The sequence below is a fragment of the Phasianus colchicus genome, chromosome 7, assembly GCF_987193195.1.
Source record: "Phasianus colchicus chromosome 7, bPhaCol1.hap1.1, whole genome shotgun sequence".
Classification (NCBI taxonomy): domain Eukaryota; kingdom Metazoa; phylum Chordata; class Aves; order Galliformes; family Phasianidae; genus Phasianus; species Phasianus colchicus.
The window spans coordinates 12,256,308-12,328,396 of record NC_143442.1 but is presented as its reverse complement, the minus strand read 5'-3'; the positions used below and the strand labels follow the sequence as shown (position 1 = coordinate 12,328,396).

The 72,089-nt window shown below is 35.8% G+C and overlaps 1 long non-coding RNA gene across 1 annotated transcript; it reads right to left on the bottom strand.

The window, feature by feature from the left end:
• Window positions 1-26,264: 26,264 nt before the first annotated feature.
• On the bottom strand, window positions 26,265-54,831 carry LOC149917224 (uncharacterized). The gene is made up of 3 exons (XR_016468005.1): window positions 54,782-54,831; window positions 51,502-51,601; window positions 26,265-26,903 (listed from the first exon to the last, which is right to left on the bottom strand). It is a non-coding gene; the product is annotated as an uncharacterized LOC149917224 (long non-coding RNA).
• Between the last annotated feature and the right edge of the window lie 17,258 nt (window positions 54,832-72,089).

The window sequence follows — 72,089 nt, the reverse complement described above, 5'->3', positions numbered from 1 at the left end:
TCATACTAGTATATACAGGATAACTGCACATTGCAATCTCTAACTTCTGTTTTGTTCTGTTACAAATGCATATGGATAGATATGCCAGAGAATACATCTCTTCAACACTGTTAATGCACCACTAACATTTGTTCCTGTTCATCTCAGGAAACTCAAATCATTTTGGGAACTTTTTACCATTTCCTTCAGTTACTCAAAACTACTTCCCAGATTCACTGACTTTCTTTTTAAGGTGACACCTTTTCAGAAAGCATTACCAGTTTCCCTTCTGTAGTCTCTAATAAACAAGATAAAAGCTCCCATTGTATGACTGAACCTTAAAGTCAGAGCAACTATTTGCATTCTATTTTCTGAATTGAAGATAATCTGGCCCATACAAGTTAATAACTTCAATATTTAGAAATTCCCAGGAAATCAATTTGACAGCCCTCGGACAAATATAGACTCGCTTTTTCTGCTGTATGGATGAATTCAACTTATCTATGCCTCACTGTTTTTTTTTCCAGAATCCACCCTAAATGGCCAATATACTAGTTTAATTTAATGCCATGTCTGAAGTTAAAAAGAATGCTGAGATTCACCTCAAGTAATCATATTAAAATTGAAAGGATGCCCAGTATGAATAAGTACTGGAGAGGTAAGTAACAGTCACATGGATACAATGCACATCTGATGTGTAAATGTATTATAATACATCCACCACTCTTGACTAGGTGGTTTTTCACTACCAAAATCATGGCCATTCTCTTCTTCTGCAACAGAAATGCAAGTTATCCAAGGATTTAAATCACTGCTTCTGCTGTTTGCTTACAGAACAGGATTCACACACCTCTTAATTTGCAGAGGCAGGTGTTTCTGTTCATCTTCTCCAGTCAGTCCTCTATAGTTTGTACTTCTCAGGTTCTGTAGGGGCATCAAGGCAACCAGTCCAGTTCATATTTCAGAGGAAATGTAATCAATAAATCACCTATATTAGTCTCATGTCCACACACAGGGCTTTTGCTGTTAAGAATATTTTGAAAAGTTCACTGAATATTGCACTTTGAAATAAGTGTCTGTTGCCTGGGAGCAATTTCCAAGCTGTCTTTGGGGAACTAGGATACACTTAAGAGGATTTAGTGGTGGAAATCTTTCATTTAGAAAACCCATTTTTGCAATTCACATGTTAAAGAAATAGAGAATGTTTCTTTGTCAAGTCCAACTGCAGTGAATATCTCCCCACCCCTGAAACAGAACTAATTTCTGCAGAAGTTCATCCCAGAGATATATTTCTGAGCATGTGCTTTGCTTTGCTATTCACAACTTGAATTGTGTGCATTCCATCATAGCTATCATTTTGCCCTTACACAGTCAAGGAACTTAGTCTTTTCAGTTAAGTGAGCTAGGAAAGGACAGCACATTATTTCTCATTTAAAACCATTCCATAGCACTTGGCTACTGAATACATCTGAAAAAGTAAATCTATAATGAAATGAGAAAACAAAACTCTAATTACGAGATATATCACCTCCTATGTTTACAGTAGCAAAAGCAGTACTACTTCGGAAGCATCCCTCGTGTCTTCCTCCTGATTTCTGTTGTTGTTTTTTCCTTATTTGCAAAAGTCACAATGTCTTTCCATTTGTTAAGCCAACATAACCCAGAAATGAATACGACCCAGAAAATGTCAGCTCTGATTATGGGCAGCAAGTGTCTCTAGACACTCAGCTGAGAGATTTCTCCCTCCAGATGAGTGCTTAGACAAGAATATGGGGACAGGGAAGGAAAAATAATCTATTATTGATCTTTATTTTAAAAGATGATCCCATCTTACTCTTGATTTCCAAGACTGGAATCACTGCTGAGGGTATCATAAGTGTTAAGCAAATGTGATTTCCCAATTTGAAATCACCAAATGAAAAGTTCAAATGCTGAGATCCGAGTTTTGGAATCAATTTTCTTTATTTCTATAGGAAAGGGAAGTTGAATGTGATGAGAGAAGAATTAACCAAAACCTCAGGAGAATTTCTAGCTGTAGAAAGCCTGGGCTATCAAAATAAGTACTCTTGAGACCATTTTTTTTTGCTTGATTTCACGCCAATCTGCCTTTCTTAAGGCCTCTCTACTTAAAATTTTCCCCTTTATAGATAAAATATTTCACTGCTCCACATACAGATGGTCAGTAAGGTAAATCTCCTAAATGGTATAGACCTCTCTGATGCTGCAAGCACCATTTGTTCCTGACACAGGAGAGAATACAGTATTTTGCATCTAAAATGTTTCCATATGAAGTAAGCATATGAGCAGTTTTCTGAAAGCTAGAACTGACAGCTTATAGTGGTGACTTCTCTTGGTCATTCAGCACACGCTGTTACAGCGTTGCCTTAATACCTGAGTGAAGACCAAAAGAAGTTTTGGATATTAAATCCAATCCAAGCAACACATTTTTGTTTGTTTGTTTGTTTCTCATCTTGCTATATTTAAACTAAAAATAATACCTTAAAGCAGGTCTCTTGCAAGGCCTACAGCTCTGTGACTGCATGATGCCTTGACACATCTTTAACTGAGTTGTCAGAAGTTAATACAAATCAGGCTGCCAGACAGAGACAAAAGTGCCAGACTCAAAGTAAGTTTGCAGTTTGTGAGGGAAATCTCACTGCAAATGGGACTTGGAAGAGTGAAGTTAAAGCTCAACAGCTTTTTGATCATTTGGGTCTTTGGTCATCTCTCCAATCAGAGAAAATTCCTTTGGAATTATCAGCGGCACAGCACCTCTGCAGCTACTTCAAGGAAAGAAAGAAAACTCTGAATTTGACTTTGGAAACAATAAGAGATTGCCAGTGTGAGTCATGTATCTTCAAATATTGTAGTATCAACCAATATCTTAACGCTCACTATGAACCCTTCTACTATATGCTTGTTGTACAGACAGGAGTAAACAGACAAAAAGAGAAATATCCTAGAAAAAGCAACAAGTCTAATTACACTAACTAAAACGGTAGTGAAGGCAGGGCTAGATGGTCTGTCTCCTGACTGTTTGCCCACAGAACCAAATACTTCTTAGAGAAGAGCTGTGTTAAATTAGCCCCAGATGAGTAACAAATGCAAACACTTGTGGGCTGAGCATCGTGATCCAAATAAGCTTACCATGACCATCAAATTCATATCCCATAATTCCAAAATAAAAGGCAGAGTACACATCACTGAGGAAAATAACATAACCCAGGATTTGCCAGTTTGTGTTCGCTTTGTTTTGTTTTTACTATAACATTCTGCACATCAGTTTGTTTGATTGGGTCACTTTGCTTGATGAATTTTGTCTTCCTTCCAAACAGATGGTGCGAGCCTAGGAATGGTTTTAATAAAATTCTTTGTGTGCTGGTTATATGGCACTTATTTGGCAAATGTCACTCCACAGACAGACTTTAGGTTTAAGATGATATTGTAATGACTTAAATCTCCCACCAGCTGCCACAGAATTAGAGCTACGTTAATATCAACAGAGAAATTAGGAGTTCTGGCAATTCAGCTGGAAACTTAAGGGAAAAATTTACAGGCATTTGAAAGATTTGCAGTGGCAAGAGACTGTGAAAGTCTGCCCAAGTATTAGAAAGTAACAATGTTAATGCTCGAAAAGTCTAAATATACACTGCCCTTCAACTTCTGGACTGACCAGTCACTGAAGGTGGTTTAAGTAATAGCAGCCAGGCAAGAATGCCAGAAAGGTGTCTATGAGAGTTGATCTGAAAGGAATGCTTTCTATTTTATGTTAGCCCACAACATCAAAGGTGGATGTCGGTGATATGACAGGAGAGGCTGAACCTTCCCACCAATATTCCATTGCATTCTGTTGCCATCAAAGATGACAGCAGAGGGGCAGCCTGACAAAACTGCATCCATCATGGAAGAGTATATGAAGCAAAGGTGTGGAACTGAATTTTTCTATGCAAAAAAAGGCTCCCACTGACATTCATTGATGTTTGTTGAATGTTTATGGAGACCGAGCAGCAGATGTAAACACAGCAAGGTGGAGGGTGGTGCATTTCAGCAATGATGCCATCGTAGCAGCTGCAAAACTGCGCAGCATGCAGGCTCTTGTTCTTATCTGGTGAAAAAGCATAGCTACTGGTGGTGACTGTGCTGAAAAAGCATTTTGAAGCTGAGAATTTGCTCTGCAAATTGTTACTGTGCTCTTTGTATCCATTGTAGTTTCCATGGAAATAAGTAGGAAGCATTAATTTCAGAGTGATCTAGATTAATATCCTCCAATGAAATACGAGCAGGAAGTTTTTGAAAATTAAGTGAAGTTCATGCCATATAAAGCTCTATACTGCGAATCCTCTCTGAGCTTAGCATTACCTAACAACCTGGGATAAGGTTGCACTACCACGTGGAGATGCAACATTGAAGATGCAACCACACTTCACTGTCTGGGTCTGCTCTACTTCCCAAATCCCCTCATTCCAGTTAACAAACTGGCCTTCGAAAACAATCACAAGTACCTTACTAGTCAGAGAATGTTATATTTTGTCATCAACCATCCTGAACCACAGGAGAAAATACAGGAAAATTCAGGAAATCACAGCATAACCAGGGAATGTAGCAAGAAGTGTGCAGAATACCAAAATATATGCACAGCCCAGACTTCCATTAGGATGAAGACTTAGCAGGGCTTTCTACAGGCTGTATGCTATAACACTTAAAGGTAATAGCAACAAACTTTCCCTATGGATAAGGTAGTATAACTCAGTTATTTTCACTATAACTGTCAATAGGGAAATTATTTTGGTTTTGGAATATATACAATTGGCTATGGGCTGAGATGGGATACCACATTAGATGGACCACTGCTGGGCTCTAGTATGACAGCTCCTATGTTCCAGAGTGTATGCACATTATTTGGTAGCTGCAAATGAATGTATAAAAGTTAAGAGGCTTTTTGAAAATGATGTTTTTCAGCCTGCAATATTACATTAATTACACCACAGAGGTATGAGAAGCTATCATTAGTGTGATCACACTGTAATGATGGATAAGGAAACCATTATAAGTAGAAGGGACTGAGCAGTCAGGATAATTAGGAGTTTTTCTACTGAAAACAGTAATAGCAAAAAGGCAAGACAAAAAAAAAAAAAATCGCATTAAATAAAAAAAAGCAACTTTTAATATTACAAGAGAGGTCTTGAAAATAGGGCAGCTAATGGGGATATTCACTGAAAACTGGTTATTACAAATCTGCATTAACTTTAGTTTTTCAAATCACTGCTGGAAATAAAAATCATAGTTTACAGACTGTAGAGAACCTAGTTTAAAAATTGTCAATCTGCAGAAAAATGGGACTACGTCAAACTGGATTCTGTAGCCAGCAAGTGTGCTTGGCTAAATGTCTCCTAATATTCAGAGTTGAACTAATGGCTATCATTCTAATAGTAACAGGCCATGCTGTAGTTCTATTAGATTTTCTTCTGAGACCTGACGTTTTGGAATGCGTACACTGAAAATTGTTTATATTGTTACTAATTTTTTTGAGGAAAAATGCTGTAATAAGCCAGCAAATACATCAGAAGCCCCAGGGCTAAAGGTCAGACTAGTCCAGCCAGTCACAATAATAGTTGATTTCTTTAGCCTTCTATACATTAAGTACAGTTTAACTATTCAATTGGATGAATTGAATGAACACCCTAACCACTCTGAAACACTACTCCCAGGAGCTACCAAAAAAGTAGTTATAAGAATTTTTTAAATAGCAAGACAGAATATCTTTTATTATTCTTATTTGAACCAACAAAGGAAACATAAAATAGCTATTGATCTGATTTTTACAATAGTGTAATTTTTGAGGAAAAAAAAAAAGTGAAAAGACCAGCAATATCTCCCAGGTCAGAGATTTCTTTCCAAAGACTAATGTTTGTAGTTCAGCCTGGTATATATTGTAACTGCATGTTGAATATGTGATTGCCAATTACTTACATAACTTGAATTGCTTCGATAGTTTACCTAAACCTAGCCACTGCACCTGTAGACCAGTTAAACTACACAGAACTATTTGTAAGTGAAATTGTAGGAGATACCAGTATGTTTCAGACATTGACCAAAATGGCACTGTTTTCAAGATAATGTTTTATAATAAATATTACATATATTTTCATTAGATCAGAGGTGTAGTGAGCAGTCACAGGGGAATAAACATTCATTTTGAACTGAACATCAGTACACACTATTTAAGGGAACTGTTGTTTTATTTTAAGCTTTCTTCCAAACTCAGACAGTAAAGAAGTGATGAGAAGGGCAGACTGTTGGGAAAACTGTTATAAAGCTCTCCTTTCAGAAAAACTAGGAAAAAAACAAAAAACAGAACTAGCAGCATCTAGGTCTGCCTTAACTGTTTTCTTCAAACATTTTACTGAAAATATTTCTTGTATTTGGAAATATTAGAAAGAGCACCTCATAATAAAATATCACAAGGACATACATGCTCATGTCTATACATACCTATGCATACACCAGTACCTACATGCAGAAACATTTATTTGCATCTATACATTGTTGTGAATGATCAACTGCTGCCTAGCACCTCAAGAATTTAACTGTACGTGAGCAGCACTATATAACCATCAGCAGTGCAGGGAAGGGCTTGAGTCTTTGATTTGTGACTGCATGGAGATTTCCTTGTCTCTACTTGAGCAAACATTGGTTCACTGGGCTTGACACTGTCCCTGTAGTGGAATAAAGCTGAAATAATTCTACCAAGGACAAATGACCTCAGCACATATAAACAAGGAGAATTACGTTCTGTAAAGAGTAAAAGGCATGAAGAAGCACTTTTAAAAACAAGCAAGGAAACCAAAAAAGTTTGGGTGCTGTCCTCTCTGAAGGTTATCATTATGACCTAACGGTTATAATTACAATTCTCATGGAAACCTCATATAGACACAATTTTTAGAAGCTTTCATTTGGGCATTTTTGTCTTGTTCTGGTCTTAAGTTTTTCTACTTGTTGCATGCCAACTACTATAGCTAAACAATAGTCTGGGTATATGCTGTTTCAAGTCTTTATTATTCTTGCAATGAGATTGTCCTCTAATCCACCTTATATAATTAGACCCTCATAGACAAAAGAACTTGCAATGGCAAAATAATATTCCTACAAGGCATGGAGTGCTCTAAGCAAACAACACTAGATCCCTCATACCACCCCTCCAGTAGCACCATCCATTTCTATAGAAAGCTGTCAAAACACGCAGAGCAGGTTTTCAGCCTCAGTGCTGCACTTAACCCTCCATGACAAGAACCAAATAAACCATCCATTGAACACCAGCCTCTTACAGTGATAGGCACAAAACCGATGCTTCTATCTGTTTCCTTGTCTTAAAAGCAGACAATCTGGGGATTGTTGCAGAAGCTGAACTTAAACTGCATGTTATCATTGTAATATTTTCTTCCCCAGACAGTTTTGGAGCTACTCTGTGCTTACAGTCACAGAAGATAGTCAAATAAATATAATGGTACTGATTAAACAAACGCTGATTAGAGAGTTACTAATGAATATTGTGGTCTTCGTTTTTCAATTTTCTATCATAACATTTTTCTTTTTCCCAGATTTAACTTGTTTCTTGCAACACAGAGTAGGAAAAAAATGTATATATAACCAAATAAAGAAATATGCCTCTTTAAATTGTTCTGGTGTACAGTATGTACTACTTCATGACATCCCACAAATCAAAGCGATCATGTTTCACTCACACTGAATTCACACCCTTGGTTTCACCATAAAACTAATAAGATATTTTTTAGGTTTCTCAGGCTCCAAATTATCTTTAAGATTCTATATTTGATACACTTTCAAAACAGTCATTGAAAACCAACTGTTCTGAACCTTCCAAATGTAATAGGAAATGATGAAAAAAAGAATTTTATTCGGTAATTCAAGCTTTTATGAAAAGCTTTCAGAGTAATATGCAACTCTCATTTTCAGATGTTCACAGAACCTTCTTTGCACTAATATCCCCTATCCCTTACGAAAAAGGCATAGAAACTTTTGCAAAGCAATCTAAAAACTTCATGCAACAGACAAAGGAAGAAAATCCAGATCTTTCCAACCTGCTACAGTGAATCTATTGCCAATTTAGAAAAAAAATTGAATTATGAAACATTAAGTTATTCCTGATACTCCACCTGAAAGTGATTCCAATTGGAACAGTGACTGCTTAAATCTCTACTCCAAACTTTTGTGTCTGAGGCATGTTGAATAAAGATCTCCAGAGAAACTCAGAATGTGATACTTAATCCAACTGACTCCTCAGAGAAACAGCTATTTACAAACAGGAAAAGCAGTGGAGGTGATGCCTTAGATTATCATTTCTTCTGTGCTTCTGATCTAATATTAATATATACATTTTATTTTCCTTAATAGGAAAACATGCTTTTGCAAAGATAAACAGGACAGACAAAGGCTAAGAACACAGTTATGAGGTCTTGTACAGGTTCTTCTCACAGAAGTGTATACTTTGACTCTAGAGAATGCATTATTAGGAAATATTTGTAGCTCTGGGTTTCTAAGCTCACTCGTGCCATGTATTTTTCAGTATCTATTTGATAGCCCTGTTGACTAAGTCTAGCAGGAGATCAACATGGTGAATTAAATTGCTGAAAGGAGTTGAATTCAGGAACACAAGCAAAAAAAGCAAAAGCAGGAAAGCAAGTTTCCCAATCCAAAGGTTACTGACACTGGTTTAAAAAGAGCCATTTATGTCACACAAGGCTATTCTTCCTTTTAATTTAAAGTATGAGAATAATCTTTTGTCTGGACACCTTCTCATATGCCTATATTACACTTAAAATAGCTTTTTGCAGCTAAGCATAACTGGAGTTGCACCAGCATAGCTAAAAACTGAAGATATTTCAGATTAGAATTCAAACAGCCCTAGACAAATCTTTACAAGCCCCTAGCTCCATCTTCAAATTGTTAGCCTACTTGACTCCTTGACAATATCAGTACAGTTATTATCTCCTGTACTAACTCACGCAAGTCTCTCTTCATACTGTATCAAGTTCTGGACTTAGGTAAAGTGATTCAGAAAACTTTTGCCTAGAGAAGAGTGACGATGTTCTACAACACTAATCCTCCTGGAGGGTTAGTGACACCCCCAATAAATGTCACCTCTAACTTCTGCATGGGTAAGCAGCAAAGTCTGCATTACATCCAGTAAGTGATGTCCTTTCATGTGAGGAACCTAATACCACGTCACTTACAGTTGATACTTCAAAATGCCTGGGCTCACAGGGACTAAAACACATGGACCTGTACACCAGCTGAGGGAGTCCGAGAATGCATCATGCTTTTTAGAGCAGCATATGTTCAGAGTACTCAAATGGTTACCAAGGAACTATTAGAGAACTGCAAGAGTGGGCAGGGAGGATCAAGAAAGTGAGCAAAAGATAGGGTCTCACTGATAATTTTATACACAACTAGTGTTAAGATTTTAGCTTCAGATCCTTGAAAACACTAGAGAAATTTTCAGATACAAAGCAGGAATTAAACACGAAGCAAATATGAAATTCATCTGAAATCTGGTTGATCTAAAATTGTAACATAGAAGTGTGCAGAGTTGTATATCTATCTATAACGATCTAAGTTCCAGCAACATCTGTTACCATTACTGTGCTGCTGGTATTCCCGAGAGCTTGTAGAAATCTGTACTTCATATTCTACTTAAATAATGTGCACTATTCTTTACACTGAATGGCCTTCTAAGTGCTTAACTTCCCATTCTGGTCTTTAACTTCTGTGCCTTAAGAGCATAATATGAAAGTTTCAAGGATTGTCATCTTCACACAAGCTTTGAATGGAGGCATGCAAAATAATTATAACTAGGTTTAAGGAATTGCTAAGCACAGCTAACAAATACTAAGCATTATCTACAAAGTGTTTGTAGGAGGCACATGAGTTTTCTACTACAACTGAGTACAATCACCATTACACTAAAATATTAAGTGCTTTCTTTCACTTCAAAAGCAACTGTCATAAGAGCAGCAATCTGATGTATTTGATTAGCAAGGCCAAGCACACTAACAAGGTTTTCTTCATGAATACTGGGTTAATAATACTGAGAATATTATACTTCCCAGAGTTACCCAAGGGCTATCAAAAATATTAGACATCTAGCTATAAGCAAAAAACCCTGAACAAGATTGTTGAACAACTAACTGTTAGTTAGTAAGACTATATACAGCCAAGAAGATAGGGGTCACCTTGACACATAATAATTTTGCCTCTCTGAGTTGTTTGTTACAATCATTTCAGGGCTACTACAGGTTTCCAGAGAATACCAACATGAATAAATGTTATTACATTGCTATATAAGGAGTGAACCAGACAACTCTCTAAAAGTAAAAAATAATTTCACTTTAAAGATTCTTTCTTCGTGTAAACCTTTTAGTTAATGAGATGTCCATATTCTATTAAAGTAGCTTCAAAAACCTTAGCTTTTGTTTCTTGATTGGCTGGTTTTTGTTTTGTTCCCATTTTCCAGTGCCCCAGAAAGGCTGGAAGCTGAGGAAGATTCCCAGTATAGCACTCTTGAGTACCAGCCAACTCTAGGAAGTCAGACCAAGAGGATCAAGAGCAGTAAAATCCATAATTGTGCAGAGATCAGACTGACATACCCAGGTGAAGTTTTTCTAGTCAAGTTTAAATAGTTCTCCTGATGACACAGGTGTGGCTGGAGGATGCAGGTGAGGCTAATTGGGCCATAACACTTATTTACACCCTAAGGACTCTGACTTCTTCACACATTAAACATTCCATATGTTCCTAAAATATGTTTGGTTATTTTGTTATGGCTTGAAGTATTTTATTCCACTCTATTTGACCTAAGACCTGCTAGACCTGCATCTAGCAGTTGCTCTGAAATTGAGGTAGCAACATCCTTTACAGCTGAACTTGCTTACCAACTTTCTGAAATGCAGAAACATTCCAGACAACAAATGAGTGTTTCTGCTCAGCAATCTGATATTGTTTTGCTTTTCAAATTCCATGTTGTTCACAGACATTGTAAGCTGTACAAAAAATATCACTGGTAAAATATATTGGTAAAACAGCATTAGCACACCCAGTTAAGCCTAAGTTTTAGCTAAACCTTTACTCTTGCTATAATCTTAATCTATCAGGGTTTTGACGTGTGCTGTCAGTAAAGTCTACTGAATTAATGAAGCAGCTTCCACAGACACAGAAGAGTGATAAATGATTTACTATTGAATTATTACAGGCCTGAGTGTAGCTTATTCTTTGCAAGGTAATTTAGAGGAGTAAATAATATTTATGACTGAGCTAACTGACCAACCCAGAAGAAATAAACATCCAGAGTAAGAATCACTCAAGAATTCAAAGGCTTCTTCAAGCTTCTGAAAAGACTATTTATTTGAATGAAACTAGATATCTAAGTGTATAACCATGTTTAATCATGATTCATCATCTGCTCCAAAGCACACATCTTAGAAGCCAGTTTGCACAGTGAGAGGTATGAGTGATATGTACTCAACTTCAGAACCTTAGCTGCCAGCACTTTACTGGGCCATACAGACAAGCAAGTCAGCAAATACTCAAAGTATGAGCTACACCTGCATGCTTTCCAAGTTTATCCATCTACTTTCACTCTTCATCTTAGTCACTACAAACGCTTCTGCAGAGAGACCTTTGTTTTCAAGCACAAATGAGACCCTTGGGAACTCTTGGGAAACAAGACACACAGAGAGAAAAGAGTAATCTTCTGTCAGACAGCTCTGAAAGCACTGCTGTAATTTTCTGTGTCAGAAAAGAGCTCAGTGGAAAGCACATCCAGCAAATAACCTCTTATCTTCAACAACAGAGACAGTGCATGATAAACACTAGGGGAATGAGGTCAGTCAACCCATACACATTCCTATAACTGGGCAGCGCTCTCACTGCATAGCACAGTGTACAGTCACAGCCTTCAGTTACAGTTATACTACCATTCCCACCTCATGGGGGATGATATGGAATGGCACAGGAGCTGAAGAAGGAAAACAGAGAGAAAATCCTCATGGATAGAAATACTGATTTTCAGTCTCTTGACTCCATTTTGCATGAGTTGTAGAGATTAAGGGTATAGGTCTAGGAAATTGCCTAGAGAATTCCTGAATAATATCCCCAAGCATGCTAGGACTATCCCATTTCACACTCTGTTATGCTGAGATTTATTTACCTCTTCATCATTTGGTTCTCTTGTCATCATTTAGGTAACTTTCATACTTTCTCCAATCCCTCTTGTTTTTTGGTTCTTTGTATCATTTACCATTTCAAAGAATATCACACCCACTCTTTTCAAGTGTTGCAGTATGTTTGGAAATAGCCACTTCTCATAAGTGCAGAGAATGGGAAAATTATGACTTGGACACAGTGATACTTTCAAAATTACATGTGTGATATATCGTACCTTATAATTGAATATTTACTAGTGAATATAACCTACATGAAATCATATTTTATCACATAAACTTTCTGCAATCTTTCAGAAATAGCAATAGTTACAGTTATAAAAGACTTTTATGCAAAAGAAGAAATGTTTTATGAGGCACTATAACACTTCTTTCACCTATGAAGAAGGAACTTTTTGAGATTTTTTTTATTTTAACGATTTATCCGAGCAGAAACGGGGGTCACGGTGAATGCTGCATATTTACCTATTAAGAAATAAAACCAAATGAGAGATAGGGAACTTACACAAGAAAGATGGAAGTACTAACACATCTGTTTTATAAATGGCAAATAAGATATAGGATAAAATTTCATAGAATTGTGGAATCACCAAGGTTGGAAAAGAACTCCAAGATCAACTGGTCCAACCATCCACCTACCACCAATATTTCCCCAGTAAACCATGTCCCTTAGTACAATGTATAAACATTTCTTGAACACCTACAGGGTTGGTGACTTCACTACCTCCCTGGGCAGCCCATTCCACTGCCTGGATGCTCATTCATAGATAAAATTGTTCCTAATATCCAACCTAAACCTTCCCTGGCACAACTTGAGGCCATCCCCTGTTGTTCTACCACTAGTTACGTGGGAGAAGAGGCTGACTCCCACTTTATCACAAACTCCTTATAGACAAAATTCCACTATAGATTTGCAGCATGAGAACATCAACTGTGGATATAGAGAAGTGTCAGGATGCATACTGTATGGAAGCCTGAAAGAAGAGTTAAATTCTCTATATTTTGGACTATTTTATTAATCATAATTTTATATAAAAAATGCTGTTATCTATGCAATAGTTACTGGTTGACTATGAACAAAATTATCCCTAAATATTCCAGTAGGGCGTTGAAAACTCCCTAAACATTATCACAGTTTATCTAAATCTGACTGGTGCTAGGTTCAAAAGAAAAATCCAAATCTTAACATCTTAAGTATTTGATATCTTAAATATCTTTAAATACATTAATACATCTTTAGGAAAAAATGTTGATAGCACAACAACGTTATGGTTGTTGCTGAGCAGTGCTGTACAGAACCAAAGATATTTTAGCCTCTTGTGTTGACCTGCCAGCAAGAGAGCTTGGAGTACATAAGTTGTTAGGAGGGGACAGAACAGGGACAGTTGACCAAAATTGGCCAAAGAGATCTTCCATGCCATGTACCAGAACGTGAAAAAACTTAAAAACAGTGGGGAGTTAGCCAGGGGGACTTCCACACTGCTTGGGGACTGGCTGGACTTCAGTTAGTGTGTGGTGAGCAATTGCTTGTACAACACTAGATTTATATAAGTATAACCATCATAACTATTATCCTTTTTTCCCTCTTTCTTTTTTTGTCTTAGCAAATATTTTTGATCTCAATCCATGAGTTCTACTTTGCTTTTCTTCCCCACCCAGTTCTCTCCCTCATCCCACTGGGTGCGTGGAGAGTGAGCAAACAACTGTGTGGTGCTTAACTACTGGCAAGGTTAAACCACAACAGATGAAGCACATATCTGATGCTGTTGTTCAGTGTACTGAACAATCAAACTATCAATGTTAATGACTTGCTATTCAAATTGTCATATGACAATTTGGAACTTAAAGACAAATATTTTATAAAAATCCTTGGGAAAACAATAACATGAATGTAGTAGTGACAGAAGATTCATTGGTACTGCGTGGGTAAAGATTTCAGAGCTCCCTTGTTTTTGTTATTAGCTCTGTTTGATGCTATGAGACCACAGAGTGATTAATTTTCTGGATAATATTTCAAGCATTTTATATTTATGTATCTCTGCCCATATGCATCCACATCTGTGAAAAAGAAATAACAGGTGTTTCATTTTTATGGTTTCCTTCTGTTTACTCTTGACAAGTCCATTTGTTATTCTAAAAGAAAATGAGTAATCTCTGAGCCCATTTGATTTGGAATAGAGTATCCTGTCTGTTTACTGTCATCAGTATTCCCACTGCAATACTCTGGCCATTACATAACTAGATACATTTAGCTAGTGAGAATGAAAATATTCTGTGCTCCATTTGACTTGATCCATAAAAGAACAAACCTATTAGGTCAATATTGCTCCATTATATTAGTCTTCATAGTACAAATTTTAAATCAAATATTCAAACTTGTCACGTGCTAACACCTTTATGCTTACATACTGCAGCTAATAAAACTTTGCAGATGCAGGCAACAGACTACATTTCTTTTACTTTAGTGATATGATGAGTAGAAGGATGAAATTGTCACCCTAAATATCACTGTGATCATGAATAGTCCACAGATGTGTTTGATTTTATTTTAAGCTGAGTCTGATACATAGGTAAGAATGGGTATTATATGTAATAGAAACAGCAGTAGAAATAAATTAAGCAATCGACAGATCATCTCTTCACAGTACAAACTGTTTTCTTATGCTTAAGGCTTTGCTTTTTGTGTCCATTTTTGGTCATCCTACCACTGGATACCACTGAAGAGTCTACCACCATTGTCTTCAGTCTTCCATCAAGAATTTATACATTTTGGTAAGATCTTCTCTGATCATTCTCTTTTTGAGGCTATATGGTTCCAGCTCTCTCAGCCTGCCTTTGTATGCCTCACTTGTAATTAAGGTCATATCCCACAAGCTTGTGGAATACATCCAGCCTCACTGGAAGCCATATGAGGAAACAGGGTTAGCAGGACACACATATTTTTTTCTACCATCCAACAAAGGGAAGCAGAAAGTTGTGACTGCCTGTCTTCCTGTCATATCCACCCTTAAAGTCTTTCAAGAGAGAGACTGGAAGGGACTGCAGCCTGTGAAAGACCCACAAAGGATCAGCTGATTCGCCCACAACAATAATCTGTAAGTGACCTCACTTATCTATTTTAATCTCTATGTCTTGAATCTTGCTTCTTTTTCTCCATTTTCTCCTTGTCCTACTGATAGGAAAATAAGAGCAAGTGGTTGTAGCCTGCCAGGCCAGGACAACTCATAACATTGCTGGAGACTAGTGGCATAAAGTACAGAGATGCTTTCATTCACTGCCAGTTGGAACCACTTCAGGAATCTGCTTTTGGAAGGAATGGTGATGAGAGTTTTATCTATGACCCTAAGCATGTCCCTATGGAGTTTATTGGATTTAGTTATTGGTTGTCAACTCTTCTAGCTGGCAAAATGCATTTGAAGTGGTATTGTTAGCATCATCAGGTCTTGAGAATGCAGCTGCCAATACAGCGCATTTATCATTGGTATGGAACTTAAGAGAAAATTCTTGTGCTATTTTTAAAGCCAGAGTTTCTCTTCTTTTTGGTATGATTTCTATGACATTTATATCAATCAGGGTTAAAAATAGGAAGTGGAAATTAAGTTTCAAAATAGCTCATGCTCCAGTTTTATTAAAGTCTTAAGCTCTAAAAATAGTTCTTTTAAAAAAAACTGAAATCTCACTTAAAGACTTTTAGAAAAAGACTTCAAAGAAACAATTGTCTTCTCTTCTTATCAACCAGTGGCAAAGTAAAGCCTGTCTTTATCATTTTGGTAAAATGTTGCCTAAGTCTTGCCAGATAATTAGTAATTTTCCAACTAATCTCCATATTTTTAAGCTTCAAACAGCTTGTTATTTTAGAACAAAATTGAGGATTATCAGTAAACTTGCTACATTTCACCTACATCATCTCAGTACTCACAATGTCAGGCAATTACTGGTATCAAAGTATTCAGCAAAAGTAACGTATAGAAAAATTCCATTAGGCAGAAAACGCCTGATAGGCAAACATTTTTTGCAATGTTAAATAATTTCATGTTCAAATAGCAACTAGATATTCACCTTCAAAATGAAAATCTTTCTTAGATGTCATAAATACTGTGTAACATTTTTCAGTCCTTCAGTCTTAAAACACAAAGGTTTAGACTGCTTACACAGGAAACAAGTTTCATTAAGGTCTGCCTAAGGTTGTTTGTTTACATTTAAACTATAGGCTTTCATCCTCACTAAAAAGATACCTTCTTCTACGGCATATTTTACAGGTCTGATAAGTAGCCTTTTTCTTTATTCTTAGGGAGTAATATGATCTTTTCAAAAAAATCTTGGCTCCTTTTCTTTCCTCTTTTTCCCCAGACTCAAAATTCAAAAACAGTGCATGCCAAGAAAGAAGGGAAATTTTTGAAAAAATATCAAAACTGAAAAAAGAGAGAAATTTGTGACAGCTCTGAGAATTTTCATTCCAAACATATAAATTTGGAAATTTAATAGACTATGTAATGAGGAAACAGAACTCCGAAATTAAGGAAGATCAAGCTATATACTTACCTTTGATGCTGGCAGAAATCAGAAGTAACAGCAAAATTTACTTTCTACTTCTCTACCACTTTATAACACACACAAAGTCATGTCATGACTTATAAGTAATTCACAAGTATCTACATAAAATATCAAGTCATGTTCCCTACTACTTCCATTTTGTCTCAAAATATACTATATGTAGTGACAAAGTATAGAAATTTAAGTTAAATAGTTTAAAAATGCAACTCAAATTGATTATAGCTGCAGGCAGCAAAATTTTCTTTTTCATAAAACTACATTTTTCTTAATTATTTCTTATTTGCGTCAGAAACAGCGTTGCCAGCAGGAACAGGCAAATGATTGCCCCCCTCTGCTCAGCTATGGTGAGTCCACACCTCCAGTACTGCGTCCAGTTTTGGGCCCCTCACTGCAAGAAAGACATTGAAGCCCTGGAGCAGGTTCAAAGAAGAGCAACAAAGCTGTTGAGGGGGCTGGAGCACAGGTCTTATGAGGAGCGGCTGAAGGAGCTGGGATTGTTCAGTCTGGAGAAAAGGAGGCTCAGGGGAAACCTTATTGCTCTCTATAACTACCTGAAGGGAGGTTGTAGTGAGCTGGGGGTCGGCCTCTTCTCTCATGGGACTGGTGATAGGACTAGAGGGAATGGCTTCAAGCTGCGCCAGAGGAGATTTAGGCTGGACATTAGGAAATACTACTCCTCTGGAAGAGTGGTCAGGCACTGGAATGGGCTGCCCAGGGAGGTGGTGAAGTCGCCAACCCTGTAGGTGTTCAAGGAAGATTTGGATTTTGTGTCAAGGGATATGGTTTAGTGAGAACTATTGGTGATAGGTGGATGGTTGGACTGGATCATCTTGTAGGTCTTTTCCAACCTTGGTGTTTCTGTGATTTTTGTGATTCTGTGACAACCGTCCATTTTTGTGTCAGAAAGAAACTAGACTTGAAATCTCTTCCTTTAAATATGTATTTTGGACAGTTAATATAGTGAAGAGAAGTATATAAGTGACATGCATGGAAATACAGTTGGTTATTTCTTGTTGTTTTTTTTTTTAATCAGCAGAGATGAAGACAATTTGGTAATAACTTGTCAGTTACCAAAATAATATGTTGCTCTGTCCTACAGCAGTATATGAAAATGAATACACAAAGTTATGTAAGTAGCTACTCTTATACAGATCTGATATCTAATCATCACACAACAGACATGATAATTCAACTTATCTACAACTTTTTTCTTACCTTATGTATTTATGTTCATATAAATAACTTTGTTCTTCAAGAAGATGGTTTTTATTAATATGTAGTTTGCTTTTTGTTGGGGGTGATCTCTAAGAAAATGTTCTTTTATCTTCCTAGAGAGGTCAGCCAGAGTCTACATAGACATTACTGTTATGTTACAAGTTACTAGTTTTGGCTAGAAAAAAAACCAATAAAATACAAAAGCTGAAAGAAATGAAATGCACAGAGCTGCAGAAAGGAGAACTTTCCAGTAAAAGATGTGATCTCTACAATATGACCAGGAATTTAATTTGACAAATGCTCATGATCAATGGTTCAGAAGTGTGACTGATCAGACAGCTGAGTGAAAGGGCTCTGTGAGGGAATGTTCCATGAGACTATGTGAGCAGCCATGTTCATTCCCTTGCTGCAAGCATACAAATCGCATAGTCACTATGCTGCATAAATACTGCAAAGATTTTAAGTTCTGTAGACCAGGAGAGATTAGTTTTTAAGTATTCTACAGTGCATACGTAAACCTGTCATAGTGTGGTGAGTTTCAAATAGATGTAGCTATAGCCTCATTCAAGCCAATCCAGCAGTTACTTACTGAGTCCTTTATAGTCAAATGCAACAAATACTTGGAAGGGTTGAAACAAAAATGTCACTGGGCTTGTAAAACCAAATTTACCATGGAGAATTTCATGCAAACTTGCTTAATAGTTTTCATGACCAGTTCCCTCAATACTTCTATTCTCTTCAGAGACTGTGCTTAAAAGAAATAATGACTGTGGCCCACATTATCATCCACTGCACACCTGACTTCTTTTCAATGCTCTACTTCAACAGCTTGTTCCTCAATAGTTCTGGCCTCCAGAAAGTTTCATGCTGACTTACTGTCTTTTTTCTTGTTGGTTTTGTGTTCTGCTGTTACAAGCTTGTCAGTCACTCCTTCAGCAGCAGTCTAGATCAATGTGAATGGAGACTGGAGAGAAATTTTCATTAATGGAAAACCAGGTAAAATAGGAAGCTGCAAAAGCAAGCCAGAAGAAGGATTCTTTGAAGTCTTAAAGATTTGATCTGCTATGACTTTCAATAGAGAATGTAGGGTTGGGAGAAGTTATTACCCACATAAACATTCCCTTAAGATGCCTGACACAGTACATTAAGAGCTGAATCCAAGCCCAAAAAAGTCAATGAGAAGCCTTTAGATGACCTTCAGTAGGGGAGTTTACACTTCCATCAAAGAAAATATTTTCTTGCTTGGTTTGCAGAAACCCACTTAAATAACATCACTTTAAAAAGTGTATGGAGACAGTAAAGAAATACATTTTACTGCCCTTTTTATGCTGAAGAGTATTTACTTATGATAGCAACTTCTGTTCAGTTATGTTTAACGATGTTAAGAAGTTGATTTTGAAGTACTGCTATATGTCATTCATATGCACATAGTACATAAGATGAAAACTAATGAAATTTTGCTTACCCTACTGTATACAATTGATGTAATATTGACAGAGCTGGCACATCTCCTTTTTAGTACAAAGTTTCTTATGGGTACAAACCAAATGGTTTAGCAGATGCTTTCATAATTTGCATTTTCTTAGATGATTTTTTCCTCCAATTACTCCTTGTGTTTACTGTATGCAGGAGGAACAAGTAATCAGAAACAATTGTATTTCGTTTGTTAATTTATTATTCAAACAGACCATCAGTCTGGCTCATAATGTTGGGATGGAGTGCATCTCATCAATTCTTTTCCCAGACTGCCCAGAGTTTTTTAAAATGACTATACAACACTCTGCAACAGAACTCACTCCTATGAAATCAGAACTCCAGGAAACCTATGAAAATCACACAAATATTTTCTAGCAAAGATTCTCACCCACACCTTGTAGAAATTACCTGTGCTTTTGCCTAAGGGGAACAAGAAATGATACTTTGAGAAAAAATATGAGTACTCTCTCCATAGACATCCCTCTATCAAAGTTCTTGTGGTTTATCTGACTTATAATTATGTGAACTCTGTATTTTATTAGCTAAGTATGCCACTGGCAAACAGTAAATCTATACCATATCATCTTTCTCTGTAGTACAACTATTCAATTGAAATCACTTGATCATAAATATCTAGGTGTACTGAAGATCAGATTTTGAAGAAAAAAAGGCACTAATGAGAATCTTTGACAGATGAATCCAGTCCTGATTTTGCTCGGATAATCAGAAAACTGTTCAACCTTGAAAAAAGAGTAATAAGCACCTGTAGGATGCCATCCAATGAGTAATTGGCCAAGTTGCACAGGTGTAAGAATTCAAAACTTATTGATGCTTCAGCAAGGTACTTTGCTTTTCAGTACATTCTTCCACAAAGTATATTATCTCTAAAGCCTATTAAGACTGAACAGTACAGAAGCAGCTGCAAATTTTGGCAAAATTAGATATAGAGAAGTCAACACTATCAAGACTCTTGAGATGTTGTGTCACATAAGGGCTCTTTGCTGATTCTGGGCCTGATTACTTCATTACATAACTGCAGGTTTAGATTTTCACCAACATGACTTCAAACATAAGGCAATGCAGCAGACAAATCAGGCTAATGCATCTATGCAGGCTGGAAAACAGACAAGGACACTACAAGGCTGAAAAAGCAGCTATCCTACACCGAGAGCTCCCTCTGTTGTGCTACACTGCATCTTGTCAATGCCTTTTGGTCAAATCAAGCTCTGAAGAGAATTTTGCTTGGTCCAGCATTCTTGTATTATCACACAATAACGCTAAATATTTGTGGTTTGCCAGCAAAACAAAGAGAGAGCAAATTATCTGGTTTATTCTTCAAATAGTGGATGACATTCAATACAACATATGACTACCATCAACAACTGCATCCCAATTTTAAGCCAGAAAATCACCACCAGTAAGTATTCCCTTTAAAGTATTAAGAATATTTTTGTATACTTTCAAAGATTTGCCACAAAAAATTATTAACTGTAATGGAAGCTTTGTGGCTTAAGCTCTGCACAATAGTCAGTGGAAATATAACTTTCAGTCACTTGAATGTTACCAGAATTTCAGAGTTCAGATAAGGAGAAGAATTTCTGATTGTTTGCAAAAAGCAGGACTCCATCTAACCCAAGAGAGTTCATCTGATTTACTCTGGTTAAAATTCTGGCCCATAGGATTTTAATGTGATTTCCTATCTACTCTCTTTCTGTCTTCATTTTCTAGCTGCTCAGAAGTCACTCCTCAGAAAGAAATAAAGATGCTGATGTTGACTATTCTTACATATCACAGTGAAAGGGAGACCAGAAAAGATCTTGTGTGTTTCATAGAATGAAATTCTTACTTCATATTGATCACGAATTTAAAAAAACAAAAAAACAAAAACACTAACAAAAAACAGTTCACCCAACATTATGAAGGTTTCAACTTCGCCTAGCTGGAGCCCTTTAAAGCCCACCTTTACTCCTCTGGTTTGTGTAAAGTTCGTGGAGTAAATTCCACAATGTCATTATTTTCCTCCTGAATGCAAATGTTGCAGTCAGTCTGAAGCACAATTTCCTTCTTGTATTCCTCTTTTTTAAATAAAAATGCCATATAAAAACATTGAGCTGTTCCAGTAACACAAGGGAAACAAACAACTAGATGTAGTCCAGCATTACCCCTGAAAAAGTTAGATTACTTTTCCAACTAACCATAAGTACAAAGCCATCTTTTAAGCACTCTATACAGAAGTATTTCTTAAGGTTCTCATCTGTTACAGGCACTGAATTCTCTGGTTGAGGAGTTCCTGAGTACACATATATAAACAAATGTCAGAGTAACCGTAGAGAAAAAAAATTTACATTCCTGCCAAAAAAATCATCACTATTTTTAAACTACAGAAACATCAAGATAAAAGACAGAAACATCAGGATAAATTTTGTGAAGTACTTAATTAGATCTGGACTGAAATTGAGTATAATTTCCCCTCAAAATTTCAATAAAACTCAAAAAAAAAAAAAACAAAAACAAACAAACAAAAAAAAAAACCCAAAACCTTAGCCCTCAAGCAAAAACCTGCAAGAAATATTCCTTTTCTGCCTTGCAGCAACTGAAGTTTGAAGTTTTCATTATGCCATTCTTCATTCAGGGTAAGTCATCCAACATTCTTTTTAGGGACATTCCAGTCCTTCTTTCCAGCGAATTGAACAACAAGGCTTTGCAGTTGTATATTTTTGTTTTGCTAAATAGTTCAAATGGTTAAGTAGCAATAAACAGACAAAAGAACATAAGACAGCAGGGGATGAAAACGAAAAAAAAATGTATCCTGACCTGTCACTTTAACTCCTAAGACTGTCTGTATAACATTTAGGCCCTTTAGATGAATATTATCATTATGATGAATATCTCAGATAATTTATCTAGAAGTACCCTGTAACACTATATTGGGATGGAAAGTACCACAATAATAATGGGGTAGCAAAGTCTTTGACTACAGCAAATGAGAATGAGCCGAAATGCAGCAGCCATGGATGCAAAAATACAGGAAAAGAGCTGCTTACCTTTTGAAGGCCTCAGGTAGGCAGGGATCTCCAACAAGAGATGCCCTTACCTCCACTGCCAACCCTTAAATGAGGTCTAGGAAGTGGTGGAACCTGGCTCCATGTCTTCTAGACACTTAAATGCATTTCATGCATGTAAGCTCCCCTGGGTTGGCCCTGCAATCCCACCAGGTGCTCAATAACTGGTTCAGGCTGTGACTTCACATTTCCACTACATATCCACACTGGTGTCACTAAATAATGTGATAATGACCAAAATCTCTGAGATCAAAGATCCTTTTATGAAAAATTTAACAGCTGTGGGAGAATAACAGCCTGAGGTGATTCTGAAATTGCCAACAGATAAATAAAAGTCTTTTTTTGTATTTATTTATTCCATTATGGAAAGCTATACCTATAAGATGCTAATGAGAGCTAGAAATGTAGATGTGATTGTCAAAACTTTCAATGAAGTCACCTGAAACCAGGAGCTGAAACCTGAATAGAAATAACTGGTCAGTCCTTTACAAGTCTGATGATAATTGACAACAATGAACAGAATCAGACAAGGAATGTGGCAAGCTGGAAACAACTGGCAGGTCTGAGGTATACGAGAATTGGTCAGAGCTATCAGTGAGAATATTGCAGCCAAAATGGGAGGGGCAGAGTTTATTAGCAAGCCTCTAAAGCACTCCTGTTAACTGGAAAGATTGAAAATACATGAAATTAAATACAATACATTAAGTATTTTTACCATATTTGTAACTGTAAGTGCACATCAGTTTATGGGCCTCTTATTCTTCCCCCTTTGTCAGCCACCTTCTAAAGTAACTTTCAGTGAATTCAAATGCAGCAGATGGGTCCACTGTTCACACATATTAATTAAATTCTATAAGCAATATGCAACATAGTATCACTATCAAATGGCTGGAATTCAAACACAGTAAAAGCACTTAAGTTTAAAGTTTGCCTTCACTACATGGACAGTTTTCCTTGGCAAAATTACAGTCTCATCAGGATTTCACTTTTTAAATTGCCTTGAATTTTATGCTATATGTTTATATGAGTACTGATTCTTTAGCAGCATAAAAACCAAATGATTTTTGACATTAGATGATCATGAAAATTCCTTCAGCTGTGACAATAAATTATCTCTGGATTGCTTAAGATTAAAATATTAGTTTTCAATTGAGGGGTTTTTTATTTATTTATTTATTTTTAGGTGTTGATTTAGGTGTTGAACATGGTTGGACTTTTTTTTTTTTTTTTTTTTTTAATGTGAAAGATACTTTAATTTCCTCTTTTTAATTTAAATTTAATTAAGATCTGTCCTCACCGGCTTTCACTTCAAGGTCCCCAGTTCTATCTTTGTTTACCCTCCAAGTGTTTCCAATACCTTGAGCACATTAGGAATATTAAGCAGTTAATCAAGAGAAAAAAAAAAAAAAAAAAAAACATTAATTTGTTCTCTAACATCTTCCATTTTATTTTTATTTTTTTTAATCAAAAGAATATTTTGCATATAAGCCCACAGATTCAATAGCCCATTTCATCACCAGGCACTAATATTTCAATGCACCCAGGATTTTGAAATAAATCTTCACTGATGTGAGTGATTGGCCTTCTGTACAGGAATCATCCCAGCCCCTATGTAATTATTAAGACTCTCCCAAACAGGCTTTAAAATAGCCTAAATACATAGCTAAATAACACCAATTGGTCTATGAATGTGTGTGTATATGGAAAAAGCTGATCAGTTGAAGCCACGTTAAGTTCTCTACCTAATTCGAAAAGCTGAATACAACTCAGAAATTCGTAAAACCCATCACACTGTGTAATATTCTCTACTCTCTCAGGCCTGTGTCAGAAATGGCAGCTGTATCACTTCTACCAGAGAACCAAGGCTTGCCCTCTTGTGGGTTAAGTTTCTAGAAGCTGTTCTGCTAAAAGTCAGGTGTGAAATCCATTTTACATGTTGGATATAATCTAATATCCAGCACAACAGTAACTACCACAAACAATAAAGCCACTAAAGGGACAGAGAACTTTCTACATCTGAACAGCACTAGTATATTTATTTCTATTGTAGTCATTGCTATCACTGAACTGATACCAAGAATCTGCTCCAGAAACAGTACTTGACCTTATGATATACGTTTTACCTGGAACTGTTTTATATAAACATAGGTATCCTAATTCCTGGCAGTGCTGATTTGCATTCATAGGTATCAGCAACATTAGCCAGCTCTAGCTAACATTAGTTTAGGAACCTTAGTATTAGAATTTATTTTGACTTCTATGTGAATTTTCATTTGTGTATTGTGAATTTTCATTTGGGAAGTAACATTTCCATGAGCTGAAGTGTAATCGCTTTTTGAAATCCCTTCTCATGACATTATAATTTGTTGAAAAGTTATAAAACTAATAATTGTTTATAGTATGAATAAGAAGCCACTGCCATTGTGCAGTGATTGTTTTGGTTTTTGTCATACAATGGAAAAAACCTAAGTGCTCTTATATCCTTCCAAAACAGGTGTTTTCAACCCTTCCTGTGATCATAAATACTTAGGTTGGGGTAAAGTGGAAAAGAAATAGCCACACAAAACAAGCTTCCAGGTAATGATGCACAAAACAGCTCAAGTCATGAATTAACCAAGGTAGAGGATTCAGTCATGGGAACTAAAATAAAATACATGAAATTATTTGTATTGACATCCTTCATTCATTTGTGAACAAACAATAAAAGCTCAAAGTTTGTTGATATACGCAACATACAGCTAAAACTTTTTCAAAAAGTTTTTTGCTCCTAATGCAAGTAGCTTTTGTGTTTCTGGAAAAGATTGCAAATATGATTAAAGTTTTATCTTTTTGATGAAAGCATGAAAATCTAGTTATGTTTTTAAAGATTCTGCATTATCCCCAAACGGTTTCTAGTAAATGTATATTTTTCTTCCTACATTGGAAAGCAGAGACAAAAAAAGCAATATTAGAAAATTCCCATTGGGAAGCTTACTAATAATTTGGGGACTAATAAATTTGAGGAAAGAATTTCTTGAAAAAGACAGTCAATGTGAAGACAAATGAAATAACTACATTGGACATAGCACCCTACTAGGAACTTCTGATGCACATGCAGTTTTTTGAAGATGGAATGGCTAACTATTTACAGGTGAACTCAGGGTGACAGCGGTAGTAATTAGTGACAATTGTTTTTCTTTGTGGAGTTAATAGCAGAGCTTACCATATGAAGAAACACTGAAGTGTGCTCATAGGTTTAAACTTTTGTTTTAAAAGTAGGAAACATTAGCTTTGATCCTCATAGAAAAGTTATGATGAATATAGTATTGCAGTACACAAAGCAAGTCTGCAAGCCTGTTCAGGTTATTGTTTAGAGGCAAAATAATCCTACTCTATCCCCATCTCAAAGGCAAGTAAGCATCATGAGAAAACAGTTCAATAATCTGGAGTCTGTTGGTCTGAAGCATGTTGGTTCTTCTTAAAAGACTAAGCCATAAACTGAGGGGGAGAAGAATTTGCTTCCTGAGAAGCCTGCAGGAGCAGTAGGTCAAACAGATCTCAAATCTACCAGCATAAATTGTCCTTCATGAATGGTATCTGGATGGTGAAAGACAGTGTAAAACGCAAACCCAACTACAAGTTTTTGCCTGTGCATTCTGCATATTGAGACCCGTATGAAGACAAGCCCTTGAGGGTAAGGAAAAATTAATAAAAAAATAATATAAAAAACATGAAAGATGTCTGTACCTTTGTGAAAAATAGACTTTCATCTTGCATTTGTCAATTTACTTGGTGCACTTCCTTATACATATTGCATTTTTTATATAATGTTATATGCAATACATTATAATAAGCACACACAGATCAACATTTTCCAGCTTCTTCCATCTGCAATCAGAACAGCGCATGTTGTAAGGGAGCTCTGTGGTTTGTCTGATACAACCCCCTGCTCAAAGCAGTTAACCATAAATAAGTTTGGGATGTACAGGGTTTCTCCAGATAGGCTTCAGAAGTGTCCAAAAATGGAGATAACATTTATGTTCAGTTTTGTTCTTTATTTGACCACTTTTTGTGGTGATTTCTTTTTCTTTTTTTTTTTTTTCCCTCCCCATTAACTGCTTGGAGTTTTACTTCCACTGGTAATTTATACCTTTCAATTTACACCTCCAAGGGCTTGGCTCTGTCTTCTGTCCTTCTACAAAGAAAAAAGCCTCAAGTAGATTCATCCCCATCCTTAGCTTCCTCTTTCTTGACTTAAGAAATCCAACTACTTCTCCTGCCATAGATTAAGGCTTTTAGAGCAACTTGGTGTCATTCCACTCCAAGTGAGATCTGATGCGAATTGCTTTTGAGATGCTGAGATTGTGCAGCATTAAAAAGATGTGTTTCTTAAGATGAACTGCTGGAAGCAGAAAAATGAAATAAATTTACAAAGTTCATAATTTATGCCAGCTAATACTGCAATACTCTTACTACATGTCATTTTTTAAGCTGAAAATTGATGCTTTGCTTTACTAAGAAACATTCCCATTGCAGCATCTGAAACTTGAAAGAAAAAGAAAATACTTATTTTCTGTTTACAAATAGGAATGTTTTGGAAAAAATAAAGAGATTTGACACAGGTCACACACAAAGAACTGACAAGAGAAAAGTGGGTTTCTGGCAGTATATCTTATTTTCTGGTCTATTATTACATTTCTGAATCAGATAAATATCTTCAATGCACTTGCTCCTGTTCTCCAACAAAATAATGGAAAACAATACCTTACATGTGAGCTCTGAAAACATAGTTTTGTTGCTTTTAAAACACATTTCTGCTGTGTTTATAAAATATATCTAAACAATTGTTTTGCATCAAAATGAATCATGTCAATTCATCTCTGTCTATAGGGATAATAGTCCAAATAAGAACCTCTAACACAAGCTAATATTTTCTTGATTTACTGTGAAAGAAACATTTATTTGTTGTACTGTTTCAAGTGTAGATATTGATGACCAGGAAATGAAAATACTCGACAAGCTTCCAGGCTAATTTCACGACAGATCAGTCAGGAATGACACACAAGAACGTGATCTTGGGTATAGCTGTTAATATCTAGCAAGCCATTTGGGAAAAAGGGAATTAACATTGAGAAGATGCAATCAAAAGATCCTCCAGTAGTGAAGATGTCAGTGGCAGGTATTCATCACTAAGACCATAACAAGTTTACTAATCTTACAAAATTGGAACAAGGAATACATTAACTCTGTTCATTAGGTCCTTCCTGCTGTTATGGTTTGATTATTATTCATAGTACTTGGACACTTCACTTAGGATTCAGTTATTAAGAGTTCTAAGTGCTACACATCAGCATAATAAAAGTCCATCCCCAGCTTTGCTTTATAGTATTACAGAAAATAAAAGGACTTCATTTGCAGTTTGAGAATGAACACAGAATGATATTACACAACCTATGCCCTCAGTAAGAAACAAACAAACTCATACCTTGATGCCCTTATACTTTGTCCTCCCCACAGCCTTCTACTACTGCAGTGATATTTTCCTTCACTTTCACTTGTTTATAGACATCCAGCTAATACATAGAGGCAGCATCCCTCACACAACTATCAGCAGAGAATAACACTGACACACTTCCATTGCTGTCTTCACCAGAGGATTCTAAGACACTCCAGAAATCCCCAATTTTCAAGGCATGTCTCTAGTAGACTGTGGTGGCTCCAGTGTTAGTCTGACTGCACTTTTGGTAGAGAAGCTTTGGCTTGCAAAATACCTGAATGAGGTCCAGCAGGGGACTAAAATGAACCAGACTGTTATGCCTCAGCTAAAAGGTTACTGCTTGGAGAATGACAGAAATTTAGGTTCAAACATTGGGGGCAAAAGGTATCTTATGGATTTTCATCAGGCAGATTCATATCTATACAGCACAATCTGTCAAGAACACTCTAAGCAGTGCACTTACATACTCACGATACTGAAGCAGAGAGGAGCATAACTATCTTTCTTCCTTCTCACCACAAAGTACATTAAAGTTTAACTTATTTTGTGGTTTAGATCTCCATTTCCCCACCAGAACTCTGAGTTCTGTTACAAGGGAAGATTATTCCAAGGAGGAATGTAGAACATGATTGTTTCTGCATCTAGGAAAAAAAAATGCTTAATGCCTGGGCTGACAAAGATTTGATATTAAGAGAATGTAATGGGCTTACTCTGCCCAAGAATGAATATTGGAAGTCCAGATTAAAGACAAAAAGACTGGTTTTAATTTCTCCTTGTTATAGCATTTACAGAATCTTTAAATACTATATGACTTGAGAAGAGTTAGAAATGGAAAGTAATAACAATGAGCACTATAACTGCAAATCAAGATACAAATAAAAATAGCTTAAGAACGTGGTAAATTGGAAATTTGATGTTCACTACATGGAAGATGGAATAGATGACCTTTAGTCCATTGACCCAAGTGATTCTATGATTCTGCGGGTCTATGGGTGCAAGAGAGGAATCATGCCATTTTTGAGTTGTGAAAACTATTCCTTCCACCTACACACCTTCTAGGATCTTTATTTTTAAAAGTGAATACCTAATCTACTAAAATCCATAAATACTTTGATTTGAACTGCTACAAATCTGTCTCATGAAGTTTCAAAAACAAGTCTGGAGGTGTAGCAAGTTTTCAGGGATCTTCTGATGATATAAGCAGTACAAGAAACTGTGACCGAGTTACACTAGTTATGAATCACCTCCAACTAGACTGCCTTGAACCAAAGCTGACACAGCTGTCAGCACTACTCAGACCCTATGCTTTCCATGGCAGGAGCATCAGATCCAAGAACACAAAAACTTTGTGCTTTTCTCTCCCTGAAAATCAAATGGATAGCAAAGGAAAGTAAGAGAAGGACAAAAGAGACTAGTTAATGAGCATAAATCTAGAAAACATTTCTGCTGGGAAGAGCACACTGACATCTCAGAGGCAGTACTCATGTGGAAGAAGTTAAAAAGCATGTTCTAATTTCATGTAAGTCTTTATGTAGAAGGGGGAGGAAAACCTAATACTCCAATTTAGATTAAATTTTACAGCTACTGGTAGTGTAGATAAAAATTCATAGTTTCACAGCTGTAAAGGTTTTAGATTTAATTAGAGGGACTTGTTTCCCTTTACATGGCAACTTTTGCAATGAGCTATGCTCTGACAATTTGCATTAATGTGCTTTATATAATTCTCACTGAGTTTCCTGCTGTGAGTTGCTATGCAGTATCATATTTTAGGATACAAATAAGAAAGGAAGCCTTTATTCTTTCTGACTTGCATTTGGAATTTGGCTGCTATTAATTTATTTTAAGAATGATAGTCATAGATAAGAGTCTAATAGACTGTCTAATTGCCTTTTATTTTACAGCCTTTCATTTTGCTCAATGAGAAATACATAAGATAGCATATATGTGTTCATATGATATGAAAAAAACCTGTCAGTTTTCTTTCAGTCTACTAAACAACATATATTGCAGAAAGGCACAAGTCACAACGCATGCCTTTGCGCTTCCTAGCGCATGGGTGCAAGCTGAAAATGCATACATTGCTCCAAAAATATTGTCTCTTATTTATTTTCAAGGAAGCTACAATAAATACTAAGAGAACAATAACACTGTTTGATAGAGTAAACTCAGCTATGAAGCTGTATTTTTCAGTACAGTCACCACTAATAGCTATACGTTTTCACCATCTATAAACAAGAGCCTGCATAGCAAAAGAATTTTTCCCCTTTACATTATTTAGTATGATGCCATACTTTAGCTTTGGGAAAAAAACAATAACAACACACTCATATACCACTTATTGCTGACAAGTAGCTGCACAGAGCCAAGGATGTTTCAATCTCATACTGTCCTGCTAGTGTGAGGACTGAAAAGTCACAAGGAGCTAGAAGGGTACAAAACCAGGATAACGGTTAAACTGGCCAGAAATATATTCAATATCTTATGATACCATGAAAAAAAAAAAGCAGAAAATTAGCCAGAAGACAGTTACTGCAGGAAAAACAATAACAACGTACTTACCTGATCAACAAACCCAGATCACATAAAGCAAGAAACACCAGCAGAACACAGAAACTAAACTTCCCCAAAAGTTATTTGCATTTCAGCCTTTCTCTAGGCCACACACAATGGAACTGCCTCACCACTGACCTGCTTGTTTAGACTACCTCCCATCACAGCCCAGTGATGCAGTGAGTCATCCCCTAATAATGGAAGAGCCTCCCTCCTTCCCTTTTACCCCAGAAGCTACTGATGTACTATAGATGTTTCCTACAGCTAAGCACAAGCTATTGAGGAAGGTGCTGTGAATCTTTTTCTATTTGAGTATCAGTATGGAGCCAGCTATGTGGAGGTCAGACAAATTCTTGGCACCCTGTGCTACCATATTAGACTGAGCTTAAGGCTTTTTTTCTAAAAAAAAAAAAACCAAACAAACAAAAAAAAAAAACCAACAAAAAACACAAACATATTAGTAAGTAGTTTTAGCTAAAAAAAAAAAAAGAAGATAGATTGACACACTGCAATTTTTCTTAGTTGTTTTAGGAGTTTTTTTTACTGCTTATACTAGAATTAATCTGCTTCATAACTGCACATATCTTTGTATTGGTTTATATTGGTTTACTTGGATTGTGAGAAACAAGCAGATTTTTTTTTAAGTCACTTAAATAAGAAGAAAATTCTGTATATAGAAGACAGACTGTATTTCTGCTATTACTTTACTCTCAATTTTCTTTCTCCAACACCTGTCTCTTTTTTAGGATTAATCTTCAATTTCTTCTAAATGTTACATTTGAACCTCTCTGAGATTTTCCTAATAACTATTGAAGTACTTCAATAAAGTCACACATTTTCTTACTGAGAGTTTTTTCAAAGCAACAATGAAAATTCCAAAATAACATTTCAAACTGAAACAGGTAATTAATAAACATTGTGGTAATACATTAACTTGAATCAAATAGAATGTTTGATCACTGATTAGCACTTCTGGGGGGGAGCATATACTCTTGCTGCAGCCTTTCATTTTAATACTGAAATGTTTAAATTAACTTACAGAGATCCAAAAACAGTCACTCCACATTTCAGTTCTGGGTACTTTTCTCAACTTTGATCATTAAAAATTTTCATACTAAAAATAACATTTATATGGCATGAAAACACGTTTCAAGGTAATAAGTATTCCTTTACGTTACAAATTATTTTCTGAGCAGTTTGATGTTAATAGAAATGTGTTCTTATTCTAAAAAAAAATAATTGTTAATTTGTATAAGTATATTAATTGGTAGCACACTTGAACTGTGAATTTGTTCATGGTTAGTAGAGCTCCAACTGCGACCATACAAGATGTAGATGTCAGATTCATACACTTGATGTTAATTAAGAATCTAATTCTAGCCTTTTCAAAAGGCTAGCAATATACAATTGAAAGGACTTCTGGTTAACCTATTGATTATTTTGAGATTTGGAAATTAAAAATACAGTGAAATGCAAAATGCTGTAATAGCCTTATTCGCATTATCACTCTAGCTAGGTGACTCTTTCACTTTAATTGGCACTGAGAAATCTATTCAGTCAGCCATGTACTTGATTGTTAACAAATGGAGAGTAAAAATGGATATTTGGTAGACAGATTGCCTGGCCACTGCAGCACGATCCCAATCCAACTCCAAAAATGTTTGGAAGGAATAACATAGCTGCCAAAGGTGTTTAAGAACAGTCAGACACTTGAAAATGCTACAGAATTTAGTTCCCTGGCAAATGCTCTAGCAAGCTTTCCTACAAAATGTCAACATTTGGATTCACAGCATCCCAAGATACCTGTTAGTTGCAGCTCTGCTGAAGCTCTGAAGGTTTAACTATCTGAACAATGAAAAATTAGTTAAAGCTGGAAATACAGCAGCATTGAAGCTTAACATCTTGAAAACAATGTGCCAAGAGTAAACAAGAACTCATCTGAGCCAAAACAAGCATACAGGATCTAATTTGATTTCTGTGCTTTGGTAGTGTTTTCTTAAAACATATTTTTGTAGCAGTTGCAAGACATAAATTTTATTCATTGAACTGCTTATCATGCCATAGTGCTCAAATAATAATGCCCCAGCTCTCTGTTTTGGCTAATAAGATAATCCATTATAGAAATGCCAAAGAATTGTAGAATGGCTTGAGTTGGAATGGACTTTAAAGATCATCAGTTTCCACCTAATTTGAAACACTCATAGAATCGTAGCATGGCCTGGGTTGAAAAGGACCACAATGATCATCTAGTTTCAACCCCCCTGCTATGTGCAGGGTTGCCAGCCACCAGACCAGGCTGCCCAGAGCCACATCCAGTCTGGCCTTGAACGCCTCCAGGGATGAGGCATCCACAACCTCCTTGGGCAAACTGTTCCAGTGCTTCACCACCCTCTGTGTGAAAAAATTCTTCCTAATATCTAATCTTTATAAACCTAACCTTTGGCTTAAGACACAGCACTAGACCTCAGTTCTAACAAGCAGCTGGGAATTTCTTATGATTATGAACTTTAAATCAAATTTCCAAAAGATTTTCAGAGATTAACAAATATAGTCACTTGGGTTATCAGTGAAAATCTGAAGATTCTGATTTTCAAAGGTATTTCAGTGTGTAAATATCCTGTCTTACCTTTAAAGATCTATGTTCCTTTTGAAACAAATAGTTTGCAAATTATGGGCACTGCAGTATTAGCTTAACTTTAATTAAGTGTCTACTCACACTGCGTTACACATTGCACAGAGTGGTTAGAGCATTAAGTCACAGGAACAGTTTGCCAAACAAACATCTACGGACACCATGGTAGGAAACCAAAATGTCCAGACCAGCACAGAACTCTAGGATACCCTTCACCAAAGCTGTGAAGTGCAAATATGAAGGAAGCACACAGGCATATTAGGAAAATATGGGAGATCTGAATGTCATGAATCCTTACAGTTTCAGTAAATTACATCAGAACTTTCACATTAATCCAGAAATTTATTTTAACTACAAATCCATAAAAGTTTTGTCTGAGTTGTTTTTGTTTTGGTTTTTTGTTTGTTTGTTTGTTTTCCTGTAATTATTCAAGTTCATCCAAAATTTCTGTGTTATTTGGAACCTAAATATTTTCCATGCCTTCAGTCTGGACAGAAATTATTTTCATTTGAACTTTCCACTTAATGGACATATTCCTAGCTTTGAAGTCACATCATACAACTTTATATTACACATTTTAAAATTAAATTTTAAATTGTGTAAGTCAAATTTCTTATTTTATGACTACACAGTAATTCAACTGTGTCAGAAACCTGCTTACAGCCTTATAGTAAAGAAATTTTAAAAGAGTGAAAGGAAAAGGGTAGAAAAAAAAAGTAGAGTCAAAAGAATTTCTAATACATGTTAGATCTGTCACTAGTTCTCATCAGGTCAGTAAGAACTTAATGAATGAACAGTCTCTATACTGGTTTGACTAAATATTTTACTGCGATGAAGTGCATTGGAAGATGCAAACTTCTTTAAGTAGTTCTTTTCCAGCAACAGCGCAAACAGTTTTTCACAGTATTTCAGACCCACGCTAAGGAGTTTAAACCTGCTTAGCAAAGAATACCTCAGCTGTCTTCTAGGATTGTAATATTGTCCTCTGCCCCTTTAAATCTCAATTAGCAATAGATCTTCAGCAATAGATCTGATAATGAGAAGATACAGGAAGCCATGTAGAAGTACAAATTATTAAGCCAGTTCATTTAAAGCAGAGAAACTTTCCACTGCACAGAAGGTTGGTGGCTGTACATTAATTAATCGAATTCTTCAAAACTTGATCACTCAAGACTATTTCTGAGAAACAGAGTTTTATGAGCTATCCTTCACGTACTGTATAGATTTGTTCACTTAATGAACATGTAATTACAGAAGTCATGTAGTAAATAAGATATAGAAACTAAATGTTTTGGTAATTATCAGAGTATTTGATAATTTTGGGTTGTTTTGTTGTTTCTCGATTGACTCAACTACCTTTCTAGGATGTGACTTTGCCAACATCAAAAGACAGGTAAGTCCCAAGTGAGGTCAAAGAATATTTTGTGTGACATACTTAGATAAAACCTGTAATAAAAAAAAAAAATCACTAACAACGTTGCCCTACATGTAAAATGCATCTACAACTATTAGAGGAGGTTATTAGAACTCTTGACTGCACTTATTTCTTATACCTTTCTAAACACAAATTTAACTTGCAGGATTGATGCACCTACAGTCATTTTATCATGTCATTCCTTCACTGCAGTCACTTGTATCTGAAATCCAGTGCTATTCATTTGTGACCTCTTCTCCGAAGAGCTTGCTGCTCTCAGCCTCTCTAGACTACCACATTTTATGAACAACATAGCAGAAATCAACAAATAGGCCTTGTCAGAATAACAGTGATGAGGCACTGTAAAGCAGATGATTAAAACTGGAGCCTAAACAGACAAATACACAGCAATCCATTTCCTACTGCTCCAGAAGCTGATTTATTAAGATCTAGATCTTCATATGTTCAATATATTTTATGAGAAGAAATACTACCTGTATGGTCTACCGAGTGTATGCTGTATGTTTAACAACCAGCTTGTGTAAGTAAGCCTAAATCCATTGTTGACCTCACAAGTGGACAATTTGTATTTGGGTGGCCTGGCCACTTATCTCAGTTGAAGTGCATAAATATCTGTTTTATGGAATACTTAAGTCACCTTTGCAGTGGGGCATCCAGTAAACAAGAAATTCTTAGGGCAACACTGAATTTGATTTCAGCTTTTTTTTTTTTTAAACCATCTTAGAAGATTGCTATAGGCATGCTGAAAGGCTGGTTTATAGAGAATTATTTTTGCATACTGTTTATTTTATGTTGCTCTCTAAACTAATAAGGCTACCTCATTTTTAAAAAAAAGAATGAAAGCTTACCTATATTTTGCATTCTTTTCCTCTTCTTGGGCATTTCCAGAGAACTCAGTATAATTATTCTAGCTCTCCGCATATATCATTTATTTAATTACAGCTCACTCATCTTTTCTACTGGAATTCCAGCAGATGCAGTTTACCACACAGCCTCAAAGAATCAGGGTAACAGGAATTCAGCCTGATTTTTCCAGCCTACTTCCTATACGTTTCCGTCATCTTCAGAGAAGAATTCAGTAACAGGTGTAAGGTGACTTGAGGTCTATTCCCACACATTTCCCTTCTTACCTCAGGCATGTGATTTATCTCTCTGTAAATCACTTACTGATTTGGAAATATGAGCAACAAAGCAAAACAGCTACACTGACGGAAAAAACACTAAAAAAAAGCATTTTTATAAGTTCTGTTTGTTTGTTTATGTCTGGCTCAAATAAGTGCCCCAAACTTATACCAATGGCATCAAATTCTTTTAAAGTTATCAAAAGTCATCTGTGTTAGCAAGTGTTTCATAAGATACTTAAAGGAATCACATTTGTATTTTTTCTTTATCACCTTACTTAGAAATGCAGTTATATTGCTGACTCACTTGGTAGACAAAACAAATGGGCTCTATTAGCTCCAACTCAGGAATATAAAAGGAATATATAAAAATTCCTGTCACAAGGAGAAAAAACTGCAGAGGGCTTCAGATTTTTTCTGCTACGGGAAGGAAGAAAATACATCTGGCTATTCAACCACAGTTAAAGTAAAATCTCTTAAGGAAGATCTAATCAAATGGATTTTTGATGTATATTTTAGGACCTGGAGATGTTGTGAAGTGAAATAATTAAAATCACTATACATACATGTATTTAAATGCATGTGTATAAATATATATACATATATAACACATACACACAAAGAAACATACTTATGAGTACTACTGGAGCCTTAAGCAGAAAACTCCTAATTCTGGGGAGGTGAGAAGATCAGTAGAATGATTGCACATGGTTTTCAATATCAAATTAACACATTCAATATCAGTAAATGGCAATATTCTTTCATCCCCATTAGAGGTAGATTTTGGTCAGAGATTCAGTTAACTATCTTTACCATTTTATAATCTTATTCATTCTATTTTTAAGAAAAAACACATCGGAAAATCAGCTTAGTCTGATTCCACATGAAGTTTGATAACCAGTTATCAAATGAATTTATATGTAGGCTTAATGTGCAAAACTCAGAACTAAAATGTATGCAAGGTATGATAAGAAAAAACAATTTATGGCTAGGTGTATTAACATCTCTCAAGGTAAAATGAGATGTTATTTCAGATGTGTGTCATTTTTCTTTATGGATCTAAAGAGTATGTATTCAAAAGATATTTAAAATAAAGCAACTCATTTACATTTCACCTGTTCTATTCCAACTGCTCCGTTATCTCATGCTGATTCAAGTATTGTACATATCAGATGTGGGAAATCATAGAAATAAATTTTTGGCCTCAGATTTAGTGATTAATTTGTCATCAGAAAATTACATGTCAGTCTAATTTCATGGTTCTATTATCCTTCTGTCTAAAAACTTTATTAATAAAGTAATTAGTTCTTTAACTCAAGTCAGAATAAGTCCTGGACAGCTTTCTAAACTACACAAACATCTCTTGATAGAAAATAGAATTAATGCAGCTTCTAATCTACTTGATAACTGAAGATATTTTGCTATATTGTTGAGGAAATAATAAAAGATCAAAAGAAAACAATGGAAACATACATTCTCCAGATTATATTCTTTTCTTAATGAACACCTTCTCAAAGCTGGGATGCGTTTATTACACAGAACAATCTTTACAGAATGTCTATGGTCACTAGCCTAGAAAGATGCACATGAAAGTGTTTTATTTTTTCTGGGAAACCATAGTGGATGTGATAAATAAGACAGATTAATGGACTGGTAGTTTACTTTCTTCATAGGTAAATGATGGTTCACAATCATCAGCCTCTTTACAAAAAGAAAAAAAAGTTTGCTATTGTGCGAATTCCTGGTTCAAACTATTCTGAACTGGTTTAAATTGGCTGGAACCACCTAGAACAAGTCAGAATCAGTTAGAAAAAAAAAATAAATATTCACATGAACAAAACTTCAGGTAGTTGAAACAGTTCTGTGGAGGTTACTGCATAAAAATTTGAACTCATGTTTCCTGTTAAATACAGTGTATAATATATCCTTGTTTATGCTTTTAAAATAGAAATACTATTCAAGATTGTTTTCTGGTGTAAATCAGAATAGTTGCTGAATATGCTATGTAATGAATTTCTACTGATTCAATCAAATACCTTCAGGATTGTCAATTAAATGAAAAGAGAAACGCATCTTCCACTGGTGCAGTGCTATATATATATATTTTTTTAATTTAAAAATGCATTTTTTCACTACATGTCAGTTTAACAATGACGGACAGGAATAAAAATAGGTCAGAATCAAGAAAGCCCTGAGACTTTAAAGAGGTAAACATCTGTTGTTTAGAAACAATAAGATGCAGGCAGTAAGAGCCTGTGAATTGTGAAAAAATATTCTTGGCTTTGATTTAGACACATTCTATAAGCAGGGCTTTGGAAGTGTAGATACAACTTTTGTCCCTTAAGGTTACTTTAAAGAGTGTTAGGATGTTATAATGACAAATTTTTAAGGAAGAGCAAGTACTAAGCTTCATTTGCACAGTTTTTCCTCAGTTTCTATGGAATTATTATATTTAGAATGAGGAAATAGTCATTCTGGATATTTTCTTCTGTCCACTAGTTGCATTGTCAGATTCATAACCTCTAAAAGAAACAAGTGTTTGAAATTCATTATCAGACCAGCTCACATGAATAGGAACTGAGCTACAAGGAATCAAGAGGGAGGAATAGTTGTGCGTTGAAGAGCATAACCAATGCAACAGTTTGTCAGATGTATGTGATTCTTCATTGCATGTCACTGGGAACATAAGGCGCCCATGTAACCACATATATAGAGAGAAAAATATTGTTGTTAACACATTATATAATAGCCTGGATCAAATTATTCCATTTTCAAGCAAGAAGTACTCAATCATCTCCATTGATTTGAACTAGACAATTAGTCTAGTGAATACAGTACACATTGAGAACTAAGACTAAGGCCATTTGCCTCTAATTGTTCTGAAACGAATGATGTTTGCTTTATGTAAGCACCATATATAGCACAGTTTTTTTAATATTTACTAAATGCTCCTATTTATTTTACTCATGATCTGAATATTTAGCATTGCTTTGGATGTTCATTAAGCATCAGTACAATATTTACAACTTGCTATAAGACAAAGCAAAACAAGAAATATACACACAAGTTTTGACCAACTGTGTGTTCCAGCCAGGAAGACACTTTAGCATCTGCTTATGCCTCCTCTGGGGAGTCCTTCTTTGCTTAAAATTAAGCAGTTTCTTAAATGCTTCACTGGATTATCTCCCTAGAGCCAAATACACAAGATTCTACAGTTTGTCACAATAATTCTGATTTAATGAGTCCCTGTGCTTTTGTCAATTGGCATCTGGACATTAATTCTTTTTTTTTCAAGCATGGTTATTGCTTGAATGAATATGGGTAATAAAAATCTGTAGTGTTGGGCAAAAATACTTGCTTCTGTCCTTTCATTTGACATGAGGACATTTTCTGCACCCACTTAATAGTGCAAGTTAATTGTACAGTAGCAACTACTGTAGGGTTCTTGAAGGGTTTATGGATACAGCGTTTGAAGGAATTCCAAGATCTGGAAATACTATGTATATCCCTGGGTTCTCTCTTCCATTTTTCTTCTATGGCTATTATTTTAATGAACCAGTTTAGCTAACACCTCTCTAGAAAGGTAGATATTTAAAAGACCCAATTTCTGTAACATCCATAACTAATCAAGAGTTATGAAGTAGCTCAGCAGAGAGTCTAACTCATAGCAGAGACTTGATCTATCAGGAATTCGTACGTGAGTTTGTAATCATCCAATTCATACCAAATACAGTTTAAGGCATTGTGAGAACTTAGAGCATATGTTGTTCTTTCTCTACCACCTCCCAGACCACTAGGCCTCTAAATTAAAATATTCGTCATATAAAGGCAAACAAAAACTCCTGAACAACAAACACAATATGGATACTAATCCCAAAAAAGGAAGACGGATGTTTTTTTCTTTTTCTTGTTTGGACTACACTGATTACTACAAGCTTCAGTAATGGAAGTATATTGGGTTTATTGCTATAATCTTCTCTAGATTGTCAGAAAACTATTAGAAACATACCAAGTAAATCCTCCTTTCTTTCTTTAAGTCAGAAAACATTTGACACCCTATACATCCATTATTTTTTCACCTAATTGAACATACTGCCTTCTATAATAATTCCAGTAGATGGTAAATTGTACTCAGTAGCAGAAAAGAAGGAAGAAACTTCCTCCAATCAAGTAAGCTTCCTACTTCCTTCTAAAGCCACCAATACCTCATTCACAGCTCCTTCCTACTTACCAGCTTTACTAAATACTGTGCAAGGATTGATACAGTTCTTTCCCTAGCTTGATTGCTTATGGGATTTTTTTCCTCTGTAGATTAGTTCTCCTCCAAAATACCATGCTTCTGTCCCACACATCAGTGCGGATGCACTTCCTTCCACAGGGAGAAAATACTTGTTCCAATAAACCCCTCCCGGATTTCAGTGACCTTCAATGTGTTACAGCAACATCTGTAACCGTAGAGGCTACCAAAAGATTTTATTTCTATGAAACCAGTTGCTTGCATTTTACAAGCAGCTCATCCACTTCAGATTTAAATCTTAGAAAAGTAATGAGGATAATTACTACGCATATGAAAACTTTCAATGAGTCATTCTTCTTCCTTAAGAAAAACAAAGCACATCCAGCAATGTGGAATGAAAACAGATATATGTAAGTGCTTGACTTAATTCTTTTGTTTCAATCGTGTTTAACTACTTCATAATAAAACAAATCACCCAGTCTTTCTGTTAGCTTCTGGTGCTATATAAAACGCAAGACAACCAGTGTTAATTGCACAGGTCATCACTGTGCAGACTAAAAGGACAAGGCCTCTGTCTTCTCATGAATACCTCATTACTCTCCCAGGAGAGCATGTACCAGACTTTTTGCCATTTGTCACATGGCAGCATTTCATTCAACATCAATTCTCAAAAATATATCATAGTGTAAAGTCTGCTCACAGACGGCTATCAGATCTTGGTGGAGTTTGAGCCAGCACATTTGGAACTCTGGAACAATCAATGAAACACCTGAATGTACACTTACAGATATAGGTATACGTGCCTATATACGTGTGCATATATATAATATATATATACTAAGACCAAGATGTGGTTCTTTGCTTTTCCAAGGTAGCACCTGAAACAGCAAGCACAAAGGCACAAGAAGTAAAAAAAAGAATGTGTATGACAGTTAAAATAGGCTTACAGATTACTGATTTACTAAGAGTAATCACATTTGATTAACTGATTAAATCATGAAGTTTTTCCATCAGCTGACGGGATTTCTTTTTTCATTTTTCTTAAAACAGCCTCTTTTCTCAGTCACTCTTAAGAGTCACTATCCCTTTCACCATTAATCTGACAAGATGTCAGGAAAACGTTGTCCTGTCTTCAAAGGTCTTAAACAGAGGTAAGAAATAAAAGATGGTGAGAAATGATTAACGCAGAGGAATACAATTGCTGCCACATATCAGGTCTGCACTTCTATAAATATTTCATTAGTGAAATTTGCACTAATATCTGTCAAATTCCACTGAGTTTATAATGTCTGTTAGCGAAAAGCCTAGCTTTTAGCATTTTGCCTTATCAGCTGTGTGTGTCACTGGTGATATTTTATCAGTTGTCCAAAAGTTTGTAAGAAATCAAAAGTGAATTAGAAAAGATGTGGTTTTTAAAATATATAATTCATAACTAGCGCTCACTGTCAAAAGGAGATTCAGAATCCAGATTCTTACTAAGACAAGTGTTCTGAACTCCTGAACTCCTCTGAAGAATTCAAATGGCAGTGTCAGTCTTCATTGAAATGCAGATGAGTAAAACCAGAAAACCTCTTTCTGTTCTTGTGGGTTTTTATTGTTCTTGTTTCGGTGTTTTGGGTTTTTGTTATTGTTGTTCGTTTGGGGTTTGGTTTTTTTGTTTTGTTTTGTTTTTGAGTCCTGCCTGATCCCATTACTGATAGAATACACGTGGTTAGTCTTGATAATACAAGAAAAGAAATCACTGTAGAAAAGGGTGCATTACCTCCTGGAATGCACATGAACAACATGTTTTGAAACCTTACGGGATCTGAAGAGTAAGATACACAGTCCGACACTAAGATGTACATATTGACTCCAGGTTTATCAGGTATCTGAAGGAAAGGGAATGAGTAGTTATAAACTGCAAACCCATATTCCCAGTTTCTGGAATTTGATATTATCTTTGATGAAAACACATCCAGTCACTCATATTTTCAGTCCATTATTGAGTTGTATGCACTCTAAAAATTCATGAAACATATCTAAACAGGAGCTGCTAAATTTATTAGAAACCACAAAATTTTGATGGAAAATTTAATTTTAGTTTTTTAAAAAAACAAATTATAGAGTATTGAATCTTAATGGTAAAAGAGAAAGTAAAACATTGATAATCAGCATCACCTTTTATATCACTTGTTTTTTGTTGCTAGTGTGGACAAACATGATCAGAAATAACTACTTTTATATAAACTACAGTGGCATTCATGCAGTTTAACACACAAACTTTCAGTGGAAGGTTCAAAGACAAAATTTAAGGAAAATTATTGAAATCCCAATGATGTTTTTCCTTCACAACTTTTTTTTTTTTTTTTTTAATTAAATCTCAGCCAACCAACTGACTTTATAATAAAACATGAACACACACACTCTGAGTATAAAAGCGTGAGACCAGGTGATGTTTCAAGTGAAACTGGGGACCAGTTTGTGAATTGCTCTAACTGCACATTGGTGCTTACAAACAACACAGTAGGGAACCAAGTACAAACCTCACAAAAAATCTTCCCACTCAGAAAACCCTGCTGTGCCCAATGGGGGACACAGTCACTGTGTTTAGTTCAGTTCCTTGTCACATTTCATGTAATGAAGACTTCCAGACATCTGCTCTTGTTTTAAGGTTAAGACTAAATAAGCTTAAAAATATATTTATGTAACTCCTCAAGCTACAACTTCCACCATTCCTAAAAGACACAGAGAAACTTATTCCTGTGCTAGACTTTTTTTTCTTTTTTTTTTTTAAAGGCAGTTTTCTTATTTAAAAGTGTAGAAAAAGGCATGGTAAAAACTGTAGCATACTGTCAGCATAGCTAAGAAATTAGACCTATTTCTCTCAGTAACAATTTAGATTGAAAAACTAGAGCAGAAGCAGTCTTTAAAAGCAGAAATGTAAGTTGAAGCTTTCACTTTTTAAAATCACCACTAAATTTTTCTGACAGCCTTGAAACGCAAATCAGCAAATGAAGAAGCAAGTTATCCAATTAAGAAGACCAAGATTAGTACCCCTAGTGAGTGTGCAAAATTGCTTAGGAGGTTTTGAGCAACGCGAGTACAGCAGAGTCCCACAAGCAGGACAGCAACCTTGTGAATAAATGTCACATTTGACAAAGCGGTTCATGTTGAGACACACCATCTGTAAGTAATATTAGAGACTCCAAGGAGATGTCATGCTTGATAAAGCTGGTAACGTCAATGCCCATCTGAAGTAGTAACTAATATTTTGAGCTCTGAGGAGTGGGGTCAAAAAGAAACACTAGCAATGATGAGTTATAAGAAAGCACTTGGGAATATCATTAATGAAAATGAGCACACAGGAAGCAGTCTGTACTTGATTTTCAAATATTCTTGCTTTTTATTATTTTAAACTTGGTTTTTGGTGTTTTTTTAAAAAAAAACTTTGTTCTACACACGATGTCCTTTTTGTGCTATAAAAATCAGTAGCTTAGCACTGATCTACTTTGCTATAATTTCAGTTGGTGTTTATTCCATGAACTTAACTTTTTTCATTACACATATTAATTTAAGCTGTGCCTGGAATCCAGCCTACATGCAAAGTCTTTAATTTAACCTCAGGTTTATAAAAGCAGAAGCAAATATGATTTATTAATGTTTTCTACTTATATATAAGCATATAAAACAGCATTTTGGTATGGCATTTCATATCGAGTTTTTCCAAGTTACTGGTCTATTTCCAATATCTAGTGGCTTGTTTCAAAAGATTTACATTAAAAACATCTCAATTACACACACAGCATTGTAGCTGTCCTTTGATGAATTTCCCTTCTACTCTCACCCTGTGAACCTCACTAGACAAGGAATTTGGCATTAATGATAAAACTAGCTCATCCTAAGCTGAAAAAGTTTGGAAGTGGACAGTTTCATATGCAAGATATTCTATAAACCAGAACAGGGCCAATTTGATCAGACTCTCTCATAGCGTTATATAATATTGTCTAACTTATGTTCAGTAATAATATGTCTGTACAATTCTGCTAATGAATCTGTTGTACATTAGGTCTTAAGATTTTAATCAATTTGTTCTGTTGGATACATTGTTTGCTTGAAAGAAAACCCTATACAAATAAATTAGTATTAATCCTAAGCCAGCACATATGAACAAAGACTTACTTGTGATAACAGTCTGTAGCACAGAGAGATTGTTTGATGTCGTTACAGAATATTTTCAGTGTTGAAATAAATATGGAATTAATACTATGTTACTGTAGGAAAAATTAGAAAAACATTCAATTTTGATTAGGGCTCTTACATCTTTTATGATTATGGCATGATTTTTCCCTAAGGAAAATAGACCTCATTAAAATGTACATGAACTTTCCCTTTTACTGCACATCTATTTCAGATTACTCTACTTCTGAAAAACACCTCACATGTGATATAAGAGGCTCTCCATAACCTGGTCACTTCCCATCCTCTGGTAAAAAACAGAAATTCTTAAATGGGTTTCTACAGCAACTAGTAGTTATACCAATGAATTCTAATTCCTCTAGTGGGAGTTTAGGAAGGAGGCTAACAGTCTTCTTCCAATACAGTTGCCTTTGTAAGGGTGCCTTCATCATCTGGATCAAGGTCACCAGACAGCTTCTCCGGATCATCTGTTGCCTACTCTTATTAGTGTGCTTTAAAAATCACTGAATTTTTCCAGACACAAGATGCACTAGAATCATTTCTGGTAAAATTGGTTCTGACAGGTTCACATCAGGCCTATATTCACTTCATTTGTTGGAAGTATGAGAGACTTTGCAGGTCAGCACTGACAAGACTGTTCTAATACTTAGGGGGAAGCATTTCCATCCCTTTTTTGGTTCATTGCTGTGAAGTCTCATCTCTGTTATACAGTGTCTTTTGGATTTCTGTTTGGTTCCAGTCCTCTTTTTCCTTAACTGAAGGAAGATGTGAAGACAATATTATCTCATTTTGATTTTACACTACTAAGCTTATTATCCTGAACAGTTTTCTAATGGTTCAAGTCATGGAAAATTTGCAGCAAAAACTGAAGTCTGACATTTGAAAAGAACTTCCCTTTTTAAGGAATAGCATTCAGCACAGAGGCCTCAACTCATGAGTGTTCAAAAAAAAAAAAATCACACTTAAGTTGTTCAGGGAAAATTAATGAAATCAGTAAGATAGCACACATCAGATATCCATACTCCTCCTCAGCTACCGCTATTCTCAGGAGCCCAAACACTGGCTAATGTCTACATAAAGGTTTTTTTCCATGCAGCTGCAAGATTTTCAGATACATCTCCAGTAAGATTCATACAATTACTATAGCCATAGTTGCAATTCAATATCTGTTCTTGGCAGCATGTCATTTGACAATATATACAGAACTCCAAAGTGATAAAACAACTCCTACTGTACTTGGGAATTTTAATCCATTCTATACTCCACAGCCAAATAAACTAGATAAAGAGATCTTTTCATCTGTTACTTCGAGTCCACAGTGACCTCTTTACAATAAAAAATGGATGGCTCTTTTTTTTTTTTAAACAGTCAATATAAAAGGAGCTTCTTGTGCTTTGCAGAAATATCCCCCGAGAACAAATCTTTTATCCTATTATTTACTATTTCTATATACACTGAAACAATTTCAAGTTAGAAAGATTTCTAACACAGCAGAGTCTGGAATTCAGAAGTGAAAGCCTCTCCATCACTTGAGAACAGTCCTGAGATACCAGCCAACCAGCACCCTCCCGCACAAATACACTGCAGACCTGATGGATGGATAGCTTAACGCTGCTATCGCACCCTGCTGATCGATTCATCAGACACTTACAATTTCTCCACCATGATCCCCTTAAGCAAAAGGAGAGAAGAGGGAGAATAGAACAAGGGACGTAAAAAAAAGTAAAACAAAAATAATCTCCATCTATCTCGTAGCAATTTCCCAATGGCATCAGCATCTGACGGGCCCTTTGCACTATACAATGATGAAACGTGCAGTAAAAGGTATGTCATCTGCCAGCTACTCTAGTTAAAGCTGCAGGGCAGGGGGTGTCAGAATGACAGAGGATCAAACAGACAAACAACTTCATATGTAAGGAATTCGAGAATTAAAGAGGCAAAATAAGTTTTGTTTGACTAGTAGCACACCACTGATTTTTGGTTTTAATTAAGCAGCAAACTTCCAATGCACCTAAACCTTCAGGCAAAAAGGAAAGTGACAATTCATATGCAGTTTTAATCACTTGCTATATTGTGTCCTTAAAATATTTAGTATTGATCTTTAAAAAAAAGCATGAAAGAAGACAAAGATAGCAAGTCCTGCCACCAAAGAAATAAGCTTTTCCTGTTCTATTTATTCTTGAAGTTATTAATAATGAAATTTGAAAACTTAAAAGCCCTGGGATTGAGCTTTTTTCATGCATTAGAACATTCATGAAAAAAACAGCATATCTGCTTGATGTATACCACTATGACATTGTAGAGTGACATAATTAAATTGCTGGTCACTTCAGCTGAAGGAATACATGAATGAAGCACAATGTGCTTTCCAGGAGCAGAATTTCATCTGTTCTGTTCACTATGCCAAAGAATTCGAGCATTCCTAAATTCAGAAGTCAAACACGGAACTAAAGATTAGGTCACTGTAGACAGAAAAAGAAAGAAAATCTGAATATTGTTATTAACTTCTCCAAAGTAAGAGTGGAAAGCGGGGCTGATAAGAGGCTCAAAGCAGCATCTATTCAATGAGGGTGCCTGGAAGCAAGAAAAATAATCTTCAGAAAAATATTTCAAATAGTAAACAAAAGAATGGAAAGTAAGAAATCCTTGGATCAGAGGTTGGCTGTTTTCTTTCCAAGAAATGAACCCTCATATATACACTTCACTCAGTTGTATACACAGAAATAAGAAGCACTTCTGAACAGAGGTAAGGACAAATGGGTTATAATAGATGTGGTACCCTCTAGAGCTCACAAAATGAACTGCCAAAACTTCATCTGAATTCATCTTTTTAAAGCCGACAGGAGAAGTCAATAAGACTCTAATAGTTGCTGGGTTATACAGGACAAATTCAACATGCCAGGAAACAGGTTTATTACCTGTACACAGTACCTAACAGCACTGCTAAGCCAGGGTCTACTTTACTGGAAAAGGTGACAACCACGGAAAGTGGCTTGTATTACAACACAAATGAAGATCATGACGGCTGTCAGTAATGTAGATGATAGGTTATGGGCCTTGCTTATACTCAATGAAGGGAAAGTCATTCAGCTGGACAGCTGGAATTCTCTTAAATTAGGGAGGTAAAACAGGCAGATGCAATTGGCAGGTACCTGTTTGCTCACCTTGAGCAAACTGATTTGTTTTGCAACCAAAAAGAAGTTCCCACTGGGTGTTGTAATTCAGTGTAACAGCAGAGCCAGTGGGTGAATGGAACTAGCCTTATTGTCACTCATTTACTGCCTAGCAGTACAGAAGATAAGTCCTTTTTGGTGACTTTTTTTTTTTTGGGTAGCAACATACTTATAAACAAAACAATAATATTTTCCTACTTCATAAGAGGGAGAAAACTTTATCCGGACTCAGGGTATTTTCTTAAGTTTGCTTTTTAATAAAGGTGTCTTAATTTAGCAGCTGTCTTAAGCTTTATTCAATACTACATATACTGGAGCTCTTCCCAGGAGAAGACACTTTTTCTGCTGGTATTTGCTCTCATTTTCTCAGAATAATCTCTTCATTTAAAGTTTTATTGGGAACACGTGTTTTTTTTTAAACAGTTAATTGCCTGGAGATGAAAGAACATTGCTGTTGTTGTTTATTGTTGGTGTTTTTTTGTTGTTGTTCCCTTAGCACAGAAAAAAAACATGTTTTTTACTATAAGGATTTGTTTTAGACAACGTCTTTCACAAAGAAGCAGATACAAAGTCCGTGCCCCCCAGACACTTCGCTTTCTTAAGTAATTGAATCTTTTGCTTTTCAAGAGGAGCCTATTACAAAGCAAATTGGTGCTTTGTTTCTCTTTAACAATCTTTGTTCTTCTGTGATATCCTAATCTTGCCAGTCAGTTAGTAGGAGCATGCTGCTCCATTTGCTTGAATAAACTACTGTAAAAAGTACTCAATGACCTACACGAACATAATGTTCAATTTACTCCCTAGGACTGAATGACAAAAGAAAGGTGACTTTTAATGATTCTAAAAGCATCAAATGAGATCAATAAACCATCAAAGATTTGATCCCAGGAGACCTCTTAGCAGCTCTCTTCGCTCATAGTTTCCTTTCAGAGAAGATTGTATGAGAAAATGAAGTTCTCTGACTGTTAATGGATTTTTAGGCTCTTTCAAATGCATTAAGTAAGGTATAATTAGCAGCTGCATTCTTCGGGCTTTCAAGAATGTTACTTGTGTCTATGTCTGCTATTTTCTTGATGTTATGGAAGTTGAACTCTTCATCCCCAAGAGCTTAGTTATAAAAATACAGTGTGAAGGAAAACAGTACCACAAGAAGTAACTATTCGGTAAGAAAACTCATTTTTCCTCAGAGAATATTTTGATGTTGAAAGAACAAATGGATAAATTAAGAGGGAAATAGCATGGATAAACGTACATATAGATTGCCAACTTAAGAGTTTTCCTCATTTAGGTTTTTGAAGGTGTTCATGGTTTGTTTGTTGTGATATACTTGGCAGATCAACATTTTTCTTATTTTCTAACAGAGTTACCCAGATTCCCCTGAGTTATGGGGGTTATATTTCTATGTGCATTAATACTGCTTTTCAGTATTTGTATAGAATCCACTCTACATTGAAACAACTTTTTACTTGAATTCAAGGAAACAATCATTACTGCAACCCAAATGTTTCTTAGGTCTTTGCCAGCACATTAGAAAGTTATCTGAACAGAAGAGTAATTTGCTTTCACTTTCCAGGCTGAGCTCTGTACAAAACACAAACTTGAATAACCAAGTAGCTATTGCCGAGTTATTTTTGAGTGTACATATGTAATCCTCACATAAATGAGAATAAAGTATATGTGTAAGATACTACAGTAACTGCCAAAACAAATCAAAATGGAAACCCAACTACTCTAACATGCTACCTCTGACAGAGAGGGCCTGACATATATACAAATAACCACATATTTCAGTGAACTGCTGAGGAAAGTTTTGTTTGTTTTTTTTTTTTAATAATAGCCCTTGTTAGACTTTTCCTAGAACAAGTATTTTGATGCACAATCTTCTAAGATAATAGAGACATTTCTGTAATATCATCTTAAAAAGAACTGTAAACATTTAGATGAATAACAGTCACAAAGCTTAAGTTTAAGGGAACAAAGGGACCTGCTCTCTGTATGCAAATTGCATTTAATGTAGGCATCTGAGATACAGCTGGCTGATCTGATGAGTAGTTCCCTTTACTCTTTAAGCATTATGCATACGTACAATAAACATGCATAAAATATTTCTTACTGACAGACACTGCAAATCTTAAGACAAATTGAATACTTAGATATGTTAATAGAGATCTCATAACATTGCATGGAAAAATTTGAGTAGTTTCTCACGTAGTTACCCATATTTCTCTAAAAAAATCCCATTATATTGAAAATAAGCCACCTTCTTGGAAACACTACTGACTTTTAAGCTAAAATAACATACTCAAAACAATAACAGCAATGGTTTGGGCAGCATTTAGAATTAGAGTTCCTGAACAGTACGGTATTGTCACACTGAAGCAGAAGACCTGCTCTCTCCCACACAGATGGGAGTTTTTCCTCCTTCCATTACTCTTCCTGACCTGCTCATCCATCCTACATTTTAAATTCTAGAGTGGCTTCATGCAGTGATTAGTTGAGGAAAGAAATTCAAAACCTACATTTTCTATAGCACTCTTATTTGGTGCTAGATTTTCAATGAAAAGTCATTTGAAAAGTAGATGTCTCTCATTTCTCTTTCACAGTAGTCGATCTTAAAAACAAGAACAGAAAATAACTCCCTAATCCTTGTAAGCCAGATAAACTAGATTCAACTGCAATTCTTCTCCAGACTTCAATACAGTTTGATAAATAAAAATTTCATTTACAACTCCATTTCATTACAAATCCAAACTTCCAAATGAAGTTCTGAATTGAGGTATATGTGGTTTAACTCTCTGACCTCTGGATTCAATCATAATGTGTAATGTTATTGATAAACACATGGAAAATTTGAGTTTCTAGCTTCTTATGATTACATTTTAATATTAATGTTAATATTAGTAAGAATGTTTCACTGAAACCTGAGTGCATAGCTTCTTTCCCTGTTTTATCTTCCTTTGGACTTTATAGGAACTCAGAGGAACACAAAGATAGATTTAGTCTCTAGTCCTATTCTCTGGGTCATGGATAGTAGTTTTGTTTTGCATCTTTTCGGTCCACAGCAAAATGAAACTGCAGCCTTCTCTCAACAACACAGCTGTAAGAAATCTAAATGTTTTAAAATTATATAGTTTGAAAACCAGCAGAATCACCTACAGGATTTTAAATCTTAACACCTACCTGGGCTCCTAATAGATGATTTTTTTAAAGTTTCTAATTAACATAAAAATAGGTATTCTTTGTTTATGATGGGAAATAGCTATATGCGTGAACACTGGTTGATCTGATTTAAGTGAAATTCCATTTTTTGCCTAATGAAGGAGAAGTATCCACGTCTTTTCTATACTACCTCACTTAATACTAAGTCAGTATCATTTTCTAGTCAAAATATTGATTAAAAAATTAAAACATACTATGTAATTGATCAAACAAGTTAAACTGTACATTTTGCAGCAATAAATATCCATTCTTTCTCTGCTTCTTCAGAAAGATATTGATTGTTAACATACAGCTACAAAACAACTTGATTTTTTTGAATAAGAAGATCCATAAGAATTAATCATCGCAATGCAATAGAAATAACTGGTTACTGAAGGTACTTATGCCTTTAATAAATATAAAATATATAATATATATATATATATTTTTTTTTTCAAACTCATCACATGTTCATTTCCTACCTCATGCATCCAGGATATTTTAAATGTCTTTTCAGGCAAAAGAAAAAATATGCGACCAGCTAAGCACTTAATACAGCAACATAGGACTCAGATGTTTTGTGGCAAACAAACAAAAAAAAAACAAAAACAACACGCAAAAAAGCACAAACCACCATTTCTTCGACATAGACCAGGGAATACAATGAAGTTCACAGGACAATAGGATTAGCATAACGTTTATAATCTCAGAGAAAAAAAAAAAAAAAAAAATCACACCTACCACTCCTCCGCACCACACATCATTCAGAGGATAATTTCAACTGATTTTTCATAACTTATGATTGGCAGCTTACCCGAAGATTGCCTTCAGATATATTTATGTACAAGATACACGAAAAACTATTCTTTTTGAGTAGGAAATGCAAACCTGACAAACATCAAGCTCAAAAAAAGAAAAATCAGACATATTCAAACTAATAACAAGAATAAAACAAAAATTAAAACTGCACAGACTTACCATGGTGTATCTGTAAGTGCACATGGACCTCTTAAATTTATCTTCTGGAAGATGTTTGCCTGCTCACAACTGGGGTAAGGCAAAAAAATCCAGCCTGGACCTAGAAGTAAAAGATTTCACCTGTAAAATTAGTTTTCCCTTAGTTAAGATAAAACAAAGCTTTATTATACTCAAGTTTAGTCACAGATAGACTGAAAAACGACTCAGCACAGAACTCAGCTGTCACATCTGTGCATACAGCACATCAGGTGTTGGTTTGATCTGGTACCCTGTTAGGAATCACAGAACTGCACTGAACATCCACAGAGTAAGATTCAGCAAACAGCTTAGTCAAAAACATTCTGCAAGCCAATACTCCAAGTCAATCAGAATAAGGCTAAACACTGATAGTCTCCAAATATTTATGTAGAGCTAAATGAATCTGGTCTGTGGTTCTGTTTTAAGTATTAATCTTATATCAGCTTATTTGTAAACTCTCACTGGTTTTCAGCTGCTCTATTAGCTCTGTAGCTTAACTCTGAAGCTAACAAAACTAAACAGTGGTCAGTTACTATCATCTAACTAATCTGCTCTTACAAAGAGTGACAGGCTCAGTTACATAAAGTAGCTGGTGTCTAGCTTATCACCTTGTATTTGTTACTGCATCAGTTACAAAAATCAGAAGAAAGTAGAAAGGATTTGATTAACCTGGGACACACACACACACACAAAAAAAAAACAAACATAAACATCAGAGCACCGAAGAAGTCTCTTGGCCACTTTTGGAATAATAAAAAAAAGTACAACCTCTGTCCACGAGAGGGAAAAGATAACAGATTTTATGACTGTTTCCCCCTGACAATCTCATTCCTAGAGTCCTAGGTGCAAGTTATCTCCCGCATCACTTCCAGGCATTATACCAACAGTTTCACACTACTCAAATCACACTAGTTGAGGAAGTATAACCTAATTTCTAAATAGCAGAATACCATCTTCTATTACACATATTTTCTTGCAGCCCCTCCTTCATTAGAGCATTTAAGCATATGCTTAATGATGTTAGAGTCACAGTCCCACTGTTGTTTTTTTGTTGTTTTTTTTTTGTTTGTTTGTTTTGAGTTCTCTACCATAAAGAATATACTCAAGTGTTCTGCTAAGCTGAGGCCTACCTCCCTAAGGTCCTTAGCACTCCCTTCCCTGCTGTCACAGCTGAGATTGCAGCTGTCAATACTAATGTTCAGTTGTCTATTGTCAGCAGTAGAGATTTCTCAGTTGTAAGCCTTTGGCCAAACGATCATCAGAATTGGAATGGCTAGATTTACGGTTCTTGTAGGCAATCAGAAACTCTGCAAAACATGATGTGTGGGTGGGTGTGATCATTTTTGTTTAATGGATCTATTGCCTGCTTCAGGCCAGATGCGCCTTTGTGAGTAACAGTGTATTTTGCCTTTCCATAGCATGTAAATATATTGCCTTTTCTTGGGCCAAGCCTAAAAGAAACTTATAGCGATATTATGGATTATGGATATTATTTTTTTAAAATAGTTATATCCTATTAACTATCCAGAACTCTAGATGATTTTCATCATAATTATGATATAAGAAAAGTTTCAGATTTTATATATTCTCGTTCCTAATCAAATCAGTTTTTAGCAATGTTTTCTTAAATTGCTGCTCTAACTATTCAGTGAATTTTAAAAATTAAAGTTAACAAATCAAGTTACTGTCAATCAGTCTTCCTGATTATAACACTATTTGCAATGTATTGCAAAGTGCAAATTCATTCCAATCTTGCTGGCCAGCTGGTAGAATGGTAAATATTGTTACTACATCAAGATGGAGCATCAAATTAATCCAAGCACTTAGACAGCCTCGACCTGATAGAGGCTATTTTTTCTTTAAGTGGTAAAAATCAAGAACATTTTAACAACAAACACGCTAGTTGATATTCATAAGATTTGCAAATGATTCTTTACTGGAAAAGATGACTGTGTAATTTGAAACAAATTCCCTACTACAAGTGTAAACATAGTATTTTTAAAGAAATCTCCATTTAAAGTGCATTTGTCTGAAGTACTGAGAACACAGTAAAATAAAGAGTTATTTTAACATAGATATCTAGAGCACTAACAATTCAAGTCTTTGTGCAAACAACTCCACATATAAATCATGTTACTTAGTAAGAAAAAAAAAAATCACTGCACAAGAACAGAACTTTCTTATAAACAGTTATATGCTACTTCAGCTTCTCGCTATCCTTCTTTGCCCCTCTGGTCTTCCTACTTCTGTCTTGTTCAGACAATCTTTTGTCTTGGGAAGACAGGGACTACCTCTACCATTAGTTGAGTTTACAGTTTGTGCTTAAGGTAGGAGCACACTTCCCCAGTTGTAGGAAACAATAAGGTAAATATAGAAGACTAGAGCTAAGGCAACACGGTAATAATGAAGTCCCACTGAACTCTGATGAACTGAACAGTAGTATCAAGTTGTCTTGCATAAACTTTCAAGGCAGCTTAGAAAAACACAAAAAAATACACAGTCCTGCACGTTAATTATGATTGTAGGTTAGCATTTGTTAAACACATTGCATGAACCGTCCCTGACCTTCTAAATCCCAATGGCCTGTATTGTGAGCTGCTGTTCTCTGTCATGGAAGTACATGTTAAGCAGAGATGTGTCACTGAATTCCTCTGGAAAACACTGCACCATTGACATTGATTAACACTTGCTGAACGTTTATGGACACCAAACGCAGCATGAGCACAGTGAGGTGGTAAGTGGTGCATTTCAGGTGTGGTGATAGCAACAGCAGGTCACACCCGTTGGTGCAGATTTTTTATGAGTGCAGCAAGCAGGCTTTTATTCAGCATGGACAAAGTTATACTGCTAATGGTAATGAGCACATTAAGAAATAGTGTTTCATAGTTGAAAACTCCCTCTATCATAAAACATTATTGTGCTCTTCTTGCACCTACTGTAGATTTGGTGGAAATAAAGAGGAAGCATTACATTTAGATGAATCCATGTACAACACAGGTAGAAGAAATCAATTTTTGTCTCTATTTTTAGTTGCTTTTGTTATCAGCTCGTAACACATTTTCAGAAATCTACTTTTAATTTCATTACAGATGATTTAATAAACGAAAGGTGCACCATCAAAACTCAGATGTTGTAGAGACTACTCTCATTCCTAACGTTACTGTATTCTCTGAAAGAAAGATACAAACTTCCTTCTGACCAGCCTTCTAATAACCCAAGAAATGTATAAGTCACAAGCCAGTAATAAAAAGGAATAACTTACCCTATTCCAAAGATAAAAACGTACTAAAAAAGTCCCAAAAGAAGGCAATCTCCAAATAAGAATGTTTCCCTCTCAGCTGCCAGCCCTTAAATTATGTTAGGGAGGGGTGGACCCTGGGTCACACCAGTGAATTACTTGCACCTGTGCTCCCAGGGCCAGCCACACCTCCTCACCAGGTGCTCAATCACTACTTCAGGCTGTGACCTAACAGTTGTCTTATAGCTACAAAAAGAGTATTCTTAACTTCTGTAATGAAGAGGTAGGGAATCTAATTGTTTACTTTGAAAAAGAAAAAAAATATTATAGTTCTATGAGTCTATTCAATATTCTTTTTTGGTATCTTTCTAAAGCTGTATGGATTTGAAGCCAAATACAAACTCACCCTGTTCACAGTTTATCTGCTTTAGTTCTGAAAGCTATTCTGCACAGTGAACAGCGGGGCATTTTTTGCTAACTATGCAGAGGTCTTTTCATCCTGATTTAATGAAGGTGCAGAAAACACCTCTAATCCATAAGCTGCCAAGGAAGAACTTCTTGCTGTTCTTCAGCTTTGTCTGTAGTAGATGTACACAAAACTGTAAGCTTTCATATGTGTGTATATATACATATATGTTCAATATATTTTCTTATATATATATATTCAAACTGTTGCTGATAGTTCACAAGCAGAGTAAATATATCACTTAAAGTCTCAATTGTTTTTCTAGAGCAAAACCTCAGTTCAGTTGCACAGCAAATCACAAAATTCCCTTATTTTCTCCCTCAAATTGCAGTTGATTTTTTTGTACTTATTGATTATGATTTATACTGCCTATTTGATGTGCCATTTCCCATTTTATGAGAAAAGAACACAAATGGAAAGACAATCTCTTTTTTACTTCCTTTTCAGTGCAAAGACATCACAGTTTAAAAGTAGAATTACATTTCTTCCATTGTCATTTTTTTCTTGTTTATCTTCAAAATTCAAGTGCATGAGATTCCATTTTCAGCACCAAGCGTCAATGGGCTGAAAGGGGGAGTAAGGCATGTTTCTTAGACTCTTCAGCTTAGCTGGTATACTCAAAGGCACAGTCTAGTTGTAATGAGGTTGCATCTTATTACTAATGTAGCTTCATTTATAACCCCATAAAGCATGATAGGTAAATATGTTCTTTTGTAATTAGGGAAGATAATGTTGTATCAGAGATACAGAAAAGTTCTAAATAAATACACTGAGCCTCTAGCAAAGATAATAATACTTACACATTATGTAATTGCATTAAATATCTGTATAATCAAATGCATGCTTACTCTTTTTAATGTACTCTGCTCTGTAGTGAAATCTTTTGCTTTCAGATCCTGTAGAATGAGAAAGGAATTAACACCCTCCATGTGTTTTTACTAAGAGACATACAAGCACATTATAAGCATTCCAATAGTCATATTTTCTGTAAAAGTCCAGGCCTAGTTTTCAGACACCTGGAAGCTTACAATAATGAAGATCTAGTTTATAATTATATTTCTTATTATTTTAATTTACTTGTTCATTTTTACCTAACTGAACTTTAAAAAATACTTAATTCAGGTGCAGGAAAACAAAAAAAAAAAACAACACACATATTTCTGTCTTTCCAGGAGCTAAAAACATATATTTAACAATAGCATAGTTCCATAGACAGGGAGCTACAAAGATCTTCTAGCACAATTGCCCAACAACTTCAGAGCTAATCAAAAGATAAAGCATGTTATCCAAATACCTCTTGAACACTGATAGGCCTGGGACATCAACCATCTATCTAGAAAGCCTGTTCCACTGTGACCAATGTGTTACCTAAAGCACATAATGAGCTAATGACTTTTTCAGTATCCCAGGTGCACTCCGCACACTTTTAGAGAGTGTAATTAGCACTGAAAAAGATATAATATTATTAAGAATTATAGGATTAGAGTTGTAAGTTAAATGACTGCCTGCCTACTTAAAACTTTTATTTGCTGCTGTTTTCTGGCTGATTTGCACTCTCATGCTTTTTCATTTCATGCTTATTTCAGCATGATCTGACCGGGATACAGACTTAGAAACAATCAGGTAAGCCTCCTACACTAAGTATGAGCATAGGGAAAGTATTCCTCTGCCAAACATTGTCTTCAGGCTTTGCTGTTTTAATATGGTATCAATTCTCAATACACTAACTGGACAAAACTACTTACAATGTTTTCACCTATACAACAAATACATCCATAGGGAAAAGAAGCCACATAGAATTGGAAATACAGAAAGAAGCAAGATGTGTTTGTATTGGAAATGATCCATGTGGACACTGAGTCTAACAAATTTTTTTTTACTTCATAATGTGAGGGGGCCACAGTTAGTCCCAAATGTCACATGTTCACAGCACCAATTCAATAAAGAAATATTTTCTTTTAGTCACACTTCTAATTTTTTATCTGGAGAGGGACAACCCTATCTCTCTTGTGAAAAACAGAAGTGCTTCAGAAAAACTGAGGCCAGGACTACTAAAGCCTCTGTGGATCTTTTTAGCCTTGAGGGATGTAGGTGACAAAAAAACGGATTCACTCATTGTTAAAAAACACTTCACTGCTGGCTACAGCTGAACAAAATGTTGGTGTGGTGTTAACCTGCTTGCCAAAGGGCATGTGTCAAAATCTCTGTGCAGCTGGGTCTAATTGGACAGTCTGATATTGATAGTCAGAGAATTAATGCTGCAGAATGAGTTATCCATGGGGACAGTGCTTCACATCTGCTGTCTCACATTTCCCTGTTTGATGGAGCTGAGATTCTCCAGCAGAGCAGTCTATGGAAAAGTTGGTGTTCTTGTTCCAATGGAAATCTGGATTGTCAAACCAGCTGGTTTGTTAAAATTGATTAACTTTTAAAAAATAAGCCTCATATAACTTCTGAAATTTCTGCAGCAACACATTTTCCTTAAATGCTAAAGAATAAAACTGAATTTCTGTGAAAAATCTCATCCCATATCCTTCTAAGGTCCACTGGGAAATGAGATATGTCTCTCCTAAGGCTATCCCAGAGAGTAACATTTTAAATAAATAAATCAAACCCATTTGTCTTTGCCAGGATACATCGTTTAAATAAATCTCTGCTTGTCCCCATTGACTGTCATGGTGCACAGCCAGAATTGGTACTTTCATGATATCTGATTTCACTATTGTTGTTGCCACTCAGTGCAGTGCACATTTCACTTTTATTGTCTCCAAATACCCTCACTGTTAATCGAAACTCCAATTTGTTTTCCTCAGTTATAGTTTTTCTGACCAGTAGCTCACCTTCAGATTAGTATTAATATCCAAACTATTAGCTGATGATGCAAAGAATTTTTACTCACTTAAACAGTATCTTTATTCAGATTACATGTATTATAAGATAAGAGTAATAATAAAAGCTAGAGATGCGTGGATGATTTTTTTACGCTTGATGCAGTGGCAATAGGAATGAACAAGGCCATTCTTTAAGGATGAGTAAATCAAGTAATATATTTGCTGAGCAGCACAAATTTTAGTGCTACTCAGCCAGCTGAACACTGCTTGAATGACATTGCAGGCCATACTGCAGGCTATCTGAAATAAATATGGAATGTCAGATTTCTGAGGAAGGAGAGAAGGGACTTCTGGAATAATATTATCAGATAGAAACAGATTAAGGTTTTTATCTTTGAGCAGTTTCACAACTTTTGGACATCACAGGTCAGTTTGCTTATACTACATTTTCTCCATCTGTTTTATAAATCCATGCTTCGTTCTTCTAGCCATTAGGTCATCACAGGTATGGGCCAGAGAATACTGTAACTTACTGTTACAAAATGACTTTGTGACGCACAGTGTGGTTGCTCACCACTTGCTGGCCAACATCTAGCCAGCTCCCAAGCAGTGGCAGCCTCCCCTAGATATATACCTGAGGTTTATTGTTCAGAGTGACACAGCATGCTATGGAATATATCTTCAGTGTGTTTGAGTCAGCTGTTCTGGTTCTGTCCCCTCCCAGATTCTTGTGCACCCACAGCCCATTTGCTGGCAAGACACTGTGACAAGTCTTCAACTTAGTGTAACCACCACTGAGCAAGAACTAAAACACTGGTGTGTTATCAACATTATTAATCATAAATCCAGAACATAATAACATTCAGTTACTAGAAAGAAAATTAACTCTATCCTAGCCCAAACCAAGCACTACTTCAAGTAAACTACCAGTTCACAAACTTCATCGATACAAGGGCTGCTCTTGGGGAGGACAAAAACATTCAAAGGGATTTATTTTGTTGCAGGGGAAGAAAAAAAAAAAAAAAAAAAAAAAAAGAAAGATACTTCCAGAATAAATAGAAAACAGCTGTATTCAGCAGAATGTAATTCACCCTTCAATTTGTCTTGAAAGATAGATGCATCTATTTCTTCCTATTGCTGCCTTTGTGATGTCTTTCTGTGAAATGGTAGCTAGTAATTAGACTCTAAAAACGGCTGAGACCTACGTATGAAATTTCCCAAAAAGTAAGAAAGATGTTCTAGGTTCTACCCAGAGAAAAAAAGAAAAAGAAAAAAAAAAGGAAAAAAAAAAAAAGGTATTTCCGTGCATTCTAAACTTCAAAATTGCAGCAGCAGCCTCCAGTGCCATGTGCTCCCACAAGAAGGTGTAATATCTGTTGACAAGAGACTTTATCAGATTGTCCCTTATCAGATAAGAAAGTCAGGTAAATGTGGGCCAAGAGATTATCTGCAACACAAAGCATGGGTAGCAGCTGATCCAATGAAATTTTTCCAATGTGTTCTTCAGTAAATCACATCTTGACACTCCATTCATTTTTGCACTATAATTAAAAGACTTGGGGGTCTGTATGTTCTGCCCCGTGCTTCAACATATCAACGTAATTCCAATCAACTTAAGCCATTTTTATAATAATGCCTTCTTACACTATTGTAGCTTAGAGAGCATAGTGGTATATAGGAGAATTAATCGAATCAGGCACCACAGCCTGAGCTGCTCTTCACTTACACAATAACAGAAGAACAAAATCAGCACCTGTAACTTGTTTCAAATGATCACAAGGTTTATTCTTTCTGTAAAGAAAGAAGGTTGAAGATCTTTAGTTTGACTAAAAGTTGAAATATCTTTGTTTCAGTGCCTTTATCAACACACAATATAAAGCCATGGAAAGATGATTAAACAGCCATAAGTGGAAATTCACGGATGCAAGGATTTCTTACTCAGGATCTTAAGTGCCAAGATTTTTGCTTGGCAAGGCTGGTTGTCAGCAGAATATATGTCAACAGTTACAGAAGTTACTCTGAAGAAGTTTATCTGCTTCCATCTGGAGAAAATAACTCAGTCCCAGAAATTCACATACCCAGAGTCAAACAAAGATGATAGTACTGAACAAGCCTGGAACCAAAATGATAGCCATAAAACTCTTTGTGTACATGTGCAGAAATATATGTTTTCTATAACAGCATGAAGTTTGGAAGGCTGCAATGTCATATACCATCAGTGACAAGCATGCACTTCTCTCTGTGGATTTTACATGGCACACAATGCATCAGAGTTATAAGAGAAATATAAAGAAGTAGCAATGAAATACAATAAAGAGTAAAGTGGAGGAGAATAAGCTCAAGTACAGTTAAATCAGGCTTTCTGACTATCAAATTTAGAGAGATAGTGTTTATTAGAAAGTAAAGAGTGAATTTGTAGTCAGTATTAATGCATTATATTTCTGGCGCCCATATTGATTGTTTAGCTTTTCTCAAATTGCTGGATTTTCCCATCTTCCATTTTACAAAGGTGATAAAATGTAGAATAAAAAATTAAAATGATAATTAAAAAATTAAAAGTTCTGATTCAGTTCATTGTTTTGTTGCTCTGAAATACTCAGATAAAGCCTACTGAAAATGGTGGTTGTTATAAATGTCAGTAACTTGCTCAGCTAAAGTAATTTACTTCTGTGAAAAAGAAGGGTGCTTGTGAAGCTCAGCCCTTCAAGAAGCCTATTAATTTTCCCCTTTTGAAGTAAACACAGGTAATGCTCCCAAGATGGGAAGATACCTGAACATGGCAGGACATGGCACAGTTTTGGGCTTCAGCCAAATGTAGCTTTAAGAATGTGCTATTTTACAGTTTCTCCCTGTTTAGAAGGGATACCTGTCTACCAACACTGTGGAACAAGAGCAGACTAGGAACAAGGATAACTCTTTAGACATATGCACTCTCCATGCAAGTGTTTTTCTGCACAACACCTCAATGTGTTTTCATGTATGTAAGAAGACAGTTTGTCTTCTTGCATTGTTGCTGTGCAAAATGTTGCTTGTACTACACAGATGGCATTCTTGGACTTGCATTTCCACTGCCTCGACTTTATTTTTTATTTTTAACACATGATCCTGCAAAGTAACAAGTCCTTTTGTGTCCCAAGTTCAGTGCAGCTATTCTACAGGATGGGCTCAATGTGTGTTTTCAATATTTTGTTTCTTCCCAGACAAGACCTCACATTAACAACTGTACTATTTCATAGGCCTTTTTATACTTTATATATTTTATATACCATAGGCTTTATATACTGCCATTTTCACTTACTTTCTCTCTCCTGATTTTTGGATTTAAAATACCAGTCTACATAAACATGCTCATCAAAGCCAATTTGGAATTAATCTTTCACCAAGAGATCATCTCACAGTATCAAATGCTCTAGTCACTAACATAGTGCATCTGCTATATTCCTATCATCCCATAAATGGTAATTCTGATATTAAAAAAGCACTGACATTTCTTGCCTGTCAGTATTTTCTCATTGCTCGTGACATAGTTGTTCTTAAACCACACAGTAAGTCTTTTCTCTAGATATTCTGCATCATTGTTCAGGAATGTAAATTAGATGTAAAGCATATAATTGCTATAGTCATGTTTTTGGACTTTTATCTTTGAACAAATTGTTTCCTCAGTTTTTCCTTTGTCCCAGCATATCATAGAATACCCACACATCTTCAGTTATATATACTAAAGAACTTATATCAGCATCACAGATTTTTTTTTTATGGCTAAACTTACCACTACCTTACCAATCCTCTCTCTACATCTATCCATAAAGCATCTAATTTGTGTTACCAGTGAGTACACAGTCTTCCATGTGATGTGAAAGACATTCTTTACGATGTCAATCAAAGCTACCAAGTTTATATGAAGCAAATTTAGTCAGTGAATCACCATTTTTCATTTGCATATAGGGCTTATTCTAATTTGCTTTTCAAAAGCAAAGCAAGTACAATTATAACCTTATAGTTAATATAACATCAATTTCTTAAGTTATGTAATGATGTTTCATTAGTACTAGTACTGCTATTATTAATTATCAGTTATGATAATTTTTATATGAAAGGGAAATACTGGTAATATGGAATAGAAAAAGTTTCAAAAAATCTTTCTAATCCCTGAATGTTCTCAGGCTCTTTTTATAGCCTGCTATAATATACTTAGAGGAGAACTGTACACTGTGTTCAGGTGTTATGAATCCCCCACCCCGGCTTTCTGTCTGTAGTTCTGCTCTCCCAGGCAAAGCACAAAACTATTGTAGCTGTACCTGGAGAAAGAAGGGACCTAGGAAGTAAATCTTAACATTTGCCTGTCTGATAATTACTCCCTTGAGATAGAAATCAGTAGTTTCTATGATAGAATAAGTTCTTGCAAAACTGGAAATCTCAGATGCTTAATTATGTCCCAGCTCAGTTGTTTACTTTCAGCAGTTACCATCCACAGTTCTTTCCTCTCTATTGTAAGCTTTTTTTCAAACCTTTTGATAGAGATTGTAAAGAATTGCCTGTATCTGAAGCATTCTCATTTAAATTTTTTGTTGTTCTTTGGGTATGTGTATGCCTGAATTTTTAAATCTTTCCAGACTAGGAGGGGAATTGCCAATTTCTCTGCAAGCAAGTGAATATTCCTAAAAGTGTGTTCTAAGATGCTGCATTCTTGCTATGACTTCTTGATGATGCACCTAATATTCAGATTTTTTTTCAAATTAAGTGCAAGTGTTTTCTCAGTCATTCACTTTTCCTTCCACTCAGGAGTACTGATATGACAGAAATATTATAACCCATGTTATAGAGTTGAATAGGAACTGTTAAAATTGTCATCAGCAAATCAGTCATCTGTCTCTCATTTTTCAAATTTTATAATTCTGCATAGACTTTTACAGGTTCTAGATGAATACAGTACAAGCTACAGTTAACTCAGACCATCATATTTTAGCAATGATATCCTTCCAGGACTTTTCTTCTTTGTCTCATTATGAAACAAAAGTGAAAGAGCACATAATGGAGAATACTGGATTTGAACAGACTTTATTATTTATCTGAGTTGTTAATATGTCATGAAACATAAGTCTTCCTGAGCTTTACTTCATGTAGTACTCTCAGTACCTCATGCAGCTCAATTGCTCAGAGGAGCTAGACAGTTTTAAAGTGTAATATTGTTCTACTATATCACTGACCTCTGTTCTCTCAAGGGTGGTTTCAAAATTTCTCCACAATTCCGTCAGAGAGTTCCCATCTCCTAGGAAAGTGTTACCTATCTGTCTTGAATTTCCCAACCAGACACTTGTGTGTGGTTTGCAGCAAGAAGCAGCATCTGTGCATGTCCCACACACGTGGTTTGGACACAGATGGTGTGTCTACTGCATTTGAGATTCACTCATTCTCATTTTGTTAGCACCAGCATGTCCAAGCTGTCTGTCCTGCAGCCACCCGCTGCTGTGGTATACTAGCTGTACACAGTCCTTGGAACAGTGAAAAATATGCAGCCGCGCTTTGTGATTTGATACAGGAATTTGAGAATAGATTTCAAGATTACAAAAAAAAAAAAAAAAAAAAAAACCAAATTTTTTTTGTATATTTGCAACTCCATTTTCAGTCAACATAAATTATCTTCAAATTTTCAAATTACGATTAGACATTCAACTGAAATATTTGCTCATGTGTCTTCACCAGACTTCCATAACACCTATCTTACCAGAGAGAAACATCTGTCTCTTTGCAATTACACATTTGCCACCTCATTGCCTTTTGGTGATTTGTGAACCACTTATTTCAAGTATGAAGCACAGAAAAAGTAAAGTTTCATCAAAAATCTCTGCTGAGCACCTTGAGAACTCACTAAGAATTGCAACCACTTCCACCGAACCAGGCTGAGGAATTGGTTTCACAGAAACGAGATTGTGTATCCCACTAGTTTTATACTTTTGTTCTCTCTTTTTTATGTTCTAATAAAAAATATTTTTTTAAAAACTGTTTCTTATCTACATTAACTATATTACTTACGAGGACTTCTCTGAAAATAATGCCTCCTAATTTATTACGTTGGCTCAAAACATAGAGGTGGATGTTGGTGCTATGGCGGTAGAGGTTGAACCTTCCCGCCAATTTGTCACTGTGAGACAAATGGCAGCAGAGGGGCAGTCTGACAAAATGGCGTCCGACATGGAAGTGTGTGTGAAGGAAAGGTGTGTCACTGAGTTGCTCTATTCAGAAAAAATGGCTCCCACTGACATTCATGTACATTTGCTGAAGGTTTACAGAAACCAAACAGTAGATGTGAGCACAATGAGGCAGTGGGCAGTGTATTTCAGCAGTGGTGACAGTGACTGTGTATTATTTGTGCTGGTGCATATTTTGACAAACATGGCATGCAGGCTCTTGTTCATCACTGGTAAAAGTGCATAGAGAATGGTGGCGAATATGCTGAAAATCAGCATTTTCTCAGCATAGCTGAGAATTTCCTCTATCAAACAGTGTAATTGTATTCCCTGTATCTGTTGTAGTTTCCAGGGAATCAAAGAGGAGGCACTACATTTGGAGCAAGTTACATATTTTATATGCAGCCCAAAACAATTCTTCACTCAGTGTGGCCCAAACAAGCCAAAAGATTGGACACCCATGTGTTAGTGGATGATATAAGAACAACAGGGTGGACCTGTTTTGAGGCTTAACCCTGCTAGGCACCTCAGCACTGCTCAGGTCACTCTCTCCCCTACAGTGGGATGTGGGAGAGAATCAGGAAGATAGAGAATATTTGTGGATTGACATAAGGGCACTTTAATAGGTAAGCAAAAGCTGTATGTTTAAGCAGGGCACTGAAAGACAAATATTCAGCAATTTTAATAAAGAGGGTGCTCATCATGCAAAACAGTTACTCTGGAAGACAAATACCATCACCTCCCAGCTTTTATTACTAAGCATGATGATGTCATATAGTATGGATTGCCCCTTGTTGAGCTGGGACCGCCTGTCCTGTCTGTGACCCCTCCCAGCTTCTTGTGCATTCCCAGTATCCTTGCTAGCAAAGAAAATCATAACTATCCCAGCTAAAAGCAGAACACCTGTGCAATATGCAACATGCTGTGTGTAGTCAGGATTTGCAATCATAAAATGACTTGACTAAGTCCTTAACGTCTTATTGAAGCAGATAAGACTCTTTCAAAAACACTCTGAAAATGCATTTGGTCAAGGAATATATGCAAACAACACCAAAGTGGTAGCAGAAAACAATACTCAATATGACTAAGATATCCTTACTCTACTCACTAAAAATTGCCACAATTACACAAAACATCAGTAAATCACTTCAATAAGGAAGTATTGATCTGAATAAAGAATTTTTCAGTGCATGAGTCCTTTACTTTGAAGCAAGATAACCTCTTATTTGTATTAAAAAATAAATCTGTGCTCTTTTGAAACCTTTGAAGTATCACTTGAATAGTCTAGACTAATGCCATAAAGTGCATTTAAAGATATTTAAACACATAAAAGTAAATTTAAAAAAAAAAAATGTCATCTTTCTCCAAGCTCTTATTGCATATGTGCACATAGCCAGAAGAACTCTCTTCAGTGAGCATAGTCTGTTTCCGAAATATCTGATCCCAAACTTGTTCAAATCTGAAAGCTTTCCCACAGACTTTCAAAGGCACAAGAGCGTTGACAAGGGTAAAACAAGAAAGACAAAAGTGAAGGCTGCTTGAGGGATTAGACAGAATGCAGATTCCCCTGAAATGTGCTGCCAGTGAGTAGAACTCAAATTCTGTCTGAAATCATGAACAGATTCACGGTGAGTTAAAGAAACATAGACCAGTTTTTGAAAGAGCTAGAACCAATAAAGGATATAAAGTATATATCAGGATATTTTTTTAAGCTTAGCCTGCTTTGAAAGCTTCTGAGATTAAACACTGGCAAGATCACTGTAAATCACAATTTGATCATTCAGGACTCACAGTTTTATACATATTCAGACAGAAACAACTCAAGATCCGTGGTCACAATACTGCTGACTACACAATCTGAGATCCCATCTGCTTTTAAATTCTCCTTACCCTAACTGTCTACAAGTCAGCTGGAAAACTACACATGCATATTTGAATTCTACAGTGAAGTCCATCATTCCGATTATCAAAAAATTCTTTTCAACAACTTGAATAAGGTAATTTCCACTACTTAATTTTCACCCAGACCAGAAGACAAGAGGATACATATAGAAGTATCTGCCATAAACTCTTTATTCATAAAGAGAATTTGCCTTTCTCCTTTGTAGGTTTTCTGTTAGTTTTTTTTATGTGAAGTAATGGAGCTTGAATGCAAGAGTGAAATAAAACATCCTGTCCTATATGTGAATACATGATGAAATGAATTTTAGAGGCTTACCATCAGCAATGTAGTAGACTATCTTAAACAAGGAATGCTGATAACTTTGACAAAGCCCAGAAATGTTCCATTTCTGGAGATAAGTAATGTAAGTGAGATAAGTAATATAAGATTTGAGATTTTCCACAGAGGAGGATATATATTTTTTATCCCTACATCTTGATGTGCCAGCTGCTGTTGTGGCATAGTTTGACTATTAGATAATGGCAAGAAAGCCAGTGCTGCATTGTCACTAGTGCTTGTTAATTTTTACACCAATTCTTAGCCCTGTCCATGGAATTTACCTTTAGTGTTTCCTCATTATAAGGCTTTTTACTGAAGTCATTTTTACTTCTAATAGTCCCTAGGATGCTTTTCAAGATAAAGTCCTAAGGAATGGATATGTTTCATAGATTTATTACAGTCTCAAAACATATGTCCACAATCAAATATTTAGCATTAAGACACCTAAGTTAGACATTCTGGAACATGGCATACTAACACAGAGAGTTCCTGGCATTTTTGGAACCACGTATCTCTTTCAATAGCCTGTAGGAAGAATTCATGAGGACTAGTCTGTTGGTGCCTCAAACTCTAAAGTGGAGAAAAGAAAAGTCTACAGCACAAGCAGTTTGACACCTAAGTTGGCCAAGGTTTTAGACTTTAAGAAGAGTTTCTTTCTTGTCTATTGCTAATTGCCCAGGCCCTTTCTGCTCCTTATGAAAATGATGGAGATGTTTTACTTGAAACTCCTTCCAGAGAAATGGTATTTCTTTCAATGTTTCTAGATAAAAACTGATTTGAAGGAAAGTTTCACTTCAGCTGTTGAAGCAATACAGAAAAGAAGACTGTATTTGGATTGTACGAGAAAAGATTCTACAGGAATGCTATAATATAAATTATTCATATGTTATATTAGGCACCACGGGGCCATCGGGATGTGATGCGACAGGAGCCTCCCCTGCTCAGTGACTGGACAATGCATGCTTAAGGGGTGTAGACGAAGTAGAAGATTAATGTATTTAAGCAGATGTCACGCAGTAATAAATCGGCCATTCTCCTTCACCATACTGGTGTGTGCTAGTAGTTCTTAGTGGTTCTTAGTGCTAATTTGGGGGGTTAATCAGTTAAGCAAAGGGTGACACAGCGTGATCGTAACATTCACGGCAACATTCATATATATAAATCAGTATTGAAATTGTACAAATGCTATCTAAAACATGAAATGAAAAATAAAAAACAGAAGGAAAAAGAAAAAAAAAAAAGAGAGAAAGAAAGGAGATCCTGGAAAAAGTAAAATACTTGTTAGAAAATACATGGTAATTTAACTTTCTCAGGGAAAGAATGTAATTTTTATTCTGATGAAACAAAGTTTAACAGGTTTCTTTGGGAATCAATCATGTAAAATTCATAATAAATCGTCTGCTGAAGAACTGAATAAGTACCTGTAGTAACACTACTCTTTCCTTCTAGGTAGAAAGCAACTGACAAAAAATGACAAACCAGTTCTATGATTTGTCCATCAAGATTTCTATAGCCAGAAATCTATAATTCTATCCTATTTTTCCCTATTGTAAATGTAAAATCCTTTAGAAATATTTCTGTGCTGAAAGGTTTAGACAGCCATGGAATATTTTCACAATGGTTTTTCCTTTCATCATAACCTTAGAGCTAAAAGTCACATGGAGATATTTGCAAGAACACAAGTTGTCTGACTGTTGCACTTGTTTTCTCACTGTTGAAATAATCAGAAAACTCTATTTTTTTAATAGAAAACATCCTAAATTTGCGTCCTGCCATTTTGATGCACAACTATGAGTGAAGATAAAATCAGCAAAGTCACAAGGACTTTATCCAAATTAATATCTCCTCAAAAAATCTATAAGTACTAGACCAGGAAATCCAAGGAAATCATAATTTCCTCCATATGTCTCAGTGGTAGTATTGTTTGATCCTGCCTCTGTGTAGAAGCACAGACAAGATGATCTCCCAAGGTCTTCCAAGGCTGTTGTATTTCTGTATCTCAACACTCACATAGAACTCTCTGCATAACAAACCAAGGGAACCTACTTTCACAGAATCACAGAATGGCCAGGGTTGGAAGGGACCTCAAGGATCATGAATCTCCAACCCCTCTGCCACATGCAGGGCCACCAACCTCCTCATTTAATGCTAGACCAGGCTGCCCAGGGCCCCATCCAATCTGGCCTTGAACACTTCCAGGGACGGGGCATCCACAGCCTCTCTGGGCAGCCTGTTCCAGTACTTCACCACTCTCTCTGTAAAGAACTTCCCCCTGACGTCCAACCTAAATCTCTCCTCCCTCAACTTGAAACCATTTCCCCTCATCCTGCAGTTATCTACTCTTTCAAAGAGTTGATTGCCCTCCCCTCTGTAGGCTCCCTTTAGGTATTGAAATGCTGCAATGAGGTCACCCCAAAGCCTTCTTTTCTCCAGGATGAACAAGCCCAGCTCCCTCAGCCTGTCTTCATAGGGGAGGTGCTCCAGTCCCCCCTACTTTCCACCTAATGCTCACTAGAATCTAATCTAGTCTGTCTGGTATGTGTATAGGAAAATGTTCTGGGATCACAAGCTTGATTAAATATTTCATTCACAATGCCTTTCTTCAGGCAAAAAGCAGTATTTGCAAGAACCTCACTAACCTCAGCAGCAGCCTTCCAGTGAACATTTTAATACTGATCTGTATTTTAATCTTATTACTGTTTCCATCCCTAGCCAAATGAAGGTGATGAAAAGTGTTGGCATCTTTGAAACGTTTGCACTGAACATAGTTAGCTATTTTGCAGACAAAAAATACAAACCCTCCAAATATCATTGTTCAAAAGATGCAGGATTACATCTTAAAGGTCCATCTTGCTTTAAGCTACCATGAATTTGAACCAGCTTGGCTTTTTACTATTTCAAGAAGCTTTATTTCAGCTTGAAGATTTCAGATATGGCAAGTCCTCTAATGTGAAATTCAGGAAAACTGTCATTGTTTACTGTAGTCATCATTGCTTTTACTGTTCTCAGTGTTTAACAGTGTACCTCCCAGAATAGGAAGACACACTGCAACTCCTAACAAGGACCTTACAAACAAACATTCAGTCACATTTAATGAGAAAGTAATGAGATGGGACTGAAAAAGAGAGACAGAGAGACAGAAATACTAATAAAAATATGTGTGACTACTCAATAAAAGCTCCTGCATGGGTTAATGAGCTGAAAATAGTATTTTCAGAGGAGGAATTAAATGCATATATTTTTATATTTTGTATTTTGTGTAAATAACTAGCTGGTATTTTGCTGAATTTTAGTCATTATTATTTATAAACTTCAGCTGAAATGATGCTTAAAACTTTGTTGGTGTAGATTTGTTTTTTGTTGTTGTTGTTTTGTATTGTTTTAAGTCTTTCAATATTCTAAATGATGCAATTAAATTTTACAGTTGGGGGTTTCACTTTATATTTTATTCATAGCAAATGTATAACCATAAACGCACACGCATGCATACATACAAGAAGAAAATCCTTTTACCAAGACATTAATGATTTCTGTTTGCAAAAGATAATTTTCCTGGAGCACTGGTACCTTTTCAGATCTTAGTAGGTGGACTCTAATTGCTGACTATAAAACCTGCTATTACGTACAATTCCTATTACTATCCGTGTAGAAAAGGGTTTTAGAGAAACAAAACTGTTTAAAATGATAAGTGTATGGTTAGCTGTAATATGATTCCATTAAATCTTATGGCATTGTTTCTATATTGATGCCATTCCATTAACTTAAACTGCATGTGCACCCTTTGTGGGCGGAATTATGACAGTATGCATAATCCTGGGAGGAGAAGCATGTTGTTGTTTTTGTTGTTGACAAACCAAGAAAAGAAATGACCCCGTAATTTATTGTCAGAAACATGAGACGGATTTGTTGTACTATATTCCTCCTACTGCCCAGCAACTAATGAGGAAACTTAAAAAGCAGAAAGTCTCTCATTAACTCTGGTGTAGATGACCAGAAGTGCTTAACAGGGAGAATCCTTTCCCCTTCCTACCAATTTAATTATGAGAATTTTAAGAAATAATCTGAATGTGCCAAATCCACACTAGTTGTTACAGAAGCTACAGAAATGCAGTAACAGATTCCTCTTGGCTTTATTGAATGTATCTGAAAATTGATATTTATTCAGTCCACACTGAACAGTATTTTAATTAAATATTTAACTTACTATACCTTGCTTTGGCAAACCAATCTCAACAAGAACTAAAAGAATATTTTTCATACAACTGTAACCCTAATATAAATCTTTTTTGAAGTATGTAGACAAAAACAGATTCAGAGTGTGATCTTGCTGAGACATACACTTGAGAATTATAAGAAACAGCGGAAAGTATGCACAGATGAAATCCTCTGAAGTAATCAGATGTAATGTTAATTCTAACACTCAGAAGTACTTCTCAGCAATGTCAATTTCAGTTTCCTTTTTAGGAGGATCTCATTTATTTTTCCAGGGAGAAGGGGCATCTATCCAAATAGTTATTAAGCATTCAAAAGCATCTTCTACTAGACTCTCAAATTCAAGGAGAGAAAAGGTCCTCTGATTTGTCAGAACCAGGTCTTTCAAATAATCTTTGTCTTCTACTTGGAGACCCTGTCCAAAAACAAACCAAAACTTGAGAACATTTGAGAGTTCTAAAGGTCTATAAACATGAAAATTCTGGGCAAATCCTTTACATGCAAATCAATCCAAAAACTCACTGCAGGCTTCCTATCATATTCCCATTTCTTTATCTTCACAACCTCTTCCAGTACGAGTTAAAGAATTGTAAGATTTGATTTGAGAGCAGTATTTATTGCACACTTCAATCACCTCAAAAGGAACACTGCTCAGAATGCCTCATAAGGAAGGATCCCTGTTTTCTGTATTTGAGGAATGGGCATAACACTGAAGGGAGCAGAAAAATCCCCAAATGAAAACTGCTCTTCTCTTCTTTACCTCCTCTCCCACCTTACATTGTAAGAAATAAACACACACACACTTAGTATCAAACTAGTTTTACCACAAAACAAGTGAAAAGATCCCATTCTTTCACAGTAAAATTAGTAAAAAAAAGAATATTGCCTTTTATAAATGGTACTGCAAGAGTCATTAAAGGGCACATACAAATGTTAAGAAAATCTAGACTTCACAACTTCAAGCCTTCTGGAAATTCTTATTTATCCAAAAGCTTGAGCTGTGAGTCAGTCATTTGTGATTTTTGATTGTGATGCAAGCTACCAAATCACGGGGAATACAAGATTAGCTTCATTCAAACATAAATTTAGCTCCACATTTGAAATCAACCTAAGGAAAAAAAAAATCAGGCTAAGGAAAAAAATCTTGAAGTATTCACTCACAGGCAGAGAGGAAGGCCAGCTTTGAGCTACCTGTGGACTCTACTTTGCTGCCCTTCTTTGCATAACACAAACATATCTCAGGAGCCAGTTGAGAGAAAAATATTGTGCTGGAAAATCTAATGCGACAGAATCAAAATCTAAGATGTTTATGTATTTCGTGGGGTCATGAAGTTCTGGAAATGAATTCCCATGTGCCCAGGGTGCCCAGTGTCTCCATAACTTCTACGTAATCAGACTAAGGATGGATTTATTT